The following is a 72,089-nucleotide window of genomic DNA, read 5'->3' on the forward strand; positions in this document are numbered from 1 at the left end:
AGAGACAATAATGGGGCAGACTTCTGGGAATAACATTTACATCCAATGAACAGAATTATCGACCGAAAAAAATTGAATTTTAACACAAGATGTTAAGCAAAATCTCAGGTTTATCATGGAGATTTCAGAGAATAGGACTGAAATATTCAATGGGAAGTTGTACCCTGCTCAAAGTATCAAGCCAACTGTTTGCCCCATTTGTTGTGGGGTTTTTTCAGGGGTGGTAGTGGTTTGTTTTTGTTTTGTTTGTTTGTTTTTTGTTTTAGTGACTTTTTTGCTCATAGTAAGAAACCGTGATATAAGGAGAGATCTTAGAGCCTTCTCTTCAAAGCCATGGGGCTCCAAGAAACAGGCTTTGGTCTTTTATTTGGTCTTTTCCATTCTAAGTGAAGGAGACTGAAATGTCTAACGTTAGGAGTTTCAGAAGACTGGGAAAGAAAATCACTGAGGGAGTTGGAATTCAGGCCAGGTTTTCCAGTCAGCCCATCACTGATGCTCAGAAAAGCAAAGAGAGATCTTTCTGGGGATCTTTGGGAATTCAGCCCAGGGGAAGTTGAAACAAGAACTCATGTCTCAGAGATCTGACCTTTGGTGGTGAATTTGGTGGGATTGATGCTATGCAGGAACCAAGTTGAGTTCTGACCCTGCTCTCCCATAAAAATTATTACAACAAAAATAATAAGCAGCTAGTATTTATATAATGACTACTATATGCCAGACACTCCACTAGGTGCTTTACAAATATTATCTCATTTGATCCCTACAACAACCCTGGGAAGAAGGTGCTATTTTTGTCTCCTTTTTAACATAAGAAGAACTGAGCCAAGCAGAGATGAAATGACTTGTCCAAGGTCACACAGCTAGTAAGTAACAGGGGTGGGATTCAATCACCCAAGCATTTATTCTATGCCAGGCATTATGCTAAACACTGGGGTTACACAGACAAAATCACAACAGTCCCTGCCTTCGATGCCCTCATATCCTAATGGAAGAACCAACATGTACCCATGTAAGCATATGCTGAGTATATCCAAGATGAATACAAATCTTCCTGACTTCAAGTCACAACACGGGAACTTGGAGTGATGGTCAACTGAAGACGACAATAGTTTCAGGGATTGTGACCAGAGACGGAAGAGAGGAGTAATATCTATGACCTCTGGAAAGCTACTGATTCTCAGAGTCTAGCAGAGAGCAGCACTGAAGGGGAACTTCATGAAGACTCCACAAAGGGTTTAGGAAAAGGCACTAACAAACAGCCACCAGTGGGAGATATCCCTTTGCCACAGATGTTCGTGGCACATGTAGATGTATGTTTTAAAGAGTGAAGTCCAGGTTGGGGGGGGGGGGCAGGAATGTTTTGAACAAATACCTTTTTCTAAAAGTTCTAGTAAAATCTGACTGGCTGATTGTTAACGGGAAACACACTGATGGGGGTACAGGAGCCATAGTACTAGAAACACAACCCTCAAGGTTACTTCTAGAACCATGAGAGGGAATTAATTAGCAGCTGCCTCCTCTAGAGACCCCAGACCACAAGTATGAGTGTGAGTTGGGTGAACCTCCTCATCCAAGGGGTGCCGTGGAAAAACAATCCTTTTTTCCTCAATTTAATTCAATACACATTTATTGTGGACCTACTTTGTGCAAAATACCTACTATATGACAGGCAGTTTTGGAGCCAGGAAAATCTAGGTTCAAATCCTATCTCTGACACTGACTGTGAGTTTGGCCGAGTTACCTGCCCCTAGGTTCTCTTGACAACTCGAAGATGACAAGGTCCAGAGAAGATGCTGAGCTGCACCGAAAATGGCAAGTCCCCCAGGTTTGCTACATGCAAAACTGCCGGATAGTGATACACAGCTGAAAATCTCACAAATCCCCCCCCCCCCGCTTTAAGGTCCTTCTTAATAGAAGGATGAAATTTCTACTGGAGGAAGGGTCCGAAAGAATACCTGAGAAATTCAAGGGCAGACAGGCGATTCAGAGGATAAAAGCCTGAGCCTGGAGTCGAGGAGACAGAAATTCAAATCTAGCCTTGTACACTTACTAACTGTGTGACCCTGGGCAAGTCACTTAGTCTCTGTCTGCCTCAGTTTCTTTAACTGCAGAATAAGGAGAACAATAGCACCTACCTACCAGGGTTGTTGTGAAGAGCCAAAGAATTAATATTGAGAAAGCCCTTCGCACAGTGCCTGCCATGTAGCAGATGATATAGAAATGCTTACTACCATTATTCAAGGAAGAAAGCGCTGGCTTCTTTTTCAGCCCTCTTCCTTGGACCTCACACTGTCCTTTGTTTCATAAAAGCCAGGAGTATTTACTAAAGTTGCATTGGAACCCTCTATATTTGTGCTTTAGGTTTTTGCTAGTCTCTTAGTATGCCCATCTCTCACCTAAACTTTAATTCTTCCCCCCAACCCCTGCCCCCAACACACTAGTCTTCCTACAACAAGTATTTAATAAATTTCTATCACCATTAAGTACAGCAACCATTTCCCCCCTGGTTAGAAGGTTAGCTCTAAGAAGGCTTTTCTACATTTTTTTTATCTCCCCCCAGTCCCTAGCACAGTGTTCTGGACAGAGTAATCTTAATGAAAGCATGCTTATTATTTGTGGTCATTGATTCTTCTCTGGTTAATACTGGGATTTAGCATATGAGTTAAACTGAGACTTCTTTCTAACAACTGCAGGAAACACCTTGGAAATACTTTCCAATATGGTGCTGAAGCTATCACCTGGAGAAGCCAGGTGGGTCCTCCACTGTGTACACCAAGAATTCTTTGTCTTTAACTCCTCTGGGGAAAGGAAATTGGGACTGAAAAAGCGTCTGGATTTGTGGCAGAGACAGTCAATTTGAATAGAGACAGGGAAGGAAAGGACTTCGGGCTTGGTCATTCTATGTTCGCGATGTCAGTAGAACATACCTAGATGCCTCCAAGGTTTTTGTAACATCCTGGCTTATCCTTTTCCTCACCCTCTCCTTTTTCAACTTGATGACACAGTGGAGGGAGTGTTGGATTTCAAGTCAGGAAAATCTGAGTTTGAAGACTGCCTCAGACATTTTGTTGCTGTGGATAAGCCTCGATAAATCTCTTAACCTCTGTCTGCCTCAGTTTCCTCAACTGTAAAATGGGGATAATCATAGTACCTACTTCTTGTTTTGAGGATCAGATGTAATAACGTTTACAAAGAATTTCGTAAACTTTGAAGTGCTATATAAATACAATCATTTTCATTTCTTAAAATATGTGATTGATGCTTCCCCTCCCTAATACTCCACACTAGAACTTACTTTTGTCAAAAAGAAGCAGAGCAAACCAGCGCATCTGGCAGTGTATGACTGTCCTCTGCTTTTCTACTCAAGGAGAAAAGGTTTGTATCATCATCGGTTTTATGGATTCAAGATTGCTCATCACACTGATCTGAATTCTAATGTTGACCAGTATTTTTTTCCTTTACATTGCTGGGCCTGCTCCCTATACTGATTCTTCTGAATCTCTTCACTTTACTTCACGTCAGTTCATAGAAGTTTTTGATTGATCCTGGCTTGTTCTTTACAGAAATAAAGATTCCACAATTGGAAAGGACTCTCAGGGCACAATTAGTCTGATACATGTGTGAACAAGAATCCTCTCTATAACATTCCCAGGAAGTGGCCAGCCAGCTGAGGCTTGATGGTAACTTCATTCCCTACTGAAAATTCTTAGTGAGAAGTAACTTCTGCCAGTAACAGACGTGTAAGTTCTTCAAACACAAATTCCAGAACTGGCGCCTTCTTTCTTTAGTGATTGCTGAGGTCTCTTTCTTTAGCAGACCCTCCCCCTTTTACCTTTTCCAACATAGGTCTTTGGGGGGCTATATTTCTAAGGCAGCACAGTTCTGGATTAGGAGGTGGAGACTTCTGTCCTAATTCCAGATCTGCCACCCACTCACTGTGTGGCCTTGGGCAAATATTTAAGCTCTGTATAGCTCAGTTTCCTCATATGTAATGAGAGGAAAATAGACCATCTCACTTCTAAAATCCCTCCAGCTCTGAAATGCTTTGATTCTGTTAGTCTAAAACCAGCAGTGGGGTCTTTGCATGAGAAGATATTTTAAACATAATCTTTTGTGGAGAAATGCCTTCTGGCTTCCTTCTCTGCCAAGTGCTAAGCTGCTGCATGGTGGAGGGGAGGCAAAGGCCAGCAGGACCGCTGGTAATGCTGGTCCCAGTGAGGGTACACTGAGTCCAGGTTTTATGTAGGACCAACTGCTGTAGAACAGTCTCTACTACATCAAGAGCTTATGGCCAATGCATTATTAACTGAACTTTCTCCAAATTGAATTTTTAAAAATTAAGAGGCTTTAAAATTTTATTTTTGCCTTTATGATTATTTCTAGACATATAAGGATTAGCACTAACAAAATATGAGCAATACAATGGACATCTAAAATAATTACTTGGATTTCACCTAGGAAGGAAAGTCACACTAATGAGGAAAGCATGTGGCGGCTCCTGCATGGTCTGGACAGGCCACCTAGGGGTCCAGAATTCTTTGCCTCAGTTCTCTTGCTTCAGCTGTATCCCTTCCCCTCACACACATACCCAATACCCAGAATGAGAACTAGGATTCATAAGCAGAACTTTACATATGTTATCTCAGTTAATTCTCACAACAATCCTGGGAGGCAGGTGCTATTGTTACGCCCTTTGTACAGATGAGAAAACTGAGGCTGAGAGAGACTAAGTGTCTTGTCCAGAATTTCCCACCTTGTAAGGGTCTTGGAGCTGGATTTGAACTCGTCTTCCTGAATTCGAGTTCTTCACTCTATCCTCTGCGCCACCTGACTGCCCAAGAAAGCTGTCCAAGTTGGAGACATGTTGAGGAACAGAACCCACTTCATTTCTGAGTTTGCAAACTCCCTACCAACCTACAAATTTCTATGATCTACTTTTACTAGACCAAATAGAGAACATAGATCAAGGCAACTGACATTCAGTAAAAAACACAACAAAACAAAGTGACAAGAAAGATTTACCTGCAGTTACCTCTCTGGGGGCCCCCTCCCTCAGACTCCTATAGCATCAGACGATATAAGGAAGGATTTATAAGAACTAAAGATATACATCAAGGGGTGTAAGCAAAGCTCTATGCTCAGATTCTACATCTCAGATTTGGAAGGAACCTCAGAGGCCGTGTAGGACAGTCCACATAATCTCAACAGGAATCCCATCTATGAGGGATCTGTCCTTGTCACTGCTACCTCCCCCTACTCCAGAAACCCTCCGGCATAGGTGCAGCAACATACATTTCCCCGCCCCCCCCCCCCCCCCCCCATTAATGTGAAAGAATGACCATCTTTAACTTCTGGCTGGAGGAGTGAGAATAATGTTCAGATGGCAGTGGTGGGAGGGTCTGTGTGAATGGAAATCAAGAAGCGAGTGTGCTGGAAAACCTAGGCACCAGTGACATTCTCTGGGCACAGCACAAACACATTCTCTGCTCCAACTCACAAGCTAGGTGCCAAAGCAGGGTTCCAATGGTATTCTTGGTGTTCAGGTGCTGCAGGCACGTGGTTGGGGTTGGAGTATGTGGGGAGAGAGAGGAGCGGTCTTAGAGTAAAGCCTATCCATCTGCTTCCTTCTCCACTTCCTTTTTAGAAGGAATCAAATTACTTTATAAATATAGTTGTTGCAAATAATGAGGCTTCACCACCACCTTGCTGGAAGATGGATTATTACACTCTGTTTGTTACAGCTGTTGCTAGTGTTCTGGTCACTGCTCTCTACTGAGCCCCGGTCACAGGGATCCATGGCACCCAGAACATGGAACCAGTTCCTCTCCCATCTCCCTTTGCACAGGCTCCATCCTACTCCTTCCTGAAATGATTTCCTCCCTTACTCTTCTGCCTTTCAGAAATTCTTACTTCCTTCATGATTCATCTTTCACTCTTCAGGAGGACCATAGCATCAGGAAAGTGATGTCATGACTTCCAAGTGAATTGAAGCTTCCTGCATCATGCAGCAGGCCTTTCGTAACCTCCTCCTCCCCACAATTGTAGGGGCCTCTCACTCCCTGAAATTACTTCATGTTAACTTTGTACATTTGTTAACAAATCGGTACAAATTTATAATCTTTACTTTTGCTTTTCAGATGATATATAAATGCCCAATGGAAGAGAGGGTTTCATTTCCCTTCCTGGAAAAGTCCCTTAACCCCTTGCTGCTCCAAGCATCTCTATAAGACTCATCTTCCCAATCTGTGGGTCACAAAGAGCCCATGGAGGCACCAGGGGATAGTTTAGATTTTTGAGGGGAACACAGCAGATGGCTATCTAAAGCAAAAGTTCACAAACCTTCCTTCCATTTGCAATGTCATATCTTTGCAAAGCTGCATTTTTAGAGTTGCCTGTAATAAAAATCAATCCCCATGGGAAAAAAAATCAAAATGGAATAGGAAATGTGCCTAGTAATAGCATTTATGTAGCGATATAAGGTTTGAAAAGTACTTTACAAACGTCTCATTTGATCCTCACAACAACCCTGGGAGGTAGGTGCTATGATTATCCCCATTTTACAGATGACAAAATTGAGGCAGACAAAGGTTAAGTGACTTGTCCAAGGTCACACAGTTAAGTGTCTGAGGTTAGTGGTAACTAATCTGATTCCAACTTTTGAGAAGTTCTGCAGTGCCTTTATAGGAACAGTCATTCCATTAGGAAGTAATTATGGTTACTTAGGAATGAAATTATATTTTTCTTTCAATTTATGGATATTGTTTTTTCAAACTTCTACTAAGTTGTTTGTACATAAATAAGTTGTTTAAACCTAACAACTTAATAAATGTGACTGTAGGTATTTCTTTTGGCCCAGTAGTTCTTGGAAAAAATGTCTGAGACACTAATGTTGTTGTGAACTGAGAAAATGTGGGAATGTTTGCTCTGAGAGTTCATGTTGCAGAGAAGGTTCTAGCCTGTTTTGGTTGAGGAAGTTTTCTCTTGAAAGTTCCCTATATCAGAGTGTCAGGTTGAGTTGTCTCTTTTTCTGTTCTTATTAACTAGCATGGAGTGGGCATACATACTTGGTAAATAGTTTTTTATTGATCGATTAAGGCATCTTTGGAATGTGGCAATGTGTTGTTGGAAGGGTCCTGGTCTTCGGTCTAAAAGACCTTGGTTTGATTCTGGGCTCTTGCATTTACTAGATGAGTGAGCCTGGGCAAGTCACCATACTTTTCTGAGTCTCAGTTTCTCTTCCTGTAAAATGGGGACAATTCAAATATGGATAATGTTTCTGTTTGTTTGACTTAACTGTATTTTTGGTGGTTACAAGGAGGAAGTTCTATTAAGGAGAGGTATTAAAAAATTAGAGCAAGGTTTTTTTTTGTTTGGTTTTTAAGCATCAAGAAGACATTTAAAATGAAGTGAAGTGAGAAAAATTACTTTTCCATTCCACACCTCTCAGAATCATCCCAAACCTTGAAGTGCTACAGAGGAGTTGGCAAGGCAGAGGTAAAAAGCCTCTAGTTTAAGAATCAGTTGACTGGGCTTGAGTCTCAGCTATAGCATCAATTATCTGTGTGTCCTCAGGTACTTTTTTAGATCTCTGATTCCTCATATGGGGGAGAGACTATAAGTTGGGGGAGGGTACAATTGAGTCAATCAATCACCTCCCTCACCCCACCCAAAGTAACTAAGCCCTGATACCTTTATTGGATTCCAACACCCTTTTGAATCTATCAATTAAAGGCATTAAACCAATGCACACATTCATACTCTGTGGGTTTTGTATAAAGTAGCAAGTTAGCTCAGAATCCGGGCACTTGAGAATCTGGTAGAGGAGGAAAGGGCAGTTTCAGGCAACAAATGAGAGGGAATCACTTAGAAGGAGCCCAGGACAGAGGAGCAGAGCCTCTGGCTTCTTCCACTCCATCCCTCTTTCCCCCAACAGAAAACAGCCTTGCAAACTTTGAAGGCTACGAAGATTTGGATTTCTCCTGTGCCCTCTGTCTATGTATACCTATACACATATATACACACGCTCACATATGTATTCAAATGCCCATATACCATCATATGTAGACATATATGTATGTATAAATATGTATATGTATACACACACACATATATACACACACACACACAGATTTCTATTCCCTTCAACTATTTTCATACTGAGAAAAGTTTCATCAGTTACCATTATCTAGGAATGTTAATAGTTCAACTTTGATAAGTTCCTTATGATTTCTTTTCCCTGTTTACCTTCTCATGCTTCTCTTGCTTCTTGTATCTGAATGTCAAAGTTTCTATTCAGCTCTGTTTTTTTCATCAAGAATGCTCTAAAGTCCTCTATTTCATTGAATGACCATATTTTCCCCTGAAACATTATACTCAGTTTTGCTGGGTAGGTGATTCTTGGTTTTAATCCTATCACCTTTGACCTCCAGAATATCATATTCCAAGCCCTTTGATCTCTTAATGTAGAAGCTACCAGATCCTGGGTGATTCTGATTGTGATTCCACAATATTTTAATTGTTTCTTCTTGGCTGCTTGTAATATTTTCTCCTTGATCTGGGAACCCTGGTACCTGGCTATAATATTCCTAGGAGTTTTCTTTTGGGGATCTTCTTCAAGAGGTGATCGATGAATTCTTTCAACCTCTATTTTGCCCTCTGGTTCTAAAACATCAGGGCAATTTTCCTTGAGAATTTCTTTAAGGGTGATTTCTAGATTCTTTTTTTTCTGATCATGGCTTTCAGGTAGTCCAATAATTTTTAAATTATCTCTCCTGGATCTATTTTCCAGGTCAGTCGTTTTTTCCAATGACATATTTCACATTGCCTTCTATTTTTTCATTTGTTTGGATCTGTTTTATAGTCTTGATTTCTCATAAAGTCATTAGCTTCCATTTGCTCCAATCTAATTCTGAAGGAATTATTCTCTTCAGTGAGCTTTTGAGATTCTTTTTCCATCTGGCAAATGTGGCTTTTTAAGGCATTCTTTTCCTCATTGGCTTTTTGGGCCTCTTTTGCTATTTGAATTAATCTATATTTTAAAGTGTTATTTTCTTTATTTGGGTTGTTGACTCTCTTTTCAAGATTTTCTTGCATCATTCTCATTTCTCTTTTCAATTTTTCCTCCACTTCTCTTACTTGATCTTCAAAATCCTTCTTGAGCTCCTCCATGGCTTGTAACCAATTCATATTCTTCTTGGAAGCTTTTGGTGCAGAAGTTCTGACTTTGCTGTCTTCCTCCAGCTCCATGCCTTGATCCTTTTTGCCCCCCAAAAGGATTCTATCATCTCTTTGTGCTTCTGTTGCTTGCTCATTTTGGCAGCAAATTACTTGAGTTTTGAATTATTTGCCATGGTAGAACTCTGCTTCCAGAGGGGAGAGCTTTGTCCCAAATAGCTGGAGTTTTCACAGCTGCCAGAGCTATTAGGGGGGTGCCATCTCTACAGCCCCCACAAGCTGGCTCACTGGTCACACACCTCAGGACCACCACCCAAGACCGAGATCCAGATACAGGCAGGTTAAAGCAAGAGCAATTACCCTCAGAATGGTTGCTTGGCCCCCCTACGATCTGCGGGCCAGGAGCTCTGAAGCAGCCATGTGGAGACAGCTGTACAGCTGCAGCACTTCTGCTTCTTGCTTTAGGGGGCAGGTGCCAGACAGCACTCCTAGTTCCCCCCAGTTCCAGCAGAGTTCTACACTGATATTTGACTTTGTCTTTGGCATTTATGGGTTGATATTTCTGGAAACCACCACAGCTGCTGGAGATCCATTCTCCCAAAGTTCCTCTGTTGGGGGCCACCCTGGGGCTAAAACCACGGGCTCACTCAGGGCTGGGCTTGGCTTCAGGCACACTGCAAAGGACCCTGCCTGCAGGGCTGCCTTATTTCTCTCTGTGACTTTGTGGGTTCTTTAGCTTTAAAGTCTGTAGAGTCATATTTTATAGGTATTGAGGTGTTTATGTGGGGAGCACACGAGTTTTCCTGCTTCTATGCCGCCATCTTGGCTCTACCCACAAAGACTTGGAATTCTCTTGAGTATCCAAGCAACTGATGATTAGTGAATGGCCGTGATGTCTTCAGTGGAAGCCAAGGACACAGCAGGCACACTCAGAAAAGACAGAGTTGGGGCGCTACAAGGAGCCCAGCGGAAAGCCAAATCAGACCCAAGGCAAAATGGCGTCTTGAGAATGCCGGAAAAATCTTCTAAGAGCTCTGAGTCAACCCTCTACTAAATGTGTTCTCTAAGCTTGAGCTCACTTTCCCCTGGACTCTGTATGTACTTTGTGGGAAAGTATGCCACAGACCCACAGAAAGTGTGCCACAGACCTTGGGGTGGTGGTGGTGTTTGTGCCAACTATCATTTTTTACCACCACATTTTATATGTACTATACTACACATACATGAAGGTATATATACATATATGAACATGTGATACACACACACAACCCTTCCCAGGCTTTTCCTTATTATCAGTGGGTATCAATTAGCCTTCCAGACAATTTTTAGAAACAAGTCTTTACTAAATATGTGAATACTTCCCCCTCCTTCCTCTCCCCCCTTCCCCCCAACCCCACCCCTGGAATAGGCCATGAGAACAATGTGCTCCAATGGTCATGAAGGCAGCTGAAGCAGGTTTGGTCAGAGGTCAAAGACCCCAAGGTCATTCACTGCACCCATGACCATCACCAGCCATCTTGCCTTTTGTCCTGCCATGGGACTTTAGTAACCATGGAAGGGAGAGTGAGGCTGACGACTTTGTGCAAATCTGCTGCCCTTAAATACAGTTCACACATGAGTGAAAACATCACTCATCATTTATTAATTTACCCCAACATCATGGCATCAGTCTTCTTTGAAAATTAACTAAAACAAAAATATGTGTGTATATATATATGTATATACACCTATTAAATATATAGTAAGGGAAGAGAACTATATATGAGAAAATATGTTATACATATGCACACACACACACACACACACACATATATACACACACACACACACACACACATATATATATGAACAGACAGATAGATAAAGCACATGGAGAGAGAGAGAGAGAATAAAACCAAATAATCCTTATACCCCCAAAGGGAGAAGTAGCCTAGCTCTGAGGACCCAATCTGCCTGATTGAATTAGGGTTGGGAAAGTAGTTCCAGAGAATATACTACTTGTAAAATGAAGGAGATGAACTCAATGTCTCTAAGGCACCTTACAAATATAAATTCTATATTATTATGAAAGCCTCCAGCCTTCTCCCAGGATGGGATGTACAAGGCACAAATTCTCCAGTCCATTTCCTGAGGGAGTCTGAATAACCATTTCACCAGATATTAAAGATATTCACCAGATATTAAAGAGGGAAATCTTATTCAAGAATGAGCTATACAAAATGATCTTTGAGGTCCCTTTTTTCTTTTAAATAGTATTTAATTTTTTTTCCAATTACATGTAAAGACAATCTTTAACATTAATTTTTTTTTTTAAAGCAATCAGGGTTAAGTAACTTGCTCAAGGTTACACGGCCAGTTATTTCTGGGTGTGGTGCTAAGTATATGAGCCCAGGATTCGATCCTCAGGTCATCCCGACACTGATGTCGGTGCTCTTACTTGCTGAGCCACCTGGCCACCCCTTTAACATTAATTTTTAATAAAATTTTGAGCTACAAATTTTCTCCTTCTTTCCCTCCCCTCCTTCCTCCCAATCTGACATAGGTTATATATGTGTAGTCATGTAAAGCATTTTCATGTTGGTTTTATTACATAAGATGAAGCAAAACAAAAGAAAAACCCATGAAAAAATAAAGAAAGAATGAAAATAGTATGCTTCGATCTACATTCAAACTCCCATCAGTTCTCTCTCTGGATATGGATGGCATTTTCCATCATGGGTTCATTGAAATTGTCTTGGATCATTTTATTGCTGAGAAGGGCAAGTCAATCATAGCTGATCATTGCATAATGTTGCTGTTAATGTGTACAATGGTCTCCTGGTTCTTCTCACTTTACTTTGCATCAATTCATATAAGTCTTTCCAGGTTTTTATGAAATCTGCCGGCTCATCATTTCTTTCTTTCTTTTTAATTTTTTTGGAGCAGTTGAGATTAAGTAACTTGCTCAAGTTTACATGGCCAGTTATTTTGTGTGGGTGTTAAGTATCTGAGGCTGGAACCGATTCCGGGTCCTCCTGACTCCAGGGCTGGTGCTCTTACTCACTGCGCCACTGTAATGGGAATGTAAATTTTTAAGATCTTCCCTGCCCCTAGGCTAAAGTGCACCAGGAGCCTGGGGTGGGAGGCTTGTTTTTCAGTAGATACTTCTTGATTGGCCAGTGAGTCAATAAGGTTGTTACATTCTCTGAGCCAGGAGAAGGCTATATAAGCCCTGATGTGTAGCTTTGTTTTGGGGCTCACTTTGAGAAGTGTTCAGTGATTTGATCAGATGAAACTCTGGAAAGCCATTGTCCAGAGCCCCCGGCTTTGAAACCCAGATGTTGTTTGTTATGGATGCAATGGTTGGACAGTTTGGAAATCTGTCTACTTGATCTGTTTTTGTCTTGATAATTCTGTCTGTATACTTTGAAGTTCGGGGTGCTGACCTTTTCCCCCTGAACTAGGTAAATGATACATATTTGACTTATTAAAGTAAGCTTGTTAACCCATTTTGAGTTGCTTTCCTTTAACAAAGCAGATCTAAGAACCTGTCTTGGAAGCAACCCTGAGGAAGCTTGGGGTGCTTGCCGCTACAGCCACCTAGCGGCCCCTCATCATTTCTTTAAAAAAATTTATTTTTAGTTTTCAACATTCACTTTTTAATTGTTTTTTTTTAGTTTTTAATATTCATTTCCACAAGATTTTGAGTTACAAATTTTTCCCCATCTCTTCCCTATCCCCCCACCTCAAGATGGCAAGCATACTGAATATCCCTTCTCCCAATCTGCCCTCTCTCATATTCCCCCCCCCATCCCACCCCTTCCTTTCTTGTAGTGCAAGATGGATTTCTATACTCTGATGCCTGTATATCTTATTTCCCAATTGCATGTAAAAACAATTTCTAATATTTGTTTTTAAAACGTTGAGTTCCAGATTCTCCTCCTTACTCACCCCCACTGAGAAGACAAGCAATTCAATATAGGTTATACATGTAGTATACATAGTGGTCATGTTGTGAAAGACTATCATTCCCTCCATCCTATCGTGCCTCCCATTTATTCTATTTTCTCCTTTGACCCTGTCCCTTTTCAAAGTTCAACATTCCCTTTTAAAAGATTTTGATTTCTAAATTTTTTCCCCTTTCCTTCCTTCCCTGCTCCTCAAGACAACATGCAATGTGATATAAACTACAGCGTACAACCATATGAAACATATTTCCACATTAATTATATTGTGAAAGAAGAATCAGAACAAAAGGAAAAAAACATGCTGATCATTATTCCCGATAGCACAATAGTATCCATTACATTCATACACCACAACTTGTTCAGCCATTCCCCAGTTGATGGGCATCCCCTCAATTTCCAGTTCGTGGCCACCACAAAAAGAGCTGCTATCAATATTTTTGAGCGTGTGTGCCCTTTGCCCTTTTTTATGATCCCTTAGCTGTTAGATTCTGAAATTATATAAATATGGTGTACTCCAATAGGGAAGGCCCACTGACACCTGGCGAATGCTAGATTGCAACCTTCCCCATCTAAATTGGCTATCTGATCAACATTTTAAAATACCCACTATGTGCAAGGCTTTCCAGTTTTCTCTTTATCTGTCCTTTCCACCTCTTTCCTGCTCTAAAAGGGACATCAGTCTAGAATCTGACAAGTCACTCCCACCTCCTCCTTAACCTGTTCCTAAATGCTCACCTTATTTTGGCCTTTGTCCTTATGCTGCCTGCTCCCTAATCAGTCCTTCAAAGCCACTACTTTATTTTTCCACAGCCTAATCTTGATCTTCTTGTTCTTTTTTGCAGGGGGGGGGAAGGCAGGGCAATCTGGGGTTAAGTGATTTGCCTAAGGACGCATGGCTGGTAAGTGTTAAGTGTCTGAGGTCAAATTTGAACTCAGGTCCTCCTGAATGCAGGACTGGTGCTCTATTCACTGCGCTACCTAGACTCCCCAATCTTGATCTGTTTAATTAACTTCCCTCCTCTCGTCTATTTCTGGTGCCCCATTTTAAGAAGAGTCTTGACCAATTCAATTTGACAAGCTTTTATCACAAACCTACCAGGTTGTACTTACTGAGCTCAGAGCTAGGCTTACAAAAAAAAAAATCAACCAGTAAGCAAACATATATTAAGTGCTTACTATCTATGAAGCACTGGGATTCATGTTTGAGTTAGGTGCAGAGAAAAGGCAAACACAGACCCTGCTCTCAAGGAGCTAAGGTTCTAAAGGAGGAGACAACATTTGCACAGATCTGCAATAGTTTATATGGAAGGTACCCAGAGGCATTAGAAGCTGGGAAAGGAGTGGAGGAAACAGCAAGTAGGTAGCGGGAAGACCTCCAGGAGGTATTGAGGAAAGTCTACACAAACGTCAGAAAATAGTCCCTACCCTCAAAGAATGTAGAGTCTATTTTGGGTCACATCCAGACTAGTTGGTGAGTTAAAGTTGGACTTAAAATAATTTCCTTTGAGGAATGCCTGAAGGACTCTGGGATATTTAGCCTGGAGAAGAGACTTGGGTGAGGAGAATATATCTTCAGGCAGTTGGTTTCATCTAAATGGAAGAGGAATTAGTCTTCTTCAGCTCAACCTGAGAGGGTACGATTAGAGTGAGCAGGTAGAAATTACAAGACGTTACAGGAATTTCAACTCAGTATAAGGCAGAACTTGATCGAAGTAGATAGAACACACTATCTCAGTGGGTGCTGATGTTTCCAGAAAGAAGTGAAAGCAGATGTTGATGGTGCCTTGCTGAAGAGAACACTGTATTCCTTAATCATTGGCACCTGTGACGGAGTTACTGTTCCAGTTTCCTGCCAATTCTTGGGTCCTGTGATTTGTGATTCTGGACTACTGATCCATTGAAATCTAGAAATAAGACAACAAAAGTAGCTTTAGCACCTGCTTTCCTTGGAGGCAGGGACTGTTTACTTTTGGGGTTTGTATGGCACACACTTTTAGCCTGGTACACAGGTCCTCCTAATAAACACTTGTTGAATTAGGGATAATAGGAGTATATTATATGTTATGTTATGTCGTGTTGTGTTATATTTTATTGTATTATATTGCATCGTATCATTGTATTGTATCATATCATATATCATATTACCAAGTACGATGGACATGAAAGATGATAAATTCCTTGAGGAGGAATATGATATTATCTTTCAGATTTGTAGTCCTAGCTTGAGAATAGCATCGCCCATATAGTAGATGCTTACTGTTTGTTGACTTGTATTCAGTTGTATGATATTTAAAGAAAAAAACATAGAAAAACACAGAATAGTATGGACAAATGGATTGGCATTCAATTCAATCCAACAAGCATTTCTTAAGGGGTTATTATACATCAGAATCTGTTTCAAGCACTGGTCACACAAACACAAAATAATGTAAACTGGAATGCCGATTGTAAAAGACTAGAAGATGGAAATACATTTTCTTTTTTATTATATAACTTTTTGTTATAAAAATAATGTGACAAAAAAACCCTTACTTGGGGAAGAGTCCCTGAAGTTTCTTTCCCTGAATGAGTAGCACACAGTATTGTCTGGCATATAGAAGGCACATAATATTGTGTTGAGCTGAACAGAAATCCTAAATGTTGAGGCCAAGAGGAATCAACCTTAGAGGAGCCTCATTTTATAAATGAGGAAATTGAGGTCCAAAAAATTTGAATGAATTGCCCGAGGTTTCAGAAGCAGGATTTGAACCCAAGTTCCTCCTTCCAAATTCGGGAGTTTCAGTGTGTGGTGATGATTAAAATCCAAAGGAGAGGGGATGTCCGACAGGAGGAGAGCTTTCCCCAGACATTCACAGGTTAGACAAAATAATTTTTAACTGCAGCCTCCTCCTACCTCATTAATCTGAACCTAGAATAATAAGGGAAAAAATGTATTGAGATTACTTCTGTATTTAGAAGAGTGTGTGATTTTCCTTCTAGGAAAATAGGGGAAGCCAAATCACTAGATACATGCTGAGCACGTCAGACAATTCGGCTGGGACTGGTTTGGGCACTTTTACTCACCTGGAACCCTTCCAGGCAGTATTCTCTCCTTGAGGGCCAGGCCGTCTAACTAACTTTCGTATGTACTCTTCCCCTTCCCCCGCCCAGCACCTTCCACAGTGATATAGCATAACAGCTTTTCAGAACAAATTTTGAATCCAGTTGAACCGAGGAAAACTACACCAAACCCAGGAGTGAGAGAGTGACCAGGTAAATAGTCTTCATCTTTTTCATTTCTATGATCTGGGGGGGGGGGGGGAATAGAAGGATTGTTGTAAAAAGAACAAGAGATGATGACAGCGTACCATCGAATTCACACAGATTGTGAGAACTGGAAGTATCGGAAGGAGACGAACTCTGGAAGATTGGGAGAAGCAGATCTGGGTTCAGATTCTGTCTGGGACACTTGTTTACTCACTGGCAGACCTCGGGCAGATTTCTTAATCTGTCCAGGCCTTTATCGAATCTGTAAAATGGGGGCTCTGCACCAGATCGCCTCTCAGGTCCCTTCTGTTTGTCTCACCCAAACCCCTCATTTTTAGAAGTGAGGAAACTGAGGCCTGGAGGCCTGCAGCTCCTGGTCCGAAGTCATCTAATGAAGGAGAGGCAGAGATGGCCCTAGGACCAAAACTTTTGATGTCCGTGGGGATGAATGGCCTTCCACCGTGACCATAAACCTTGTGAAAGGGAAACTTCGGGAATTCAAAAGCGAAAGCGTTAAGAAGGTTGAGGAACGCGAGCTGGAGGCCTTCTCCGTCCCTACGACGCCCCCTAGAGCAGCCAACCTGTGGCCCAGAGACTTAGGGGAGAAGTTTCGGGCGTTCCTCTCTCTTGGCCCGGACACCTCTCTTCTGTATCTAACAGCTCGCTGAGCCCCTAGCATCCTTTCTGAAGAATCATCAGTGCTGCGTCTGCCTTCCCTGACGGACGGCCAGAGAGCCAAGCATAACCCTGGGGCCCACCGCTCCTCATCTCACTCCGCACCAGGGTGTGCCAGCACGCTGGAGGCTGGGGGCATGGGGCGAGGGGAGAGGAGGAGGGGTGAAGAGGCGGAGCCCACGAAACGGAGCGGAGCCAATAACAATAGACTCCGTTTGTTGTTTCGAGGAGGTTGTCATAAAAAAAAATCTTGTTGGAAAAGTAATAATAGTAGTAGTAATAGTAATAAGAATAGTGGCTTTTGGAGCACGATGCTCCTTAAATGCTGGGGGTTATTTTTTTTTTCCTCCGGGCAATAAACTTCTCTGAACTTGACCCAGAAATCAACACTACGGAGTAGTTCGGCAGGAATTCCAGGAGTCCAGAGGGACCCGAGGAAAGAGAAGAGGGTGCCAGCTCACGGGTCCTTAGTCACCGCTGGCTGGGGCGTCAGGGAGGCCATGACGTCTTGGCCAGGAGTTACCGAGAAGCAGGGCCGAAAAATGCCTCCACGGACCTAATTCATTTGGGGGGCATCTGGAGCGGCGCGAGCGCACACGCGCGCGCTCATACACACACACGCACACGCGCGCAGACACGCACACAGACACACGCACACACACAGACACACGCACACATACGCATCCTTCCCTTGGAGTTGGGTCTCATCCTCTTTTGTTTTTCTCTGTTCCTGGTCATGAGACCCGGAAGTTTAGGGTTTTTTTCTCCCCCTTCTTCTCCTCCTCCCCTCTTCTCTCTCTTTTCCTCCCCCTAAATCTATCACATGGCCGAGATATAATAAAAACAGAAAAATGGCGACGGTCACGTTGTGGCGAGTCTTGCTGCGTCATTAGATAATCTTCGTGCAAATATCAGGAAGAACAAAGGGAGAGGGGGCCCGGAGCCCTCGGGGGTCGCAGGTGGGTTAGGGGGCGTCTGTCGGGGCGCTGGCCCGGGGCGCTGCGGGCCGGGGACGGTGTGTGCGGGGCTCTACGTGTGCCCGCGCGCGCCTGTGTGTGTGTGTGTGTGTGTGTTCGCACGCGCGCGCGTGTGGCTCGCCAGGCGTTGCGCTCCGGCGGGGGCTGGGGGCCGGGTGCCGCCCGCCGCCAACCCGTGCCCTGGCCCCCTCGGGCTTTAGGGCTGGAGGGTCGGGCCAGCGCAGCCCAGCTCACTCCGCACCCATCGCTGGGTCTATCCGTGCTCGCGCTCGCGCTCACGCACACAGACACACAAACACACACACACACACACACACACACCCGGGGCGGTTGCGCTGGGGGCGGAGACCTGTGTGTGTGTTGTGTAGTGTTGTGTTGCGTTCCGTTGCATGGTTGTGGCCATTACTCTGGCTGTGCGCCCCGCCAGGGTGCGCTTCTTCAGGCCCCGCACGCCCCCCTCCTCTCCTCCCCCCCATCGCAGCCCGGCTGGCGGCGGGCCCGAAGCAGCCCCGCCCTCCCCCCCCCCCCCCACTCCCCCGGCTGGGGCGGGCGGGGCAGTCTGAAGGTGCTGAGCCAGCGACTCCCCTAAACCCCCCCCAGCTCCGGACCAGGCTCCCTGGCCGAGGGGCGCCCGCCCGCTCGCGGCCACTCCGCCCGGCCCGCTGGCACTGCCCCCGGCGCCCAGGAGCGCCCCCCCCCTGGGGCTCCCGCGGGCACACAGGGGCGCGAGGGGCGGGCGGGGGCAGCACCGCCCCCTCCCCGGGATCCGGCCCGGCTGGTGCCCCAGGGTGGGCCCGGGCGGGGGCTGCGTGGGGCTCAGCGTTGCGCACTCGCTTTCCTGCCCCCCACCCCTCCCCCGCCTCCCCGGGGTGCTGGCTAGGCTTCCTCGCTGTCCGCCGGCGGTGGCAGTGGCGGTGGCGGCGGCGGCGGCGCAGCGACTGTAAATAGAGCCTGCCTGCATGTTGTTTACATGAAGGATCCGGCGGGAGGAGTCTTCGAGGAGGGGCCGAGGAGGAGGAGGAGGAGAAGGAGGAGGAGGAGCGGGGTGCAAGGAGAAGGAAGACAGGACTGAGTCCCCGCGGCCACCAGCACTGCCACCGCTGCCGTCGCCACCGCGTACCTGGGCTCGGCGCCAGACAGACGAGACGGGATCTCGCCCCGCACGGATGGATGGACGGAGCAGAGCGGACAGGGCTGGGCCCCCGGGTAGGAAGGAGGGAGAATGGGGGCGGGGTGGGGGAGGAAGAGGAGGGGGAGGGCCAGCCTGACATCTTCAGCCCGGGACCTGCCACGCAGCTTCTCTTGGGGGATGAGGGGGCGCTTGGAGAGAAACGCGAGAGAAGCCAGAGACTTCTCTGCGGGTCCAGGGAGCCCCTCTCGACCCTCAACCCCACCCCTTTGCCTTGCTTTCCCCTCAAAGGACTAACCTGTTTATTTCTATTCAGAAGCTCTTTCGAGGCAGTGGGGGCTAGTTGTTTTATCAGGATAATTATTTGTGTCTTTAATACTATGATCGTTGATTGAGTTTAAAGATAGGGGTGGGGAGGAAATCTGAAGGAGGCCCCTGCACTTGGCCGTAGCTGACCCCTAACTAAGTCCCCTCTGGCTCTTTCCTGGTGGGGAGCTCAGCTCTTTCCTCTCACTCCTGCTCCCTCCCCCCAAACTGGTCTCTTCCTTCTTTTTTCTGTCATACCAAGGACCACACCTATGCCCCCACTTCCCAGGTCTTAACTGGGCCGAGAAATAAAAGATTCCGTGTCCCCTAGCCCTCCCTCCCGATCGTCCCCATCTTTTTACAACCAGCAGAAACCCATTCCTCCTGCTGTTTTGGCCTTCTGGCAACCTGAACACTATAAATTAGAGTTGAAGACAGGTAATATGTGCGTGTGTGTAACTGTTGCCCTGTCAGCTAATGAATGGCAGGTGCTCTTAAGAAGAAGGGAGAAGAGAGGCATTCACTCTTCCCTTACTTTCTCCATTCTGACATCCCAGGAGGTATCCCCAGAGTGTCTGGAGAAGACCCCTCTTTAAAAGCCCACATTTGCCCTCCAAGCCACCACTACCAGGAGACTTTAGCCCATCCTGTCTATGAGACTTTAGTTCTAGAACAGGGAAGGATCCTCACAAGAGGAGGGTGTTGGGAGCCTGGTGCCTTATGCTGATGGACTTCAAAGTCAGAGAAAGGAGGGTCAGACAGGGAGAAAAGCATCTGTTGCTGAGCGGATCTGGGAGAGGAAGAAGAGAACCCACGTTCTGTGTGTTATTCAGGGAAGGCTCCTGGGGGATGCACTTGGGTACCCAGACCAATGAATGATTGATGTGGTGGTCTAGAGATGTAGTGAACGAATTATTCATGTGTTTGGATCTAGCAGCAGCAAACACTTTGGGGGCTGGATTGGAGAGGCCATTCAGAACATCTTTTCTGAGTTCTGTTATCATTAGAGAGGCATGAAAGAGAGACTGTAGAAGCAGTGGGAGGTAGAAGGGAGGGAGCGTGGCAACTGGTCATCTTTAAGTTAAGCTGTTAAATATAGCTTTCCTGAGATGACTAAGACCCCAGGCAAATCCGGAACAATGTCACTGACTCAGGGATTGCCCAACTTGGTCACTGAAATCTGATCCACATTTTTGGACTGGATTTCGTGCTCCCTTCCCTCACTGAACAATGCAGGATGCTCCTCCCTAACAGTAGGCCTATTAAGATGGATAAATCTTCCACAAGATCTCCATCATCATTTTCCATCCTGGAGGTATTGAAAAGGAAAGCCCTGTAAATAAGACAACACCTATTAGCACACTGCCGGGCACTGTGGGAGTGCTTGGAAGGTATCACTTGATTGAAATAGGCTGAGTTTGTACTGGACAGTAGAGACTTCATTTTTTTTAACCATCTGCTGACTGCCACTGGGCCGAAATGGAAGGCAATGGCCCCTTGGGCTAATTCTTATTTCATGTTTATAGCCACCCCTGGTATGTCCACTGCTGAGTTCTTTGTAGAGGGATCTTTTTCTATGGTACAATTCAGGAAACTGGGGAGCTTACCACCTACTAGGCACACCTGGTTTCCACAAATCAGGTTTCCATAGGGCTTCTCTGTCCTGGCCAGACAGATTGACACCTTTTCTGACACATTGACAGAGCTGTCAGAGGTGATAAGGAGGAGAGATGTGTTTGGCCTCACAACTCGGCCAGCTGGAGGCTGTCTTGGTTAAAACCGCTCAGCACCTTTTACTAGGGAGGATGGGAGGAGGTCTGGATCTGTGACTTCCTATAAGTTCTTTGAAGGCAGGGATCATAAAATCCTAGAACTAAAGCTGGAAAGAAGCTCAGAGGACATTGCATTACTGGCACCACCTTCTTTTAAAAGAGAGGCTGAGAGGCTCAGTGGATAGAGCTCCTGGCCTAGAGTCAGGAAGACCTCAGTTCAAATCCAGCCTCAGACACTTACTAGCTGTGTCTCCCTGGACAAGTCACTTAACCCTGTTTGCTTCATTTCCCTCATCTGTAAAATGAACTGGAGAAGGAAATGGCAAAGCTCTCCAGTATCATTGCAGAGAAAAGCCCAGATAGGGTCACAAAGAGTCAGATATGACGGAACAACCACAAGGTTTGTTTGTTTGTTTTTTGTGTTTTTGCAGATGATGAAGTTGAGTCCCACAGAGGTTATGTGATTTATTACACAGGCAATAAATATGAGGGGCAGGGTTGAATCCTGGGGCACTGACTTTGTCTTTCTGTGCCCCTATGTCCTTCCCTCACCCCGCAAAGAAAACAAGGACTGGGTGTTTGTGTCTTTGCATCCCCAACACCTCGAAAATATGGGCAGTCAGTAAATTCCCTCCTTCCGCTGAGGAGGAAGAGCGCCTTAGCCGCGCTGCACAATCTGGGAGAGATGCCCGGATGATTTGTCGAGGGTCCCCAGCCCCGACAGGGCGTCATCTCATTGGATCCTCACGAATTCCTGTGAGTTCGGGGCTACAGGTGTCGAGATCCTCCGTTTACCAACCAGAGCATCACTCCTTGTGAGTTTGAAGGGACCTTCCAGTCAGCTGGCTTTGGAAATGGGAGGGTTATTCAGGAAACCCTGGGTGTGAATCCTGCCTCCTTCCTTCTAGCTCTGTGCCTCTGAGCAAGTCACTTTGCCTTTGGTAGCCTGTATTCTCATCTATAAATGGAGACTCTCATAGCACCTGGGTCACGGGGTTACAGTGAGGAACAATAGATATAGTCGTGTGTGTGTGTGTGTGTGTGTGTGTGTCTGCATACACATACCTACACACACATTTCTACTTTTTAACCTTTAAAGTGCTGTGCTAATGTTAGTTCAAAGGTCATCTGGCCATTGCCTACCTTTTACACGTGGGGAAACTGAGACCTAGAGGGCCAGGGCTGATATGTCATGGATTTTGAGATTTTGACCTAGTGGGAGTTGTGTTGAATGAGCTCCCCTCCAGGGCTAAATCCATAAAGGTCAGCAGGTTCACCTCTTCATGTTACCCGTCTGAAGGGGGAAAGAGGTTTGCCTTAGGTTTTGCTGAGGCTTCTTCACCTCAGTGCTTGACACATTGTAGACACTTAAAGAAAGCATGTTCATTGAATGCCTGGTCCCCCAGCCAGTAAGTTCCAGAAGCAGGATTTGAACCTAGATCTTAACTCCAAGACTTGTCCTCTGCTCATTACACTGTGTTGTGCCTTTTGCATTGACCCCTATTTAATTTCTCTCTCTTTCCTCCTTTCTTCACTTTGGTTTTTTGGCCCTCTTTTCTCCTTTTTGTCCCTCTTTCCATTCCTATCCCTTTCTTCTTGCCCTTCTATTTCCATTTCTCCTGACTGATGTCGTTTTACAGTAGGATTCGGGTTGGGGATTATCTAGGGCTAGAAATGTACAGCCCTCTATCACAGTTAGGGCCAGACCGTCCCCAACCATTTCATTCACTTGATCAAGAGTGGCAAAGAGCTGAAAGCAGAATCAGGGTTCACAAAGGTTTCTTAGGGACCTCCCCCTGGGAATCTTATACTTGGGGAGGGTCAGTCTAATCCAGGTGGGGAACAATTGAGGGAACTTTAGATACAATTTCATAACTGATTATAGCAGAAAGGGACCTTATTGACCATCTGATCTATGCATTCATAACCTGAGATCCACAAATTTTAAACATATAGATATAGACATATAAATAACCGGGTTTGAACATAATTGAATTCTTGTATAATCCCATATCCATTTAATTTTATGTATTTAAAAACAAGATTAATAGAAGGGCTACAGGTTTCACCAGATTTCCAGCAAAGGGGGTCCAGGACACACACACACACACACACACACACACACACAAATTAGATTTAATCCGATTCCTCTTCCTAACCTCCTTCTTTCATTTCACAGACAAAACCAAACAAACCCACAACCCTTTTATGAGTTAAATACCAATTTAGGAGAGTATTAAACTGACCTTTATATACCCTTTAAAGTTGGCAAAAACCCTTTACAAACACTTCATTTGGAGCCCAGCATGATCCTGTGAAATGCCATTGTGCTTATTTTGATGATTGCTTTACAGAAAACTTAAAAGTCTGAGTGGGACCTCAGACACCATCCACTCCACTCTCCCCAAGCCCCCTACATTTTATAAGAGAGGTACTAAAGTCAGAAAAAGTAAATGACCCACCTAAAGTGACGTTGACTGACTCCTATAGAATCTTTGTTTAGGGCAGCTACCTAAGAGCACCAGGCCTGGAATTGGAAAGACCTGGGTTCATATTCAGCTTCAGTATACTAGCTCTGTGACCCTGGGCAAGTCATTTAACCCTGTAAAATGAGCCGGAGATGGAAATGGCCAAGTACTCTAGTGTCTTTGCCAAGAAAATCCCAAATGGCATCACAAAGAGTCAGGCATGACTGAAAAATGACTCAACAGCAAGGGATGGCACCCCCCTTGAACCTTCCCCACCATACCTGGCAGAGAGCTATCCTAGTAATGATCTCCACCCCTTCCTTGCACGTGTATTGCCCATGTTTCAGGGTAGAGAAATTGAGGCTCGGAGAATGTGTGGCCCAACTGTCCATTGAACTCAGGTGTCCTGAGTTCAAGGTCACTGAATCTCAGTGAGTTTGCCAGTACTGGCCTGATGACTGTCCATTAGGGGGCTGGCTGTGAAAGTCAGAGCCTTTGTATGTAGCAGTCTTCCAGCGTTGGGGAAGTGACTGGTAATTGAAGACAGGCTTGGCTGTATTAAGGAAGGATAGGTCATTTGGAAATGGTGCCTGGGGAGCCTTCAAGCAGCCCTTTCCAGAAGATTACAACACAGAAGGGAAATAAGAATAAGAGGGAGAGCTGAGCAGTCCAAAAACTGGATTTTGGATGAAAAAAAAAAAGAATGAAACCTGGGTGTGGTAGAAAGCCGAACTAAAAATATTCAGACTAAATACTTCTGTGTTTAAATGAGGCAGGGAAAAAAAGACCATGTTATATAATGGAAGTAAATTTGGACCAGTCCTGTGTTTTGAGCACATTTTTAGTTTTATTAGAGATATTTTGTTTGACCTCAGATCCCAAAGTCCTGTCCAACATAGAAGGCGAGGCTTAGTCCCCATTCTCTCTTGCTGTACTGAAATAACAGTAACATTTACTATAGGTTTCTTTTTAGCACTACCATTTATGTAACTCTTTTTTTTAAGTTTGCAGAGCACTGTGTATACATATAACATATGTGTATAATACAGAAATATATTATGAATATATTATAAATATGTCAAATATAGTATAAATATAGAAATATGTTATACATGCATTTTATAATGTATTCTAAGTATATTTTAATAAAGTATATTCTGTATGTGCATATATGTATATATAAAATCTCACATGAACCTCAAAACAACACTGTACAGTCAGCACAAAAGTATTATTATCCCTGTTGTAAAGAAGTAACCAAGGCTCAGAGATGTTAATTCCATGCCTCTTCTCACCCAACTACAAAGCTTCAGAAGTAGGATTTGAATTCGAGTCTTTCTGCTTTAAAGTGCCAACACTCCAGGTAGGGAAGTCCTTGGAGGAGGGACTGGCTTGGTATCTAATCACCCCAGTTTTCCACAATCAGCTCTTTTTTTTTTTCAGGATAAGAGTAATCAGGATCTTCAGATAACATACTGTGGATACAGACTTGTGTTTGATGTGAGGACCTGACAGGACAATTCAGACCTTGAGCCTTCACAGCGCACATTTCTCTTTGCACCCTGAGAGTTGTCTCCTAAAGGGGAGCTTTCCTGGGGGAACTGGGGATCAGAGATTCGGAGTTGGAAGGGACTTTGTCCACCCTCCTCATTGTACAGAAACAGAGCAATGTGGCCCGTGAGCACAGGGGGAGAAAGTAGAAGAGCTGGCCTCTGAACTCAGGTCCATCCCCCCTTGGGCAGGTCCCTTTCCTCTGGTTTCTTTAGATGACAAGCTCCATGGCACACTGGCTGGATTTCCTCCTGGCCCCAGACCCACGCTGTTCCCCTCTACATTTGTCACCCTCTCAACCCTGTGTGGGCCAGGCTCTGTTATCCTCAGGGAACAGGAGTGGGATTTTGCTGCCCTTGTACTAACAGTGCTGATTTACATCAGCATACTTTGCATGATGTATTTCATTGGCATAGGTATGCAGGTGAACCTTGTTTGGCTCAGACCTCTAATTTTTAGGTTGAAAAAATAACAATGGCAAACAATTTGGTTTTAAAAGAAGACTCATAACACAATAAAGATAGCATTGGACGCGTCCTAAGCAATTAGTTTAATGGAAATATTTTGCTTAATCTCAGGTCAGATAGCACTGTTCAACATGGAAGGAGTTATTCCCCTTTTTCTTCTACTAATAGATTTAGAGCTGGAAAGAATGTTGAGGGTAACCCCCTCATATCACACAGGATGAAACAGAGGAATCCTGGGATCCCATAGCTAGTCTGCCTCTGAGGCTGGATTTGAATTCAGATCTTCCTGACTTTTTAATCCAGTGCTCTCTCCAAGGCTCACACCAACCCCTGCCTAGACATGAACTGGTCTTCTGAGTACATGCCTTTCCTCGAGTCGCTTTCTGTTCAGGGTAGGAATTGCTTGCTCCTTGGCACGAGTGGATTGGGTTGGTACAATTTGTTAATTGCTACCTGCTTACCTCTTACTCAGTCTCTACCTTTCTGAACCTTCTGAATCCTTCCAAGCATCCTTCCCCAATAAACTTCTGGGACCTTCCTATTGCCTAAGGGTTACAGACATTGTGTACATATTGTATATGCTTAATGTATACATGGTGCCTCCCTGATACAATGTATGTTCCTGGAAATTTCACTTTTGTCTTTGAGAGAGAGTAGATGCTGAAGAAATGTTTATTGGTTGTGAAGATGCTACTTTGTAAGCTATATAGCTCAGAGCAGTTACTAATATCCGCCATGGGGAGGAACTTGGAAAGTGTTTTCTCATGGGACTAGTGTTGGAGATAGATGGGCCCTCCAGCCCAATCCCTTCATTTTACAGATATGTAAACTGCAGTGCAGAGAGGGAGCTGACATGTCCAAAGCCACTGGTATAGCAAGTAGCAGGATCGAGATTTGAGCCCAGATCTTTATTGCAGCTTCATTCATTTCAATTCAGCAAGCATTTCAGTGCTCCTTATGTGTTAGGCCTTGGAGGTACATAGTCCAAGACGAAATAGCCCCTGCCCTCCTCAAGCTTACATCCTACTGGGCAGCATGGGAGGAGGCACATAACATGCCACAGGCTGCTTGGGCCATCAATGGACAAACTCTCCCAAGTTTATAGGGCCCGTTTTGTACCTGAATGCTAGTTCCTTACTAACAAAACTGTTAGAACCCTTAGGTAACTATTTCCGTTGGACAGTAATAACAGTTCCCATGTCTACAGTGCATTGAGCTCTACAAAGCACTTTTTCCCTGTGGCAGTTCTGTGAGATGAGGACAAGCATTATCTCCATTTTATGGATAGGGAAACAGGATCAGCTTACGTGACTTGCGTGAGGTTGCACAGCTAATTGGGGTGTCAGGACTTGAGTCGAGGTTATCAAATGCTTGCAGCCCTGACAGCAGGAGCAGGGGCAGGGGCAAGGAGGATGTCTTCCCCCAGCCCTCATCTGCTGGGAGGTGGGAGCAGGGTCAGGATGGGGGCTCTGAGGTTGAGCAGAGTCAAGGGCCAGGGCCAGAGGAGGAAGTAAGGAGATCGGTGGGCAGTGGAGCACTAAGTTGGGGTCTAGAACCTCCTACGCTGGAGACAAGGTTCAAACATGTGAATGGCTGTCACGCAGAAGGCTGATTAGAGAATTTCTGCTTGATTCTAGAGGGGAATGAGTGGAAATTTCAGGGAGGCTACTTTAGCTTGATGTCAAGAAAAGCTTCCTAATGTGGGGAGGAGGAGGGTACTGAACTTGTAGTAAGGAAGGCCTGAGTTCAATTCCTCTTTCACACATTAATTGTATGACCCTGTTCAAGTCATCTAAGGCTATAAAGCAAGACAAAGCAAGAAGCATTTATCAAACACACTATGTGCCAGGCACTGGCACTGTGCTAAGTGAGGAACCTCTTACCTTCTGAACCAAGTTAACCTCTGTTGACCTCAGTTCCTTATCTGTAAGATGAGGGGGTTGGCCTGGAAGGCCTCTGAGGTCACTTCCAGCCCTGAAACTCTGATCGTGTGGCTCCTTTATGAGTCAGAGTTCCTTCATCTGTAAAATGGAGTGCTTGGACTATTCAACCTCTGAGTCAGTCAGCAAGCATTTATTGTGCCTACTATGTGCCAGGCACTGGGGATACAGTGAGAGACAAAAGGCAGTCCCTGCCATCCAGGAGCTCACAGTCTAATGGGGGGAGACAAACAAATATGAAAAAACAAGCTACATAGCAAATAAATAAGAAATGATTAAAAAACAGAAGGCACTAGAATGAAGAGGGATTGGGAAAGGCTTGTTGGAGGCAGTGGGATTTTAGCTGGGACTTGAAGGAAGCCAGTGGGAGGAGATGAGGAGGGGAAGCATTCCAGGCTTAGAGTATGGCCAGAGAAAATGCTTGGAGCCAAGAGAAGTGGGCTCCTCCTCAATGGGAAGGTGAGGCCATCACCCTCTTCTCAGGGTCAATGAAAAGAGGAGAGTTTGGCAAGATACAGGTTGAACTATCCCCCCGCCCAGTTCCCTTTCAACCCCGATGTTCTTTGATTCTGAGGTGGGATTTAGGGACATGTAGATCTCTCCCTTCCTTTAGGGACCATCACCTCCAGGGACTCCACGTTCATGGAGCTTTCCTGGATCCCACATCCCAAGCTTAGCTCTTCTTTGAATTTCCCTTGGTGCTCTTACCTCTCTCTCTTCTTTGCCCTGATCACATTCTACCTTGTAGCACATTTATTGTAGTTCTGGTAGACTGGAAGTTTCTTGAGGGCAAGATCATCTTCCTGATGGGACTGTTCTCTGTGTTTTCATCCTTGTATCTTTAGGATAGAGCTTTGCACACAATGGGTGTCTATTACATGTTTGTGGAATCACTTACCTTGACTTAGAAGGGTCTTTGCTACTGTCTCCCCTCTGCTGTGTTCTTCCAGAATTTGAGAGTGACCTCCCTTTCCCCTTCTCTTTTAGAACTGGGTCAGGGGAACAGCAACACTACCATTGGTGTAGAGACAGCTGGGAAGAGCCTTAGAGATAATCTGATTCAAATCCATTATTTGATACATGGGGAAATTATGCCCCACCTGCCAGACAACAAAAGTTGCATCTCAGAGCTGGGGCTTCTTTTCCTTTTCACTTCTGGGTTGCCCCTTTCTTCCTCTACTTCCCCTTCATGACTACAGACTTCCCACCCTGGGGGTGGGCTGGGTTCAAGTGGGGGTGGGTAGTTGGAGGTGATATCTGTGAGAGAAAAGAGGAGGGAAATCTGCAGCAGCGATGGGGAGGGAAGGGAAAAGGAAAGGGAAAGGAAAGGATGGGACAGGACAGAAAGAAAAAAAGAGAGATGGAAGACAGGAGAAGAGGACAGGAGTGGGGAGAGGGGAGGTAGGGGAGAAGAAATGGTAGAGGAAAAGAGGAAATGAGAAGGAGAGGAGAGAAGGAGGAGGAGAAGAGGAAAGGATGATGTGCTCTCAGAAGCAGAAGTGAGGAAGGTGTCTGTACAACTGCACCATAAGTTATTTCTGAGTAATCTCTTTAGTGTAGAGCATCCATGTAGTTGGTATTGCTTGAGGCTATTCCTGGCTTGGCTCCTGATGCTACAAGTGAAGAAGCACATCTTAGTTATGTTATTTTATGGAAATTCATTGATTTTGGAACTGGAAGGGACATTAGACGTCATTTCATCCAACTCTCTCCTCTGACAGAGGGGGAAACTGAGGCCTGGAGAGACTACGTGATTTTCTTAGGATTCCAAGTCAGATCTTTAGATTATAAATCCAGGACTCTTAATGCTGTTCTGTGACAAAAATGGAAGGTTTAAAAAATGAATTTGCTCCCAAGAGGAAAACCTGTTGCAAACCACCGCTTTCACTCACCCCTCCCCCACCATTGTCTATAATTATCTATAATTATATAATAAGAAGCAGTGTTGAATAGGTGGTTGACCTTCAACTAGGGAAGTCCTGAGTTCGAGTCCTACTTCTTACACATGGTTGTGGTATGACTCTGGCCAAGTTACTTCAGCTTCCATTCTCTCTGAGACCATAGGTTCCAGGTCTGCATCAGCAGAGGGAGTTTTCACAAAACAAATATTGTTATTCACACATGCTTGGCCCGACATAAAAAAAAAAAAGATTTTTATTCATGACAAGAAAATTAACAGAAAAGACTAAAAGTTTCTGTTTGTTTGGGTTAAAGTACAAACATTATAGGGAATAATTTCTCAGAATAAAACTTAGAGTAACAACATGGTGTAGTTGATTGAGGGCTAGGCTGTTGTTAGTGCGACTTTTGTTCCGATCCTATCTTTGACACATACTGATGGGCTGAGCGAGCCTGGGCACTAACTTTATAATGCCCTTGGCAATCTCCAGAATACTTAGAGGGACACTGACTGGTCTGCTTTACAGAGGGAGTTTCCTCACTGGGCATTGCCTGCATGATTGAGATCATAGGTCTGGAATAATAACAAGTGTACTTTTCTAAGCTTATAATAAGTTTTGAGAGCCTGTTGATTTTCTTTCTGGAATGTGAATAGTGTTCCTCTGACTCCATTTCTAGCCACAGAATGAAGATGGTCTAACTATTTTTTGGCTTATCCTATAGATTCTTGCAAATAAGTGATTTCTTAGAGAGGCTGAAGAGTCAGGGAGTAAAGGGCCAGTTTTAGAGTTGGGAAGATCTCGGTTAAAGTCCTAACACATGCCAGCTATAGGCCCAGGGACAAATCGCTTCACTTTTAAGTGCCCCCAGGCAACTGGATAAGACTGTATCAAACAGGTTAACACTTACATTAGTAGAAGGAGCTTTCCACACCAGGAGTTCCTTATATCAAAGAAACTATAGATCCCTACCAGAAACAAACTCGGAAAAAAGCGAATATGGAAGAGTTTACCTTTACCTCATGGGAGGAGAAAAGAAAAAGTGAAATGAGAAAGGAAAACAAATGTCTAGTGGGCAGGACGGTCCAGTCCAGCCCCCAGAGCATTTACATTTGTTGCCAGGTTAATAGAAGGCACTTGAGCTTTGCAGAGGCATTATGGAGGCGGTAAAACGCTTGCTAATGGCCAGGCAGATAACTGTTAAGTAGCTCTGGATCGTTTATTTGCTGGAAGAAGTCAATGCTTCCCCTCCCCCTGCTATTTCATTATGTCAGGGCCAGGAATGCGCTTTTACAAAGGCTGACAATGGTCAGCTCAGAAGCGCAAGGCCACTCTGGGTGAGCCCAGTCATCCATCCTGTTGGGTCAGAGATCTCCAGTGTTATTCCACAGTAATCCCAGGTCTTTGTTTATGTAACACATGTTTATAATTTGGTTAAAAATGTGCAGCGATTTCCAGGAAGCCAGGAGTGCCCAGGCCAAGTTTGGGTCTTTGGCGCCCCCTCATGTTTTAACCAGCATACAGCAGCCACAATTGAGTGGATTTCGTCTGATTTCCTTGAACTTGAAGAACTTCCAAGGCTGCAAAGGATTCACCCCCACACCGTAGGGTTTCATTTCTGGAGAAATCACTTTGCTGAAGATCAGATGTAGTCACTTGTGCAAAGTTAACCTCACAGTCTTGACACTCCTTTTCTATTTAGGAGGAGAGAAAAACAAAGAGGGAGGAAATAAGGCTGGGACCAGTCACATTTATGCTTTTTTCTGCCTTTTATTAATACTCGGCATTCTTTAACACGAATTGATTCATTTATCAAAAACAAACTAAGTCCTTTGAAGTTACAAATATCCAGTCTATATAGTCTGCCTTTGAAAGATACATACTCAATTGAAGAACCTGCTTTTAATTAAACAACTTGCAATTCTTTATTTTATAAAGGTCCATTGGGAGTTATGGCCAAGTTAGATATGAAATGAGTCGCAGTTTTAAGTGTGCTTTTTGGGGGGAATGCATTACTAACCTATTTGTTAAAAGGAAGAAAAAAGGCATTCTGGAAATGCCCATTGGGATAGAGAGCTACCATTGGAACTATAAAAGTCTGGGTCACACCAGCTGTGTATCCCTGGGCAAGTTATGTGATCTCTCTGTTCCTCAGTTTTCTCATCTGTAAAACGGGGATAATAATAGCACCACTTTCAAAAGGCTATTGTGAGTGTCAAATAATTTAATTATGTAAAGTGCTTTCAGCAGGAAGTTGCATGATACCTCGTAAAACACGGGAGGGGCGGGGGGGGGGGGTTGGGAGACAGAGGACCAGGATTCAGATCGTGGTTCTTTTGCTTGCTGTGTTTGGGATGGTGAGCAAATCACTCAATCTCTCTGGCTCTCAGTTCTCTGCTTTGTTAAATGAGATTAGACTTGTTATTGTTCAGTCATTTGGCCAGTTATGTCTGACTCTTCACAGCCCCATTTGGGTTTTGTTGGCAGACACTGGAGTGGTTGGCCATACCCTTCTCCCACTCGTTTTATAGATGAGGAAAGTGAGACAACAGAGTGAAGTGACTTGCCCAGGGGCACACAGCTAGGAAGTGTCTGAGGCCAGATTTGAACTCAGGAAAAGGAGTCTTCAGTATTTCAGAGTGGGATAGGATCTCAGAGGCCGTTCAGGCCAATCCATATCCTAAAGAGACTCCTCCCTCTATCATACCTGGCAGGTATAAGATTATCCAGCTTCTGCTAAAAGAATTGCAGTGAGGGAGAAGCCACCAGCTCTGAGGACAAGCAGGCCACTTTGGAACAGCTCTCTTTGCTAGGCAGTGTTTCCTGATCTGCAGCTCTTTGAATGTCCCGTCCGTTGTTCCTGGCTCTACCCTCTGTGGCCAAGCAGAACAAAGCTCTCCCTTCCGCAGGATTCCCAAGCCCAGGTAGCCAGCCTGTGCATCTTTGTGTCCTGGCTTGACATTTTTCTTGAAGATAGTTAATTCCTCCAACTGTCTCCATGCCACTTTCTCTGTAGGATTTTGGTGTGTTTGAGTGCCTTGCCTGTCTTTCTTTAACTGGTCTCACAACAATCTCATAAGGTTGGTATTATAGCTTTTATCAGGATCCACGCTACATATGGGAAAATGAGGCTCAGAAAAATAGAAGAAATCCTGGGCTTCCTTCCAGCTTGAAATCTACAAGCCTCATCTTAGACCATATAAAGATCTGCTGGGCACTTAGAAGGCATTCACCAGGCATTCATTCACAGAATCACAGATTGAGAGCTGGAAGGACCTGAGAGGCCTCCTAGCCTAACCTCCTTCATTTTACAAGTGAGGAAACAAAGGCTCAGAAAGGCCAAATGACCTGCTGATGCTAAGAAATAATACACTCTAAGGTTTGAGAGTTCACCCCTCATAGAACTGTGGGAGTCAAATGCATGATAGCAAATGATGCATGTGCATGTCTATACACACACAAATACATTTTATATCTATGCATTTACATACATATATATATATATATATATATATATATGAGGGAGGAGAGAGAGGGAAAGAGAGACACAGAGAGAGAGAGGATATTCATTTAGGAGCTAGGTGGTGCAGTGCCTAAAGTGCTGGCCCTAGAATCAGGAAGACTCATCTTCCTGAGTTCAGATCTGACCTCAGACACTTAATAGCTGTGTTACCCTGGGCAAGTCACTTGACCCTGTTTGCCTCAGTTTCTTCATCTGTAAAGTGAACTGAAGAAGGAAAGGGCAAACCCCTCTAGTATCTTTGTCAAAACAAATGGAACCATAAAGAGTTTGACACCACTAAACAATAACAAACAAAAATTGTGATAAATTCTAAAGACAGAAGAAAAGGCAAGCAGGGCAGCCCCTGCACTCCAGGGGAGGAAGCTGCATTTTTATGTATATGTATTGGCAGCATGGTGTGGGAAGGAGAGAGAAGAGAGATTCCTGATTCCTGGCAAAACAAAGGCAAGAGTTCACCAGGAGATTCTTTCCTTTCTGATTGTTTTTTAGGAATTCTGGAAGTTGCCAGGTACACTTGACCACCGTGCATTTATGGCCCTTGAAAAGACCATAAAGGACTGAGATTAACATAAAAGAGGAAAAAGATGGTTGTGAGTAACAAAACACAGGTGGAGGGGTAGACTTAGTTTCGGTATCATTCTCTGCATTGTTGGCCCGCTGTATGTAATGTCTATAATAATTGCTGTTTACTAATTTCCTTTTTCTCCCTTCCTAGAAGCACATGCAGTTCTGGCACTTGGCATTTTACCTGTGGAAAGTTAGATATGTGTGCCCCCCCCACACACACACACCAAAGCCCTGGCTCGGGGATCTGAGACCTGGCCGGTGAGACCACTTGGGGGTCTTAGATCGGGGTCGGAGTTTCCTGGTTTCCTAGTTTGGGATCAGGTAGGTGCTGCTGGAGGATGCAGGGCGGTGCAGATATGGAACGATGGAACAGCTGGAGAGTCTCCTGCCTGGCAGCCGTGTTATCAGAGGGAGGTGGCCCACATCCTCATCATCCATCCCATCCCTTTCTCCGGGATTCACCTGGGCCGGCTCCCGTTTGAGTCTACCCGCTTGCGGGGCTGCCCCCCTTTCTGCCACCAGGGAGCCCGGCCTTCAGCCCGCGAAGTCTAGGAGAGCACGTGAGCTTGGCGTTGGTGGCAGAGCAGCCGCGATGACTGACGGGCTGCCCTGGCTCAGTTATCACAGTGCTGATGCTGTCCGTTCTCAAGGTACAGTACTGTGATAACTGAAGGATGGCGGCCATCTTGCCACCTGGTCACCTGGAGGCCGGAGCTGTGGGCAGTGAGGTGAGCAGGGACGAGAGGCGCAGAGCCGGCCAGCCCCTGGCTTGTTCCTCTGCCGCCCGGTCACTGGGGGTAAGTCAGTGCACCTCTTCCTCAAGTCTCTGTGCTTGCCGGCCATCCCCTTCCAAGCTGGCCTTCCCAACTGCGAAGTCAGCATTGCGGAGACATTAATCTGACCACGTTACCGCCAAGGGAAAAATGCAACAGTTCCCAAGCTGGCATCTAAAGCCCTCCAAAATCTAGCTCCCATCCCTTTTCTTTCCTTTTGTTTTTTTAAACCCAGTGTTGTAAGGATCAAATGAGATATTATTTATAAAGCAGCTAGCACATGTGATACCTGGCAAACAGTAGGCATTTAATAAGTGCTTATTCCCTTTAACATTTTTCATTCAACGAAAATCTATTTTTCCCCTCCAACCTTTAGCCATGGCAGGGGAGGGAGAGGGGAAGAAGGGAGGAATAACCCAACCCTTGTAACAAATACATGGTCAAATACTACAGATTTCCTGCTCTGGCCATGGCCAAAATAAGCCTCGCTCTACATCCTAAGTCCATTATCTCCCTTTCTAAAAATGTTTCTATTATAAACCTCCACACACTCTCAATTCCAGCCAGCCAATTCATTTCCCAAACTTAACATTCTAAACTACTGTCTCCCTGTCTTTGCATGGGTTATTAGCCCGTGCACAGAATGCACTTGCCTCCCTGTAATACCTCTCAGAAAAAGCACATGTGTGGTGTCACCTCTTACACAAAACTTTTCCTCAATCCCACCCTACCCCCAGTTGTTAATACCTTCCCCATCCCCAGATTATTTTGTATTTACCTGTATATGTGTTAAGTTATCCCTGTAAAGTGTAAGGTCCTTGAGGGCAGGGGCATTTTTGCCTTTGTTTCTACAGTGCCTGGCACATAGTAAGTACCTTAAAAATGTCTGTTGAATTTAATCAAATAGAGGATGAAGATAAAATGTGATCCTTGTTCATTTTGCAGCAAAAGAAATGAGCCCTGCAGAGAGAAAGCGCCTCGGTGCTTTCAGATCATCAGGGGAGGAGGACCATCAAAGGAGGCTTTTCTCAAATAAGATTCGATCACCACATTCTCCAGCTCATTATTGTGGAAGCCTGAGGCCCCTTCCGGCTCGTGCTGCTAGAGCCTGTGAGGACACTTCCCCTTTCTGAAAAGGCTGCCTGAGGAAAGAAAGTGAACATTGCCCCGAGGAGGGGCCTGCTAATCCTGCCTTAATGCCAGGGCCCCCTGCCTTGGAGGGGAATGAAGGGTTACCTTCTTTGAGGGGCTCACAAAGAAAAAAACCAGCCCGCGCCTCTGATGTCTTCTTCAGATGTTTCAAAGGAAATCGTGTGTGTGTGTGTGTGTGTGTGTGTGTGTGTGTGTGTGACAAAGAGAAGGAGAGAGTGTGTGTGTCAGTGGGTATGTCTTTTGTGAGTGTATGTGTGAGTGCACATGAGACTTGTTTGTATGAGTTGTGTGAATGAGACAGTTATGTGAATGTGTCTGTTTTGTGAATGTATGTGAGTGTGTATGTGTGAGTACATATGAGAGTTGAGTGTGTATTTTTTGAATGTATGTGTGTATGTGAATGTGTGGGTGTGTATATGAGATCATGAGTTGTGTGTGTGAAGTGTGTGAGTGTGAGAGAGTGGGAGTTTGTCAGTATGTGAGGAGAGTGTTATAAGAGTGTGGGTGTGCATATGTGGGTGTGTGTATGAGTGTGAGAATATGTGTGTATTGTGAAAGCAAGTGTGTATGAGTTTGTATATGAGTGTAAATTGTTTTGAAATCTTACATGTCTGTTATTATTATCAAGGGTCAAAACCTAAAGAAGAGGCAGCCCGACACTGTGCCTGGAGGCCAGTCTCAGCTTAAAGAAGTCCTGGGTTCGAGGCCTGCCTCAGACAGATCCTAGTTGTGGTTAATGTGTGTATACACACATGCATGTAATATGCACACGTGTGTGCATATGTGTGTCTATCTCCAGGCCTGCGGTTTCATTTCCAGGGAAATCCTTCACTGGGGCAGATTGACAACTGTTTTACATCTGTTAGCTAGCATGCACAAAATTGCTCTAAGGATTGCAAAGCAGAGTAAAAAGATTTCCTCCCCACAATAGCCCTGGGAGGTAGGTACTATTATTATCCCCATTTTGCAGATGGGTAAAACTGAGGCTAAGGGAGGTTAAGTGATTTACGCAGGGTCACACAGTCAGGAAGTGTGTGGGACTGGATTTGAATGAAAGTCTCCCTGACTTTTTAAGTTATTTGCCCAGGGTCACATGACCCAAGTGTGTCTGAGGCAGCACTGGAATCCAGTTCCGCTATAGCATATGAGGCCTTTGGCGAGGATGATGGGGCAACAGGAATAGTGATGATTAATTAAGTGTCCAAGTTTGAGCTTAGAACCCAGAAGCCTTGGGTGCAAATCTTCCCTGTGACACACACTGGCTGTGGTTAGCCCCCTAGGATTTGCCTAATAAGAGTGATTGGTCTTGTAGCTTTGTGACCCTGGGCAAGTCCCTTAACCTCTGAAATGAGGATTATCCTGACATTGTTAGGAAGATTAAATGACATCATTTATGTGAATTAACACTTTTCAAGGAGTGCTTTAAAGCACTCAATAAATGTTCATGGTTATTTCCACGTATCCTTTTCAAGATTTGCAAAGCACTTTACATTGCCTCATTTGATCTTTATAATAACAATGAGAGATAGAAACTATTATTATCATCTCCAGTTAGCAGATAAGGAAAGTGAGGTCGACAGGGTAAGTGACTTACCCACGATCACCCATCTAGTGCCTGATGTGGGATTTGAACACAAGTCTTCCTGATTGCCAGTCCAGCTCTCTACCCACAACTTCACCCTGCTTCCCTGCTGAGTCACAGACAGCTGCTGGTGGTGTTGGTCAAGGGAGTTCCCACACTAGGAGTTCCCTATGCTGATGAAAACATAGACTCTTGACATACTTTTCCTGGAAGCCTAGGTTTCTGGTGAATCACAAATCCATTCCACACTCCCATAAATGACAGTGATAATTGCCGTTGACATAACATTTTGATGGTTTGCAAAGCACTGAAATAGTATGGCTTTTGACCCTCACGGTGATCTGTGAGGCAGGTGTTACAGCTCTCATTGTCTCCTTTTTACAAATGAGGAGACTGAGGCCCTGGGAGATGAAGCTACTTGCCCTTGTGCACAGTTAGCAAGTGTCAGAGTCAGGATTTGATTCTAGGATTTCCTAATTCCAAGTCCAAAACCCCATCCACTGTGACATTTTTAAAAATAGATTTCAGACCACAGTATGAGAAAAGCCTGCAGTGATACCAAGCCCAGGCGAATTTCAAGGCATCGATAAGCTTATATCCTTGTGGCAGTGAGACCTTACATGTCTCTTTCTCCAGTGATAGAGACCTTCCCCACAGGACTCATGAACCTAAGGAAGGACCAGAAGAGGGCAGGGTGAGAGACCCCAGCCAGCAACTGCGCCCTTATTGCCAGAAGGCAGCAGCAGTTTCAGTCCCTTCAAAACTTCCAGTTCCCAGAAGGAGGATCTGATTGGCAAAAAGCGCATTGAGGTTCCCCCACTAACCAGACATGGGAAGACCTCGCGGATTGGCACGCCCTAAGGAAGGGAAGTCCAGCGTACAGCTAGAGGTTCTGACTTCACTTGGGACGTCGAGCACAGCAGTCGTTGTCTGTTGGCTGCCGTTTCCACATCTGTGAAATGAAAGGGTTGGTCTATATCGCCTTTAGGATTCATTTTAACTCTGAAACTGTGATCCTGTGGATACAAATGAAGGAACTGTCATGTATTATGGCAACCTGTGGGAATTACTGTGTGCGAGGGGCTGACTGTGTTAAGCACTATTTGAGCCTTACAGCAACGCTGAGGAGCTAGCCCTCATTCTACCAAGCTACAAATTAATCATTTTAATAGAAAACTCTCTCAGGTGTAACCCACAGTTCCCTGCCTTATGAAACTGAGTGATCTCGTTCCTTAAGTGCTTTCAGGGGAGCATCAGCCATTGCCTTGTGGATGCACGTCTGTGCCTTTATGCTTTCGGGGAATTTTAGGGGGTTTGTTTTTCTGTTCTGTCACTACACTCTGGGAGTTTTATGGTCTTTCTCTTTAGAATCACAGATTTAGACCTCTAAGGGCCAGCAAAGATCAGAGGATCCTATGCTCTCATTTTACAGATAAGGAAACTGAGCCCCATCATGTATGAGCAGCAGGGTCTCATGACCCCAAATTCAGATCTCTTTCCTCTGTGCCTCACTGACCTTCCTTATTTTCTGCTTCCAGACAGAGAATCACAGCAAGGATCTCAGCTAGTCCAACCCCCTCATTTTAGAGAGGAGGAAACAGACCCAGAAAGGGTGAGCAACTCACCCCACATGGCACAGCCAGTGAAGAGCAGATCATCTCCGACTGCAACCCCGATGCTGCTTCTGCTCTGCCATAATGTAAAATCCCAGGCTTCAGTGGACTGGAAAATCAGACTTCTCATTAGAATGGTGCCTAGAATGCTAGTGAAGATTAAGGGCCTCGTGTCTTCTGTGAGTAAAGTGAGTGTTCTACAGGACGTCTCTTTTGGATTTCCAAGCAGCTTTAAAAAAAAATTCTCTTGGAGTTTTCTGCCACAATCCAAATTGTTCCAGTTAAATGGCTCTGGGGCAACACAGTTCTAGTAAGAGTATTCTCTGGCTGTGCAAGACATTGGACTTTGCCTCCCAGGCTTAGTCTCACTGGAGGACACCAGGTGGCCCTCACCGCTGAAGTCTCGGCTCTCTCCAAATCATTCTCTATTAGTCTCTTTGAAGGTCATCACTTAGAGTCCTTCTCATCTGTCCTGGTCGATCCCACACAGCCCTCAGAAGGAAAAAGAAACAAGGCCAGGTGATGATTTATTTGGTCATTCCACGAGGCAACGTTGAGCAAGCCCTCATTGGAGTCTTGGCGTGGCCTTGGACCAGTAATGTGACTCTGGGGGAGGCATTCCTACCTCATCCCCCTCCCTCCTGAAATGGGTCCTTTGGGCAGAATGGTCCCCTAAGGTCTTATCCAACCCTTCCCCCTTGGTGTTGTTTTCCCAGACATCCCTTCCACATTCTTGGCCCCTGTAGCCACTGCAGAAGCCTCTGCCCCATTTCCTGTCTTAAGCCACAAGAACTGAGAATTCCGGCGAATGTTCCAGCTGTGTGCTTTATGTAAGAAGGTTGAGTCTCACTCTCCTTGGCCAGAAACAAAAAAGGCACTCTGACCATATTAGTAAAGATGAATTTGAGCCTGGGATGATGGAGGCAGTGGAAATTTACAAAGATGCCTTAAGGAAGACATGACTTAGGCTTTTGATTTTTTAAAATTTAATTTAATTTTTAACTTTTTAGCTTTTTTTGGAGGGCAGTTGGGGTTAAGTGACTTGTCCAAAGTCACATGGCTAGTAATTGTGTCAAGTGTCTGAGGCCCAATTTGAATTCAGGTCCTCCTGACTCCAGGGCCGGTGCTCTATTCACTGCACCACCTAGCCGCCCCTGGGCTTTTGATTTCTTGAAAGATTCTAAACATGGGGTGTTTTGTCTTGCAGCATAAAAATAATAGCTGACCTTTTCAGAAGCCCTTAAAATTTGGGCAGCTAGGTGGCACAGTGGATTGAGTATGGGCCTGAAGTCAGGAAGACTCATCTTCCTGATTTCAAATCTGGCCTCAGATACTTCCTAGCTTCATGACCCTGGGCAAGTCATTTAACAGTTTGCCTCAGTTTCCTCATCTGTAAAATGAGCCGAAGAGGGGAAAGATACACTCCTGTATCTTTGCCAAGAAAATCCCAAATGGGGTCACAGTGAGTGGGACATGACTAAAAAAAAATGACTGAACAACCAAAAGGTTGACAAAACACTTTTCATATATTTATTGCCTGTCTTCTTTGACCCTCTCCAAAGCCCTGTGGGATAGACATTACAGACATCAGTATCCTCATTTTACAGATGAAGAAACTCAGTCTTAGAGACATCACTGTTCAGTGTCAAAGGTAGAATTAGAACCCAGGTCTTCCTGAAGCATGTACATGCAGCCAACATTCTTGTCATTGGTCATTCCCTGATGCCTGAAATGCATCCATTTTCATTTCCAACTCAAGACCCGCCTGTGATTAGCATCATCCCTTGCAAATTGTAGGAGATGATTACATACTCTTTTCATTAAAATGCTTATTGAATGACTGTTCAGATACCACCTGCTGCACCTTGCTCTCCCCTGTCCCCTTTGCCAGCATCCTCCCTCCTGACTACCTTGCATTTATTCAGTATTCGTTCTGTATATATTAAATGTGTCTGTGGCATCTCCCTGAAGGAGCAGGAGCTCTTTGAGTATTGCTTTATCTTTTGGGTTTGTAACCCCATTACCTAGCACAGTTAGCAAATATGTGTTCATGGATAGCTCTAACTGCTACTTCTTGGGGGAAGACAGAATGCCTTGTATGTCCTTATGCTGGCTCCTACCTTCTGTGCCCTGCCCTGCCCTGGCCTTACCAACGCTTACATTCAATGCCATCATCAGGTCAAGTTTTTCATCTTCGGGGCTCCCCTGTATGACCTCGACTGCAGGACCAGGCTCAGTGATTCACGAAGGCAAGGACAACCTGGGGGCTGGAGCTAGTCTGGAATCCTCCCTGGGCTTTTTCCTACCCAAGCAAGATCCTACTGGTTCCCATTTCCTGTAAACAGCAACAAAGGCCAAAACTTTGGGTCTGTGGAAGGAACACAGGAAGACTTGCCTAGGCCTGGAAGCCCTTGGCATCTTCAGAACAGCAGCTAATGAGACCTTGAGGGGGTGGGAAAGTGACTCATTTTTAAAGAATCTGCCTTTTGGTATTCTAATAGGGTTAGTGTGAAGTGATGAAAGAGGGGGAAATCTGATGGGGTTTTTTCCACTGACTTGGATTTTCTAAACAAGTGTTGGGGTGGAGTGGGGCTTTTTTTTTTTTTGGCTGCTATTTTCTCTGCGTTCATTTGGTGGATAAGGATGCAGCATAGCATTGTGGATAGAAGGTCAGCTTCTAAGGCAAGAAGACAGGTTCAAGTCCAGTCTTTTATACAGTCTTGCTATGTGACCTTAGGTCAGTCCGTGGCCCCCAGGAAATTCTCTAAGACTCTACATCCTATTTAATAATAATTGTAAAGTGCCTACTATGTGTCAAGCCCTGTGCTGGGTCATGGGAATGCAAAGTACAAGAAGATACAGCTTCTGCCCTCAAGAGGCTGGTATCCTGTTGGGAGGAAACAGCATGTCCACAGATGGGCACTCCCCCACACTCGGGCCCAGTATCTTCAACTGTGAAATGAGGTGACCTAGGTGCCCTCCAGGACCCATTTCTTTGTCCCATTTTCTGAAGCTGTGAGTAAATCCGACACAAGTTCCTAGTGAATTTCTTTAGCTACTCTTCTCCCATGGGTAATTTGGAGAGCACAAGCATGATGATGGGAGGGCATGGGAAAGGGCTCTGGGAGGAGCTGAGGAGGCCCGAGTCTGATGTGAGCAGGGGATGAGGGACAGCCTGGCCAAGGGCACAGGAGAGGCAGGACATGGAGGGACAGATGGCACATGTCTGACATGTGAGGAGCGAAGTCCCAGAGTCACATGATACTGCAGCCAGCCAAGCCCACTGAGAGACTTTCTGGGCCGGTTTTCCTTCTCAGTGAAGATTCAATGTTACAGTAACAAGCGTGGCCGGTATGTTTCAGGACATTGTTTCCAAACCAGGTCCTCCCTGCACCAACAAATATTGCAGGTCCTGCTGTGACAGCAGATGGGCTTTTTGAGTGACAGCTTAAGGTTGATTTCCCTGTGGGCAAACTGGGGATGAGCCTCCAGACCAGGCTAGGGGTCAGAAGAGAGCCTTGCAGTCCAAACTAGGCCTACACTCAAACTCTGCCCAAATTAGTTTTCAAGGGTGCAATTCCAACATTATTCCACTGGCCCTCATCTTTTTTCTAGTTCCTCAGTCTCCACAATTTTAGTTTCCAGCGTGGCATGGTGGGTGAAGGGCCAGCTTCGAAGGCAGGAAGATTTGAGTTCATGTATCTAATAGTAATTGTGTAACCTTGGACCAGCCAGTGCTTTGTGGGCCCTCTTACCCAAGAAGGAAACCATCCCTGGCCATATGACTTTGGTCATTTCCCATCCCTGGACCTTGGTTTCGTCATCTACCAAATTAGGGGATTGGAGTAAATTACATGTAGGGTTCCTTCCAACTCTATAATTAAAATGTTCTGAAGTGTTTTATGAGAAGCAATCTCATAAAGAAACTCATGGAGAATTTTTTAAATTCAATTTAAAAAGTGAACATGACCAGGAAACATTCTGGAGTGCCCGAGATGCACATGGAAGGCTGCCATGGGGCAGGGACTGAGCTGGTTCTGCTTGGCCCCAGAGAACCAACCTAGGAGCAGTGGGTGCACATTGAGGAAAAGCATCCTGTCTATTGGAACTGGCCCGAATGCAATGTCCTTGCTTTGACTGACTGATGGGGACAGAGTTGTGCACCTCCCCCAAGTCTGCAAGGGGAGGGCCAAAGATTGAGGTGGTGTAGACAGGATTCTGCTTCATGTAGAGGTGGCCCTAGATGTCTGTGGCCACACAGAAAAGCTTGGATTCTTGCTTATTTATACTTCAAACTTAGATTTCTTTTTTCTCCAGAATCCTGAAGGAAGATTTCTCTCTTCCTTATTCCCATCTAAATCACCTTGTATATATTATATAACATACATATGTAGACATACATATTTCTAGAAATAAAGTAAATAGGATAGCTATAAATACACATTTATACATACAGACACACACATATAACTGCCTTTTTCTGTTCTTTGTATGTGACCATGAACTTATTTTCTTGTGTTTGTCTCATTCATAATAAAATACATGCATACATATGTATAATTTGTTATATAGTATATGTTTGCTATGTATAATTGATTTTATATTTATTATATAAGTGGTACCTTTTAAATACATTTATATACCACTTGTTACATATGATGGTTATATAAATGAATTATGTATTTAAAATAAGATATATACCTTTTATTTTGAATGAAACAAACAAAAACATGGGTATATACAAAGAACAGAAAAAGAGGACTGTATGTGAAATTTTAACTTGCATCATGTATAGTTTCCTTTTTATTTAGAACACAATTGAGCACCAAAGCTTGTGTGCTTGTTTGTGTTGCCCTCTTTGCTCCTGTGCATTCCTATTTATTCTCTATTTTCTGTATCCATATCTGTATATTTTCTATCCTCCCAGTAGAATGTAAGCTCCTTGAGAATAGGCTATTTCATTTTTTTTGCCTTTGTATTCCCAGAGCTGTGCATGTAGTAGGCATTTAATAAATGCTTGATGATCAGTTTGAACTCAGATTTACTCCCAAATGAAGCAGTTCGATGTTCCCTTGAATATTTTCCAGGGAAATGGAATTCTTAAATCTCCTTTGGGAGTCATGGAACAGGCAGCCACATCACAATCATACAGTTAAGCCTCCCACATCTAGGGGGTTAGGGGCATGGCACACACATCCTAACCTAGGAAACCTCCATAAAAATTTTTGACCCTCCCTTTGTGCCAGAGAAGTCTGAATTATATTGTATTAAAAGATAAAAATAAGCTGATATTATATAATGCTAAACATATTTAAAGTATTTCTGAGTTTCTAAACTTTTCCTGTGTCATATGCTGGCCTTCAAATGTCATCTACAGCTTCTGCAAAACTTCCCCAAAAACTCCCATTTAATTTCTTATCCCCACCCATAATATATTGAAACCACAATGGGGCAAGTTGAGATGTGGAAGGGATAACTGTATTTTATAGCCTAGCCAGCATATTTTCCACTAAACACAAACATTTTTTAACTGAGTTTGTGTATAGATAAATCCTTCTGGAAATAAGAAATGAGAGCAGAAATGACATCTTCAAGAACTGAATATTAGGATCCTTTGAACTTCAAATGGAGAGAAACAGATCTCAGCAAAAACTCAGTTTCCCCATTAGCCAGGCTAAACATGATTTCATTTTGGACAGGCCCCTTTGAGTCCAATGCCTTTCTAAGGGTGCCTCCTTTAGGCTCTAGAATATTGGTCTGCCACACCCAAGACTAATAGCTACCCAGCCCAGTGTCACGGCCCCGATAAGAAAGTCAAAGAATGCTTTGTTCTTTTAATCCTAAATTTAATTTTAATTTAAAAAAATAAAAAGAAATGTCCATTCATTCATTCATTCCTCACAAGACTTCTCTGTTGACCAAAGGTTGGAAAGTGAGGCATTACAAATGCAAATCATGATAATGTCCAGCCATGGGGTGGGTCTTAAAAGATTAGAGATGTGCCTTGGACATTCCCAACTTCCATTTACAAATCACTCTAGAAATAGTTTTAGATTTTGTTTTATATTGGCTTTTATGTTCAGTTAACAATAAGATAAAAATTTCAAAGGTCCTGTCAAGGTCTATAATTGAGGAATTTACCCATAATCCCTTTGATTCTGTCTGATATGAGGAGCACCATAATAGAATGGAGAGTTTGAACATCTCTGCCACCAGCTAGCTGTGCAAACCTGGAGGAGTCATTTCCTCTATTGGAAACTCAGGTTCCTCATCTGTGAAATGGGGTCATAAAAAAAGGGAGCTGGAAATAATGAGTTCCAAGGCCCCCTGCAGCTCTGACTTCCAATGTTTTAATGATACTCATTATACTTACTTCTGTTACATGTGGAAAGTAGTCCTGAAATATCCTAAATTGCCTCTTTGAAGCTTCAAGGGGCAACTGTAGTATCATCAGTTTAGAGCTGACAGGTAGCTTGAAGTAACTTAGTCCAAACCCCTCATGCTACAGATAAGAAAATGGAGGCTTACAAAGATGAAGAGGTTTGGCCAAGGTCACCCAGGCTATCAGGTGTCTCTGCTGGGATTCGAACCCAGGTCTTTTGATGATCACAAATAAGTCTCTACTCACCCCATCTGAGTTCTTCATCATTTCAAAGATAGATGTTATATCTGCACGGTCTTCATTCCTGTGGTCCAGTCGATCATGCATCATCCCCTCTAGTCATGCATCAAGAAACCAGAGCCTACTCAACTGAACCATCTTAACATCTGCCATGTGATCATTGCTACTGAAAAGACTGCTAGCTGACTCCACCCAAACCCCATGATGCCTTAGACTTAAACTCCCTTCCCCTCTATGGGCTGTTCCCCTTTTAGGATAGAAGTTTCTTGAGGGCAGAGACTATTCTGGCTTTGCCTTTGCATTCCTTCTGCCTAGCATGGTGCTTGGCAGACTGTGCATGTTTGTTACAACAGCTTTGTTTTCCTTTTAGGGAGTGGAGAGATGAGAGAAGTGGGAGGGAGAAAAAATGTATTTTTGGTTGGTGAAAAAATAAAACAAGAAATTCCAAAAGAAATTCTTCCATTCATTTGTTCATTCCTCATCAGACCTCTCTTGATCAAAGGCGGGAGAGTGAGGCATTCTGGATGGACTTCATATGTTCTTTAACTTTTCAGCTGAGTGACAAGCATTATACTCCTTCTCTAAGGAAAGGATCTTGAGTCACATCTCAGCCAAAAAACTTTCCTGTGATTGTAAACTGCACACAATGCAATAGATGACTTTAATGAGATTCACATCAGATTGAAATAGTGGCAGATAAGAGTCTGAGTATTCAAGGAAGAAAACTGGAAAATGAAAAGGAAATTGGAAAACATGCCATGAACGGATTGGTTGAAGAAACTGGGGTTATCATATTTATAATTTTATATGTTTGCCATATAATTAATTCATATCTAGTGTTTATATAGTGCTTTAAGGTTGACAAAGCATTTTGCATTCATTCTCACTTTCAATCCTCACAATAATTCAATGAGCTAGGGACTATTGTCCCTCTTTTACAGATGAGGAAACTGAGGCAAAAAGGTTAAATGACTTGCTCAGGATCACCCAGCTAGTAAGTGTCTGAGGCTGGATTTGAACTCAGATCTTCTTAACTCCACTCCAATACTCTACCCACCATGCCATCTGCATGATAAAAGGCTGACATGTGGAGGAGAGACTCCACTCATTCTGCTGGGACTCCAAGAGCAGAACTGGGAGCAGTGAGTAGAAGTGGACAAGATGGCAATTTCAGCCTGACTGAAGGAAAACTTTCAGAACTACTGGAGCTGTCCAAAGAGAAGGTGCTGTCTGAGGATGTAGGAGCTTTCTACTGCTGGGAGGTCTTCAGGGTGATGTTAGCAGCTGCATGTCAGGGGTCATGGGATTGTTGATTTAGAACACTTCAGGCCATTGAGCTGAGCCCCTTCCTTTAACAGGTGAGAGTGATAAGGCCTAGTTAGGCTAAGTGACTTCAAAGGTGGTAAGGGGCAGAGCCGAGACGTGAAGCCAAGTCCTGGGACTCCGGTCCCTATGCTCTTTCCGCTCTCCCGGAAGGGCAGCTAGGTGACTCCGTGGATGGAGAGTCAAGAAGCCTCATCTTCCTCCTAGCTGTGTGACTCTGGGACGGTATTTGCCTCAGTTTCCTTATCTGAAAAATAGAGAAGGAAATGTCAAACCAATCCGGTCTCTTTGCCAAGAAAAGCCTAAATAGTGCCATGAAGTGTCAAACACAACTGAAAAATGACTCAATGACATCTGCTGTCCCGAGTTGCCTCTTGCTGTTTTTGAGGGGATTTGTCTTCAGGCCCAGGGGGGGACTCAGGTGTCTTCCAACACAGATTCTGAGCCTCCTTAGTCATGTTTTGCCTCCTGCATTTGAAGGCTCCTGCTGTGGTATCTTTTTAGAGGAGGCTGAAGAGAGATGAACTTGGAGGCCATGGGCTTTCACACCGGGAGCAATAGAGGACAGCAGAGGACAGCTTAGATACTGCAAGTACAGGGACAGACCAAGAAAGCTCACACAGCTGCTGCCGCTAATGTCTTTAACGTTCGCCAGGCAAGTCATGGAATCTCCCTGGGCTCAGTTTTTCTCCCTTTGAAAAAGACTAGACCTCATCAAACACTCCTATTTTTCAGGCTGAAACATTATAGTCTCCTTAGCAACTGCTCTGTGTAGCTCCTCTGTGGTGCTCTCTACTGAATAAATCACAGGGGAAGAGGAAAGAAAGTTGGGAATCATAGGAGCAGGGATTAAGAACTTGATAGAACCTTAGAAATCAGCCTTCACTTTATAAATGAAGAGGTGGAAAGATTCCAAGAGTTTAAGTGACTTGCCCAGGGTCACACAGTAAGATCCACCACAGGAATTGGGCTCAGGTTTTGCTGACTCAAAAGTTCAGCTCTTGATTGCTTCTTGATCTCGTCATAGGATCATAGAACATCAGGGTTGGCAGGAGCCTCAGAGATGAACAAGCCCAACCTATGCCTGAACAATACCCTCTATCATACACCAGAGAGGTAAAGAATATCAAGGGGCCATGGATTAGCTAAATTGATTACTCTTTCATAACAGCATTGTCATACATGAGCAGGACTACATGAGGATGGACAGGTGCAATGGATCCTGGGAATATCAAGGAAGATGGTGAAAGGATTGGAAACTGCACCATGCAGATTGACTAGAGGGATTCGATTGGTTTTGTTTGGAGAAGATAACTGTCTTCAAGTATTCCAGGACGGATATGTAGAAGAGGGATTCGACTTAATCTGTTTGGCTTCATGAGGCCACATTAGGCTGGATAGTAGGTAGAACTTCCTTTCATTGAAAGCTGACCAGAAATGGAATGGGCTGCTTCTGGAGTGGGATGAGTCCTCTTTTCCTCTCTGGGCTCTGAGCAGAGGTTTGGCAGCTACTGGCTAGGTAAATCATAGTGGGGATCCATTTGGAAGTACATGTTGGACTAGATTGGCACTGAGGTCACTTCCAATTTTCTGGCTCTTGTAAAACTGAGGCAAACTCCAAAGCATTGGCTACGGAGTCAGGAAAAAGAATTGAAATCCCACTTAATAACTGTATGACTTTCACTTACCCTCCGTAGGGCTCAGTTTCCTAATCTGTAAAATAAATAAGTTGGCCCCAAGCTCCCTTCTAGATTTAATCTATGGTGCCTTGAAGTTTACCTATATGTAATCTAATGTAATATATTTCAGCATCTCTGACTTTCCAGATCAAGATGTCATCCTTTGCCACCTTCCCCATCATTTGTCTTTTCTTCTCTCAGAACATGAGCTCCTTGAGGACAGGAACTATCTCACTTTTGTATTTGTGTCTCTAATGCTTGGCACAGACCAGGCATTAGTGAATGCTTTTTCAGTCATTTACTTATTCATTTACTCAACGTGGTTAGACATTATATTTTCTCAAAGTGATAGTGCCTGGGCAGCTATTATGCTTTTTAAAATTTAATCTAATTTAATTATTTTCTCAACTACATGTAAAGAAACATTTTAAAACTCCATTTAAAAACATTTGAGTTCCAAATTCTCTTCTTCTCTACATCACCCCAAGAAGGCAAGCAATTTGATGTAGATTATACATGTGCAGTCATGTAAAACATTTCTATATTACACACATTACAAAAGAAAATGCAGACCAAAAAGCCAAGAATAATAAAGAAAGTTTTTAAAGTATGCTTTAATCTGTATTCAGACTCCATCAGTTCTTTCACTATGCAGTGGTAGCATTTTTCATAAGTCCTTCAGATTTGTCTTGAATCATTGCATTCTGAGTACAGCAAAGTCATTCACAGATAAATCATTGTATAATATTGCTGTTACTGTGTAAAATGTTTTCTTGGTTTTGCTCAATTCACTCTGTATCAGTTCATGTAAGTCTTTTCAGGTTTTTTCTGAAAGCATCCTGCTCATTATTTTTAATGGCACAATAGTATTTCATCAGAATCATATGCCATGGCTTGTTTAGTAATTCCTCAATTGATGGACATACCCTTAATTTCCAATTATTTGTCACCACACACACACAAAAATAACATGTAGAAATATTTTTGTACATACGAGTCCTTTTCCTTTTAAAAAAAATCCTTTTGGGATATAGATCTAGTAATGATATTGCTGGATCAAAGCTACACACAGTTTTATCGTCCTTTTGGGCCATAAATTTCTCTCAAGGATAGCTGGATCAGTTCACAACTCCACCAACAGTGCTTTAGTGTCCCTATTTTTCCACATCCTCTCCAACGTATGTCATTTTCCTTTTATTTTTGTCAATTTGGTATATGGCACCTCAGAATTGTATGAATTTGTATATCTCTAATTTATAGTGATTTAAAGAATTTTTTCATTTGACTATAGATAGCTTTGATTTCTTCTCCTTAAAACTGTGTGTTCATATCCTTTGACCATTTATTAATTGGGGAATGATTCATATTCTTATATATTTGACTCAGTTCTCTACATATTTGAGAAATTAGGCCTTTACCAGAGACACTTGTTGTAAAAACTTTGAGCCCCCCTCCCCCAGCCAAGTCCTGTTTCCCTTTTAATCTTGGCTGCATTGATTTTGTTTGTGCAAAACCTTTTTAATTTGATGCAATCAGATTATCCATTTTACACCTTATAATGCTCTATCTCTTGTTTGGTCATAAATTCTTACCTTAATCTTTTTTTTTGTCTTTATTAATTTGTTTGCTTTTAGTTTACAAGATTCATTACCACAATTCCTTGAGTTTCAAACTTTCTCTCCCTCCTACCTACCCCCCCCCCCCGCCTGTGGTGGCATACAATCAAGTATAGTATCTGCAAATACTTTCACATTGGGCATTAGTCAGGTTATAAAAAAGGATTGTAACAGATGGAATGAAGGATGGGAAAGAGGAAACAAAACCAAACAAGAAAATGAAAAAGGGCAGGTAGTTTGCTTCAATCTGGGTTCAATCTTAGTTCTTTCTCTGAATGTAAATATCTCTCTCCATCATGAGGTTTTTGGAGTTGACTTATGACTCTGGATTGCTGAGAAGAGTCCAGTTTATCAAAGATGGTCATCACACATACGTTGTGTCTGTAATTATGTACACTTTCCTCTAGACTCTACTCTTCTCACTCAGCATCAGTTCGTATAAGCCTCTACAGGTAACTATGAAGTCCATTTGCTCCTCGTTTCTTATTGCACAATAGTATTCCATAACATGAATATATCACAACTTGTTCAACCATTCCCCAATGGATGGGCACCCCCCTAATTTCCAATTCTTTGCTACCACAAAAAGAGCTGCTATAAATATTTTTGTACATATGGGCCTTTTTCCCACTTCTATGATCTCTTTGGGATACAACCCTAGAAATGGTATTGCTGGGTCAAAGGGTATGAAATTATTTATAGCCCTTTGGGCATAATTCCAGATTGCTTTCCAGAATGGCTGGATCAGTTCACAACTCCACCAGCAATGCATTAGTGTTCTAATTTGTCCACATCCTCTCCAGCATTTGTCATTTTCCTGTTTTGTCATCTTAGCCAATCTGACTGGTGAGATGTGGTACCTAAGAGTTGTTTTGATTTGCATTTCTCTAATCAATAGTGATTTAGAGCATTTTTTCATATGCTTATAAATATCTTTAATTTCTTCCTCTGTAAACTGCCTGTTCATATCCTTTGACCATTTATCAATTGCATAATGACTTGTATTCTTATAGATTTGACTCAATTCTCTGCATATTTTAGAAATGATTCTTTTATCAGTGACATAGGTTGTAAAAATTCTTTCCCAATTTTCCACTTCCCTCTTAATCCTGGTTGCATTGGCTTTGTTTTACACTTTTCAATTTAATATAATCAAAATTATCCATATTGCATTTTATAATGCTCTCTAATTCTTGTTTGGTCATAAAGTTTTCCTCTCTCCACAAATCTGACAGGTAAACTATTCCTTGCTTTCCCAGATTGCTTAGAGTATCAGCCTTTATACCTAGATCATGCACCCATTTAGACTTGATTTTGGTATATGGTGTTAGATAATGGTCTATGCCCAGTTTCTGCCATACTATATTCCAGTTTTCTCAGCAATTTTTGTCAAATAGTGAGTTCTTATGCCCAAAACTGTGGTCTTTGGGTTTGTCAAACAGTAGATTACTATAGTCATTGACTGTTGAGTCTTGTGTACCCAATCTATTTCAGTGATCCACTACTCTATTCCTTAGCCAGTACCAAGTAGTTTTGAGGACTGCTGCAGCTAGTCCACCATCCCTAGCATTTCTTTTCATTAATTCCCTTGATATTCTGGGCCTTTTGTTCTTCCAAATGAATTTTGTTACTATTTTTTCTAGTTCTATAAGGTAGTTTTTTTGGTAAACTGATTGCTATGACACTAAATATATAATTTAATTTAGGTAAAATTTTCTTTTTTATTATATTAGCTCAACCCAGCCACGAGAAATTGGTGTCTTTCCAATTAGTTAGATCTGACTTTATTTGTGTGAAAAGTGTTTTGTAGTTGTGTTCATATAGGTCTTGGGTTTGTTTTGGCAGGTAGATGCCCAATATTTTATAATGTCTACAGTAACTTTAAATGGGTTTTCTCTTTCTATCTCTTGCTGTTGAATTTCATTAGAAATATACAGGAATGCTGAGGATTTATGTGGGTTTGTTTTATATCCTGCAACTTTGCCAAATTTATTTATTGGCTCAAGTAGTTTTTTACTTGATTCTCTAAGTATATCATCATATCATCTGCAAAGAGTGATAGCTTGGTCTCTTCTTTGCCTAATTTGATTCCTTTGATTTCTTTTTCTTCTCTAATTGCTACTGCTAATATTTCTAGTACCAGATTGAAGAAGAGGGGTGATAGTGGACATCCTTGTTTCACCCCTGATCTTATTGGAAATGCTTCTAGCTTCTCCCCATTACATATAATACTTGCTGATGGCTTTAAATAGATGCTACCTATTATTTTAAGGAAGGCTCCATGTATCCCTATTCTTTCTAGTGTTTTTAATAGGAATGGATGTTGTATTTTGTCAAAAGCCTTTTCTGCATCAATTGAGATAATCATGTGGTTTTTGCTAGTTTTATTGTTGATATGATCAATTATACTGATGATTTTGCTAATATTAGACCATCCTTGCATTCTTGGAATAAATCCTACCTGATCAAAGTGTATTATTCTTGTAATAAGTTGCTGTAGACTTTTTGCTAATATTTTATTTAAAATTTTTTGCATCTATATTCATGAGGGAGATTGGTCTATAGTTTTCTTTCTCTGTTTTATCCCTTCCTGATTTAGGTATCAGTACTATATTTGTGTCATAAAAAGAATTTGGTAGGACTCCACTAATTTTCCCGAATAGTTTGTAGAGTATTGGAATCAATTGTTCTTTAAATGTTTGATAGAATTCACTAGTAAATCCATCTGGCCCTGGAGATTTTTCCCTAGGGAGTTCACTGATGACTTGCTCAATTTCTTTTTCTGAGATGGGGTTGTTTAAGTAATTTACTTCCTCTTCAGTTCATTTGGGCAACCTATATTTTTGTAAATATTCACCCATTTCACATTTGTGTGCATACAACTGGGCAAAATAATTACTAATTATTGTTTTAATTTCCTCTTCATTTGGTGGTAGGTTCACCCTTTTCATTTTTGATACTCATAATTTGGTTTTCTTTCTTTTTTTTTATCATATTAACTAACGGTCTATCAATTTTATTGTTTTTTTTTTCATAAAACCAGCTCTTAGTTTTATTTATTAATTCAATAGTTTTCTTAATTTCAATTTTATTAATCTCTCCTTTGGTTTTCACTATTTCTGATTTAGTATTTAATTGGGGATTTTCAATTTGTTTTTTTTCCCTAGCTTTTTCAATTGCATGCCCAATTCACTTACCTCTCTTTTCTCTAATTTATTCATATATGCACTCAGGGATATAAAACTTCTCCTAAGAACTGCCTTTGCTGTGTCCCACAAATTTTGGTATGTTGTCTCATTCTTGTCATTCTCTTGAATAAAGTTACTGACTGTTTCTATGATTTCTTGCTTGACCCACTCATTCTTTAGGATTAAATTGTTTAATTTCCAATTAGTTTTTAGTCTGTCTTTCCATGGCCCTTTATTGCATATGATTTTTATTGCATCATGATCTGAGAATGATGCATTTATTATTTCTGCCTTTCTGCACTGAATTGTGAGGTTTTATGTACTAGTACATGGTCAATTTTTGTGTATGTGCCATGTACTGCTGAGGAGAAGGTATATTCCTTTTTATCCCTATTCAGTTTTCTCCAGAGATCTATCATACCTACCCTCTCTAAAATTCTATTCACTTCCTTAACTTCTTTCTTGTTTATTTTGAGGTTGGATTTATCAAGCTCAGAGAGGGGGAGATTAAGGTCTCCCACTAGTATAGTTTTGCTATCTATTTCTTCCTCTAATTCCCTTACCTTCTCCTCTAGAAATTTGGATGCTATACCACTTGGTGCATATATGTTAAGTAATGATATTTCTTCATTCTCGATGGTGCCTTTTAGCAGGATATAGTTTCCTTCCTTATCTCTTTTAATTAGATCAATTTTTGCTTTTGCTTTATCTGAGATAAGGATTGCTACCCCTGCTTTTTGTACTTTAGCTGAGGCATGATATATTTTACTCCAGGCTTTTACCTTTACTCTGTGTGTATCCCTCTATTTCAGAGGTGTTTCTTGTAAACAGCATATTGTAGGATTATGATTTTTACTCCATTCTGCTATCCGCCTCCATTTTATGGGAGAGCTCATTCCATTCACATTCACAGTTATGATTATTATCTGTTTCTTTCCCTCCATTCTATTGCCTCCCCTGTTAATGCTTATATTTTTTCTCCCCTTCTCCCTTCCCCTCCTTAGTTTTCCTTTTGACCACTTCCTCCCCCAGTATTCCCTTTTCCGCCTCCCTCCCTTTTCCTCCCCTTTCCCCTTACTTCTTCCCTCCTTACTAACCAATCCCCCCCTTTCATAGCCCTTTCCCCCTCCTACTGCCTTTAGGATATTTTTATACTTAATGAAGTATATTATTTCTTCTTCACACCAAATCTTATGCGAAGCTCCTCTCCCTCCCCTTTTTCCCTTTAATATGATACATTTTGTGTCTCTTCTCTATAGAGTCCTATGTTTAACTGGTTGTTATTCCCTCCTTGCACCACTCCAAATGAGGGGAAAGCTCGTATAATACTCATCTCCCTCCCTTCTTTTCCTCTGCTATATTGTTTTTATGCCTCTTTGTGTGGCATAATTTACCCTTTTCCCTCTTCATTCATTCCTCTTCTTCCATTGCAGTCCCTTTGAAGCCCTTAATAAGATTTTTAAAATTTTCATTTTGTGTAATTTATACTCATACCCTCTACTTGTCTATAAACAGTTTGCTCTTATTAAACAGGGTGTGTGTGTGTGCGCGCGCATGTGTGTTTTCCTTTCTATGTCACTCTTGCATCTCGTAATTGGATATTGAATTTTCCATTGAGCTCTGGCTTTTTCATCAGGAAGGTCTGGAAATCTGTTATATTGTTGAATGACCATTTCTTTGCCTGGAAGAATATGCTCAGTCTCTCTGTGTAGGTGATCCTTGGTTGTAACCTGGGCTCTTTTGCCTTGCGGAAAATTGAATTCCACTGCCTCTGATCTTTCAACGTAGAGGCTGACAAATCCTGTGCGATCCTCACTGTGGTTCCTTGATATTTGAATGGTTTCTTTTTGGCCGCTTGAAGTATTTTCTCTTTTACCTGGTAGTTTTTGAGTTTGGCCACAACATTTCAAGGACTTTTCAATTTGGAATCTCTTTCAGGAGGTGTCCAGTGGATTCTCTCTATTTCTATTTTATCTTCAGGTTCTAGTATCTCAGGGTCATTTTCCTTAATGAGCTCTTGGAGAATGTTGTCCAGGCTCATTTTTTCATCATGATTTTCTGGTAGGCCTATGATTCTCAGGTTATCTCTCCTGGATCTGTTTTCCAGGCCAGTTTATTTTTCCATTGAGATATTTTACCTTTTTTTCTAATTTTTTATTCTTGTTGTTTTGTTTGACTAATTCTTGTTTCCTCATAGTTATTTGTTCAATTTGGTTGATTCTGGTTTTTAGCAAATCATTTCCCTTGGTTAGTTTTTGGAGCTCCTTTTCCATATCATGCACTTTTCTTTTTAAGGAGCTATTTTCTTCATTATAATGTTTTTTTTTAAATTCTGCTATTTTTATTTTAAAAGAATTATTCATTTTGTCTCTTCTCTCTCATTTGCTTTTCAAAGTTCCTTTTGAGCTCATCTAGGAGAGCTTTCTGTGCTTGGGATCCATTCCCTGTTGATGTTTCAGCTGTGGATGTGGAGTCCACATTGTCTCCCTCTGAGTTTAGTTCCTCCCTCTGAGGATAGTAGGACTCCAGAGTCTTTGTAGTCTGCTTTCTACCCATTTTGAGGCAGGGCCCTAGCCACACCCTTCCTCTAGGGTTCCCAAGCCTTTACTGTTGAGGGTTTTGCCCTAGGGCAATAATTACTATGTTGGGGGGGGGTGTTGGAGCAAGCTGGGTTCACTCTACCATCCTGGTCCTTGGAGATCCTGATAGGGTTTTTTTTTTTTTAAATTTCTGGTCTATGGAGTGGTAGTCCCAGGAGTACTTGCTGTCCTGGAAGGGGCCCTGCATTTCATTCTTACCTTGCTCTTTCCAGTCCCAGCCCTTTGGTGAAAGTCCTGGTAGTGGTCCTTGTGGTTGGTGGGACGACTTGCCCCCCGCGTTGGTCAGGCCTCCTCTCGGCCTGCCCTTCACCATCGCTTCCTGCGCTCAGAGCCATTGCTTCCCAGCCTGCCCCTTCGAGCCTCTTACCTTAATCTGACAGGCAAAATATTCCATGCTCCCCTGATTTTCTTACATCACTCTTTATGTCTAAATCATGTACCCATTTTGACCTTATCTTGGTGTACATTATGAGGTGTTGGTCTGCCATAGGTTCCCAAAGTGGGCAATACCACCCCCTGGAGTGATCCAAGGGGGCAACAGTAGCCTCAGGTGCAACTAGAGGGCATTAAATAAAAATAAAGGAGCAGTGGAAGCATTAGGAAAGAAGAAAAGATAAGAAAAATTTGAAAAACCATTTGTACATGTTTCATCTATTGTGTAGCAGAGTTAAAGTTGTAGCAATTACATTATTTTCCAAATAAACACACAAAATGCAAGTTATAACTGATTAGTGGTCAAGTCCACCGAGAGGTCTTAACAAGCAAGTGTTGGCAGAGAAGCTTTTCACACATTGTCAGGAAGTCCAACATGCATCAGCAGGAATATGCGTGTGTTGACAACTTGTTTACAATATGATGTCATGTGGTTACACGACACCTTATCACATCATCTAAATTTCAGTGCCAGAATCCTCCCCTACAAATGTACAATAAATGATTACATCTAAGATGTCTTTGGTTTTTTGGTTTTTTTTTTTTTGCTTTTTGGAGGGGAGAAGGCAAGGCAATTGGGGTTAAGTGACTTGCCCAAGGTAACACGGCTAAGATGTCTTTTTTTTTAAATTATATATTTTTAAAATGATGCAAATTTCAAAAAAAATCAAAGGGTTAAAGAAAGTAGATTTCTGGGGGAAGGACACTGAATATTTTTTTTAAAGAGGGTGGTAGGTCAAATAAGTTCAGGAACCTCTGGTCTATACTTAGTTTCTGCCGTACTACTTTCCAGTTTAACCAGCAATTTTTATCAGATAGTGAATTCTTGTCCCAAAATCTTGAATCTCTGAGTTTACCAAACATTAGACTATTATGGTAATTTACTACCATATAATATACTTTTTTTTATCAATACCTTAGAAAAAAAGCTCATCAAATTTGTAGCTGATACAAAACTAGAAAGACTGACTCATATATATGCTTGATAGCAAAATGAGAACTCAATATTTTAATAGGCTAGGGGGCATCAAATAAGATGGAATAGGAAAATAAGATAATGTAAAGTATTACATTGGAGTTTAGATTCCAAAAAATCAACTATACACATATGAGATCAGGAAAACAGGGTTATTGAACAATCTAAAAAAAGACCAAGGGGTTTCAATGGTCTGTAATCTTAATAGAAGTCAACAATGACATGCAAGAAAGCTAGTGTGATGCTATGGAAGACTTCACACCATGCTTCCCCTGTCTACTCCAGGCCAGACAGCCTCATTTCCTTCACCCCATCTTCATATGGCATAGACTGGAAGCCCTTTACCATTCTGGCTGCCTTCTGCCAACAAATTACCAGCTTACCAATGTCCTTCTTAAACCATAAGTCCCAGAACTGAACTCACTCTTAGAATATCTGTAAAATGAAGACTTGGCCTAGTTGCCTTCAAAGGTCCCTTCCAACTCTAACATTCTATAAATCTTTTTATACTGCCAGTGACCTTGGAGGATATAGGTTTTGAGCCAATCCCAGGCTGTTCACAACAGAAATTAGGAGTGATATAGCAGAACACACTTAACATTAACGAGAGCTTGCCTTTGCATTAAGAATCATATTCACTGGAAAAACAAACAAAACCTCCCAAAGCTGAATGTAATCTTAAATCCCCCAAGGTAGAAGGTTGGTAGACGATGTGGAATTTGTCCATCAGGTCTCTTTTTTCCTAAAAACCCTCAAAAAGCAGCAAGAGCTCCATAGAAAGCCAAATGGCCCCTGGGAGAAAAACTTCTAAGCAGGATAAATTAAATTATCATTTAGCAAGACACTTAATCAGAGCTGGAAGAACAGGAGCGAAGAGGTTGTCTACATACTTGGGAAAACAGAGCCCAGAGAAAAACAATCTGCTTATCACTTTGTGAAGCCTCCTGGAAGGAAATGCTCTCCCAATCTCTCTGTGGATTTTCTTGCTTTTTGGTCAAAGGTTCCTGTCCAAATGAAGAACTGCTTTGGTTCTATCAATCTACAGTTGATGCATGGATACTTCCAGTGGCCCCATGAATCTCACCAATACTTTTTATTTATGTGAACCTGATTCAATTAGCCATTGAGAACTTTAGTTTGGGGGGGGGGCAACTAGGTGGCACAGTGAATAGACCACCGGCCCTGGAGTCAGGAGGACCTGAGTTCAAATCTGACCTCAGACACTTAACACAAAAACTAGCTGTGTGATCTTGGGAAAGTCACTTAACCCTAATTGCCCCCCCCCCAAAAGGAACTTTAGATTATTCCTCTCAGAAGTGAGAATAACAGCATCTGTTGTTTGTCCTCGAAGAGAATCATGACATCAGGAAAGTGATGTCATGACTAGCAAGTGAATTGGATTAAGTAGATTATGAGTCAAGTAGCCATTATGGACTTTAGTTTATTCCTCTGTAAAGTGGGGATAATGATATCTATAATACCTCACTGGGTAAGTTCTGAAAAGTAAATGCAATGACATATATAAAGCTGTTGTCCATTCTTAATGTGACAGACGTTGGCTTTTATTAGCTAGTACCTTCTTCATGCTGGCAGTCATCCACTTCTACAGTTCTGACTGGTGAGTTCATTCCTGGACCCCCATTTGAGAAAGCCGTCATGTCAGCCATCCTCATCACAATACTTGTTCAGCCCATGATGGTCAGGATTCCTTCTAGACCTCCTCCCCTTCCCTCTTCTCAGTTTCCATTTTATCTTTTCCCATTAGAATATAAGCTCCTTGAAGTCACACATATCTCTTTGCTCGTATTTGTACTCCTGGCATGTTGCAGAGTGTCTTACATGTAGTAATTGCCTAATAATTGTTCTCTTTGTTCCCTCCCTCCCTATTTCTAACTCCCCTCTCTACTATTTTCAGCCAGTGTAGTGGAGGGGCCTGGAAGGTTTGTATTCAAATCCAACCACAGGTTCTTACTAGCTGCATGACTCTGGGAAATCCCTTTACCTCAATTTCCTCTTCTAAAAAATGAGTTGTATTCAATTGTCTCCAAGGTCCTTCCTAACTCTAAATCTATAATCTCAGGAATATCTTTTTCTAAAGAGACTTCATCTTACTATGCCAGACAATGGGTCAATAAGCATCTATTATTATGAGGCTCAAATGCCTACTATGTGCCAGACATTGTGGTAAGCACTCAGAATATGAAGAAAGGCAAAAAACTTTAAAAAATAAAAAAAAATCCCTTTCCTCAAAAAGCTCATAGTTTAATGAGGGAGACAACATGCAAACTTTTTTGTACTGCACACAAACAAGCTGCATTTAGGATAAATGGGAGATAATCACAGAGGGATGGCCAAAAAGCCTTCCTAGAAGGAATGGGATCTGAGCTGAGCCTTGAAGGAGACCAGGGAAGCCAGAATGCCAACATAAGGGGGTAGGGCATCCCAGGCATGGGTACAGCTAGTTAAAAGGCATAGAGGTCACAGTCAAGGAACATCCAGGAGACCAATGGAACTTAAGTGTCAGAAGACTAGAAAGGTAGGAAGGGACCATGTTGTAAAGGGCTTTAAAAGTCAAATGGAAAATTTTATATTTGATCCTGGAAGTAATAGGAAGCCGCTAGGTTTATGGAAATGAGGGATATATGACATACTCAGATCTGTACTTTAGACAAATCACTTGGGGAGTTGAGCGTCAGATGGACTGGAAAGGGGGAAGATATGAAGTAAGAAGACATCAAGAAAGCTATTGCAATAACTCAGGCGTGAGGTGATGAGGGCTTCCACTAGGGGGCAGCTTATATCCTCAATACTCAGCAGAGTAGCTAGCATGTACTGAAAGTTTAGTAAAGGTTTATTTATTAAATTCATTCATTTATTCATGTCTTACATAAAATTTGCCATTGGTAATATCCTGTAAGCCTACGTAAACTTATCATTCGTTGCATCATTTTTCTTTGGGTCAACTATAATTTGGAACTTCCAGAAACCGTAGCATTCTATTAGTTGTATGACCCTGGGCAAGTTACTTTCTTCTCTGAGTCTCAGCTTTCCCATCTGAAAAATGAGAATAATAATCATACTTCATTCTTAGAGTTGTGGTGAGGCTAAAATAAGATAGTGTATATAAATCTCTTTCTAATCCTGAAAGTACTTTAAAAAATATCAGTTATCATCCTCATCATCACTATAATTCTATCTCCCACCTAATATGTATATATATATATATATATATATATATATATTCACACATATATCTACCATCTATACACCTAGTCATTGACTGACTTTCTTCATTTATCAAACACTGGAGTGTATAGAGCACTGGGCTTCATGTTAGGATATCTCATTTGTCCCTCCATTAGATTGTAAGCTTCTTGAGGAAAGGAACTGTCTTTTCCTTTCTTTGTATTCCCAGAACTAGGACAGTGCCTGGTATATAGAAAGTGCTTAATAAAAGCACATTAAATGACCTATAGTCATGTAACATTATTGAGAGGATATTGGTATTTTTTAATGGATTTTTGTGTTGTGGTGCAACTGGGAATTATTAAAAGCATGGTGCATTTTTACAGAATTTCTCCTTCAATGGCTCATTGTGACACAAAAGATCCACATGACAAATTGTCCCATATCTGAGTTCACGGCCAAAAATTCTCCAAGGGAAGAATGGATGAATGGAAAGGTCTCAAGAATGGAGATCTAAATTCACAAACAGAAATAGCCCAGATGAAGCAGAAAACAACCAGTTGTCTAAAGAAACTGTTGTCAATACAAAGATAGTATTAACCAACTTCGGGTTTAAAAATCAGGTCTCTCTTGTCTTGTACTTGCACAATAAATTCTTAAACCACAGGGTAGAACTTTATATTTATTCCTACTAAATTCCAACTCATTAGATTTGGTTCATTGTTCCAACCTATAAAGATCTTTTAAGATAAGGTTTTTCCGAGGGGCCCTGAGGGACTGTGGGTAAAGTGCTTGGCTCTAAGTCTGGAAATCCAAGGTTCAAACCCTGCCTGTGCCTCTTAATTAGTTTGTGACCAGAGCCAAGTTCTTTAAACTTTTTGAGACCCAAGCAATTCTCTAATACTTACTGATGAATTAGAATTGTTCTACATTATGATTGAGCTGATATTTACACTGATGAAATATTGATGAATGTCATCCAATTTATTAGCTATCCCTTCTAACTTTGCATAACTATAAATCTGATCAGTGTGTCTTGACTGAAGCCAACAATCACAATTTTAAATGAGACAAGACTCATCAATCAATCAATTATTCAATAAAATTTATTAAGTCTGATAATAGCTAGACACCGTTAGGTGCCAAGGGTACAAAGATGACAATTAAACAGTCCTTACCCTCAAGGAGCTTCTGATCTATTGGTAGTGACAGCACAGGCACACACACAATGTCCCAAAAGTCTTAGCTCAATTTTAAACTACTAAATCTCAAACTCTAAAAGAAAAAAAATACTTTTTAAAAGCATTAATAGCTTAAAAAACTCATTTAGACTTTTGAAACAATGTGTGTGTATTTAAAAAATGGGGTTTTGGCCTTGGAACTTGATGGGACTAATGCCATGTAGGAATTGAACTAAACTCCCCTCATGAGGTGGGAGGTGGAATAGGGAGTACCATGCCTTTAAGGAGTTGGGGGATGTTAGTCTTTCTTGCTATAACTTAAAAGTAAATATTTCTTTGTAAAAGTTAATCTGAATATTATGTGGTTAAATGGAGCTGGGTTGCAAGGGACTCCTAAAATTGGAGGAATGTGATTAGCGAGGGCTTGAGATGAAAGACACTGCCTCTACCCCCCCAGGAGTGCCAGAGAATAGGGCAGAAAGGGGACTCTCAGGCAATGGGGCCAGAGTAACTGCTGTTACATACATGTATCTATACATGTTGCTGTTTATCCATCATCCTCAAAGAAGACCTTAGCATCAGTAAGGTGATATCTTGACTTGCAAGTGAATTAGATTTAAACGAGTCACCAGCTTCACTCTCCTCTGCAGCCATCTGGGTCCAGTGGCAAGATATAGGTCCAGATGACTGGAGATGGCCCCAAATGCAGGGGGAGACCTTGGTCTTTTTAAGCTAAGGTCATTCCTAAGTCTCAGTTTGTCTGAGGCAACACCCATTCAGTGACCAAGGCTAAGTAACAAATGAAGCAAAAATGATCTCTTTTACAAAGGGCAATTACTGTAACAGCAATTACTCTGGCCTCCCATTGCTTGATAGTCAGGTGTGTCACTTCTTCCACCCTATTCTCTGGTACTCAGAGGTTGGGGGTAGTGGGCAGTGTCTTTCATCTCTGTTATTGGCATGAGCTTTTACTAATCATGTTCCTCCGATTTTAGGGGTCTCTTACAACCCAGTTTGATTTAACCATTTAATATTCAAATTAACTTTTACAAAGAGATATTTACTTCAAAGTTATAGCAAAACAAAATCAATCTGGGAGGGGAAGTCCCTCAGGGTTTCTGGCCAAAACAGAAACAATTATTATTTATACTCATTCTAAAGCCATCAAAACCCAAACAATGTGTATATATATATATGAAATATATGCAGAGGAAATAGGGGCAGTGGATACAAGTAGTCGGGGAATCAAAAAGACATGTAGAAGGTTGTGTGTGAGCCAAACGTTGGAGGAAGTGAGGAATTCTCTGAGACATTCCAGGCATGGGGGACATTGAGTGCAGTAGTAGAGACAGAAAATAGGGTATCATGTATGAGGAACAGTGAGAAAGCAAATTTTCCTGAACCAAAGGGTACAGGAAGGAGAATGGTATGTAATAATTCTGGATATGTAGGTTGGGTTCTAATTGAGAGGAATTTTCAATGCCCTAAAGAGAAGTTTCAATTTGATCCTGAAATTATGAAGAAAACAATAGAGTTATTGAGTGGGGAGCAGGAAGGGGAAATGAAATGCTCTATTCAGACTTGCATTTTGGGAAAATTGGAACCTGTGTGGAGTAAAGATTGAAGTACAGGAAGACTGGAGGCCATGAGAAGTGTTAAGAGGCTAATGCAGTAGTCCAGAGAAGAGCCTATAAGGTCTTGGACTAGGGTTATGGCTGGTGAGAGGAGAGAAGGGGACAGATTTGAGAGGTATTGTGGAGACATAATTGGGTCATTGAGTGGATATGTGCCATGAGTGTGGGTAAGTAGAGGGTTCAAATCTGGGTGCCTAGATGGCAATAGTAGTTTGACTGAAATAGGGAAATTTGGAAGAAGGATGAGTTTAAAGAGGGGAAATGTAAAGCTTTTCTTTTGGATGTGCTGAGATGCTATTGTTTACAGGACATCCCATTTGATCTGTTCAATAGGCAGTTCATGATATAGGACTAAAGCTCAGAAGAAAGACTAGAGCTGCATTTGGAGACTTGTGATTCATCTATGCGGAGTGGATAATTGAACCTTGGGAGCTGATGGGAGCACCAAATGAGAGAATAAAGAAAAAGAGAAGAGGGTCCAAGAGGGTGCCTTGAGACTCCGAGTGTGAGCCAGTCGAGGTGACTATGAAGGAGCAGATGTATAGATGGTGACCCAAGAGGGACAGGTACAGAGCCCTGTGACTCAGCCCTTCAGGCTGGCATCAGGACTCTTGGCATACAGTCATCCAAAGAGTGCTGACCCGACTTGATGTCATAATGGAACAGAGGAGGGCTCTGTTGAATCTACCTCCTGTGTTAATGCTCTGGACAAGGATTTTACATTGAGGACACACCAGAGAGCCCAGGTAAATCTCAGGCTTGGCTCACCATGCGGAGAAAGCCTGAAACGAGGCAGAGACACTGAGTTTGAAATCCAGTCCTTACAACTTGGGCAAATCACTTCCTCTTTATGAGTTTCAGTTTCCTCATCTATAAAATGAAAGAGATGAAATCATTTGAGGAAACTATTTAATGCAAAGGAGGCAGAGCCCCAGGGTTTGGAGACAGGAAGATCTAGACTTGAATCCAGTCTCAGATACTGATGAGCCATGTGACCCTGAGTGAGTCACTTAACAACTCTCTGCCTCCCCAGCTGTAAAATAGGGAGGATAATGGCATCTTGTTGGGAAGATCAAATGAGAAAATATATGCAGAAATACCCCTTCTAGGGTTGTATCCCAAAGAGATCATAGAAGCAGGAGGAAGACCCGTATGTACAAAAATATTTATAGCAGCTCTTTTTGTGGTGGCAAAGAATTGGAAATCAAGGGGGTGCCCATCAATTGGGGAATGGCTGAACAAGGTGTGATATATGAATGTAATTATTGTGCCATAAGAAACGAAGAGCATATGGACTTCATATCTACCTGGAGAGGCTTATACGAACTGTGAGTGAGAAGAGCAGAACCAGGAAAAATATGTACACAATTACAGACACAACGTATGCGTGACGACCAACTTTGATAGACTGGACTCTTCAGCAATTCAGGGTTATAAGTCAACTCCAAAAGACTCATGATGGAGAGAGACGTCTACATTCAGAGAGAGAACTAGAAATAACTGAGTTTGAATGCAGAGTGAAGCAAATTACCTGATCTCTTTCTTTTTCTTGTTTGGTTTTGTTTCCTCTTTCCCATTGTTCATTCCATCTGATAAAATCTTTCTTTATAACCTGACCAATGTCAAATGTGAAAGTATCTGCAGATCTTATACCTGATTGTATGCCACCATGGGGGAGAGGGGTGGGGAGGGAAGGGAGGGGGAGGAAATTTGAAATTCAAAGAACTGGGGAACTGAATCTTGTAAACTCAAAGTAAACTAACAAATTAATAAAGACCAAAAAAATTTTTTTAAAAATTTAAGAAAAGAAAATATATGCAGAGTGTTTTGCAAACCTTAAAGCATCATACAAATATTAGCTATTAGTGTGGTCAGTTTTCTGAGAGAAGTGAGTTAACACTTCATCCCTTATGGTTCAGGGGTCCTGCTTCTGGGCATGTGCCCCAAGAATGTCTGTAGCAGCAAGCACCCCAGGGTCCCCAGGGTGGCTGCCAACACAGGTTCTTAGATTTGCTTTTCTAAAGGAAAGCAACTCAAAATGGGTTAACAAACTTACTTTAATCAACCAAACATATCATTTACCTAGTTCAGGGGGAAAAGGTCAGCACCCCAAACTTCAGAGTATACAGACAGAAACAGTTCAAGCAGATAGGCCTCCAACTGTCCAACCATTACATCCATATCAAATCACAATTACCAGAGAGGGAAGCATCAACATCTGGGTTTTTCAAAGCCAGGTGGCTCTCAACAGCTGCCCAGAATTTCATCTGATCAAATCACACAACACTTCTCAAAGTGAGCCCCAAAACAATGCCTCACATCAGGGATTATATAGCCTTCTCCTGGCTCAGAGAAATGTAACAACACTCTTGACCCACTGCCCAATGACAAAGCATCTCCTGAGAAACAAGCCTCCCACCACAGGCTCCAGGTGCACTTAAGCCTAGGGACAGGGAAGATCTTAAAAATTTACATTCCTATAACAATGTCAAAGATAAAAAGGAGGAAAAAAAGAGCCCAGATGTCCCAAAATATGCACAGCAGTGTTGTTGTTGCTGTTATTATTACAAAGAATTGGATATGAAATGGGTGCCCATCCACAAACAAATTGTGGTAGAATAGATGAATGAAATGGAAACATGCTGTATGGCATGACAAATACCAGGATTCAGAGAAACATAAGAAGACAGGTGAGAACTGATGCAGCATAAAGCAAGCAGAACCAAGAACAGCAGCCAGTGAGATAGCTCTACAGCAGATGGAGGCCTAAGCTGGAATCAGGAAGACTTGAGTGCAAATCTAGCCTCAGAGCTAGCTATGTGACCCCATCAAGTCACTGCCTCTGTTTCCTCAACTGTTAAATGGGAATGATAAGAACACCTACATCCCAGGCTGTTGTGGGGACCAAATGAGATTAAATTTATAAAACACTTAGCACAGTATGGGCACAGAGTAAACACCACAACATGTTAGTTATTATTATTAGAAGTGAAGATAAACTCTTGGGTTATTATAATCATCCATTTTGGTCCCCAAAACACATAAAGTCACATATGTCCTTCCTATCAGCCAGAGGTGGAGGTCTCTGAGGAAAATGCTGTCATGTGTGGTGTCTCTACTGTTTGTTTCCTGTTTTTAATGAGGGAGGGTTTGCGTGAGGCAGGAAGGCAAGGTGGCATGAGTGTGGCACAAAAACAGAAGGTCTCACATTTATTTTTCAGGAATTAGGGAGGAACTGAAAAGGCTGGGTGAGATGATCTCTCTAAGCCTCAGTTTCCTCCTGTCAAGTCAAGGATTTGGACCACTACCTCCAGGGCAGTTTCTGGTTCTAAAGCTGTCATTTGGCCCCCACATCATTCTTTCCCAGTTTGGTTCCATTCCCTACCACAAGCTCATTTCCAGTTGTCATCATTCTTTTCTTTGTACTTTTGTCCCCAGTGTCTTAGAAAGGTGCCTGGCACAAGGATGCTTGATAAATAAATATCTGATTGATCAATTGATGATGACTAATGCTTCTGTAAAGGACTGCTTATCAGGGATCTTTATTTGAACATTGTAGACGCATCCAGTCACAGAAGCTGGACTGAGGTAACTTCCTTGCTAATTACAGGGCAGTCTTTACTTGGGGAACACCAGCAGTATTTCTGTTGAAGCCTGGGTACTTTCATACAGATGAAGCTAGTAAGTCATGTGATCATAGATAAAGCAGGATGACACGTTGGAGGTCCTCTGGTCCAACTCTCCTTTTTTTTTTTCTTTTTGGAGATGCAATTGGGGTTAAGTGACTTGCCCAAGGTCACATGGCTAGTAAGTAAGTGCTAAGTGTCTGAGGCTGGATTTGAACTCAGGTCCTCCTGACTCCCGGGCTCTATTCACTGCACCACCTAGCTGCCCCATCATCTCTTATTTTTTATAGAGGAGGAAAGTGAGACCCAAGAATAAGAAGAGATTTATCCCACGTCACACAGACAGTCAATAAGAAAGACAGCTTTCAAGCCATTTGTAGTAGGGCAGAAAGAACAATGAATTTGGTGTCAGAGCACATGGCTTCCAAACCCACTTTTGTCACTTACTGTGTAGACTAAAAATTTACATTCCTATAACAATGTCAAAGATAAAAAGTGTCTGTCTCTCCCTGGGCTTCAGTTTGCTCATATGGAAAAGTAATGGACCAGACTAGAGGTCGATGAGCTCTGAAGTCCTTTCTGGTGCTTCTAAGCCCACAATCCCATAGCATTCTGACTCTATTCCCACGCTCCTCTCCTTTCCTTTTCCACATCCCCTCATATCCCAGCTGTGTTTCCACCATTGCCATTGCCATATGCAGTTTCCACTAGGCAGAGTGGCACCTTCTTTAGTGCCAGCTGAGTGGACCAAAGCCAGGTGGGACCCCCAGGGCTCCAGCTCTCCTTCCATGGCTCACCTGGCTTTTCACAAGATGGCCATGAACATGTTTTGATTTTCATCAGTTCCCCACTGTACCACAACGTATCTCTTCTCTGCGGACACAGCAGCAGCATGCTCGCCTGCCCAAAGTGCCGTGGTGGCTTTCATAAAGAGGCCAGACATTGGGTCTGGTCCCTGAGGTGATTCATCATCAGTCAGTCACACACAACCTCACTGTGGCCACTAGAGAGCACAGCTCACTGAAGAACCATCCTGGAAACACCACCTTTCTCAAGGCCAACCCACAGAAGGAGTCTCTCCCAGGACTCAAGCAGGACAAGTCCACTGATGAGCTGAAACAATGAGATTTCACATCTGCTCACTCCTTACAGGTCAGGGCTGATCAGGAACATGTGGCCCTTAGAGCTACTAGCATGCCAGTCAGTTCTCAAACCCTTCCAACATTTGGATCAGGGGTGGGGCCCCTGTGGTCCTATTGTTCTGTGAAGTTTGGATTCAGTCAAAGGGCTGCACTTGAGGACCTAGAGGGCTACATGTGGCCTCGAGGCCACAGATTCCCTGCCCCTGGTTTAGATCATAGATTTAGCCCTAGAAGAGACCATTGATGGAGGGGAGGAAGTAAGGAAAGGAAAGAAGGAACCAAGCATTTGTAAGTGCCTCCTGTGTATTAGGCACCATGTTAAACAATTGACAAGTACTAGCTCATTTGGTTCCCACAACAGCCCTGTGAGGCAGCTGCTATTTTGATCCTCGTTTTACAGTTGGGGAAACTAAGATAAGCAGAGGTTAGGTGACTTGCCCAGGGTCACACAGGTGAAGCTAGAGCTTAGTAACTCCAGGTCCAGTGCTCTACCCACTGTACCACCTAGCCATCAGAGGTCATCTAAACCTCTTTACTTATAAAAGAGGAAACTGAGGGCCAGAAATTCACTTAGTTGCTAAGCTGCAGAACTAAGATTTGAGCTCATGTCCAGTCTTGGTCCACTGATGAGAGCCCTGAACTTGGGGGAGCTGCAGATTTGGAATCTCAGCTACGCTGCTCACAAGACCCTTTGTCTGGGCCTCAGTTTCCTTATCTGTAATATTTAGGGTCATTCTAGGTGACTTCTAAGATTCCTTTCAGCCTTAGTCTGTCATCCTCTGGTTCTTTCCCCCACAAAACCAGTTCAAAATAAAAACTTGCTCCTTTGGGTTCTGCCAAAGTGATTAGCATTTCTAGTATTTGAGTAAGAGTCCCAAAGTAGAACTGGGGCTTTTGAGCTCGAAGAGGTTCTTGGATGCCATCTGGTCCAGCCATCTCCTTTGGGAGATGGAGAAAATAAGCCCCTGAAGGGTTAAGCAACTTGCATGAGGTCACAATGGCGATGATACTTTACCTCGTTGGATCCCAAGGCCAAGCTAAGGAGATACCTGAAAATGTCCATTATCCTTTTCAAGTTCCTTCAGAAAAATAATCAGACATTGAGAGTTGCCCCGAGAAGGTCAAAGACAAAGGCCAAAGACCAATTCATGTAACAGTCTTAATAGAACTTTTAAGATAACCAAGGACTATAAACAAAAGAGACACTCTCAGAGTGGAGAATTGGAGCACATCATGAATGGAACACAATGTTATTGTGTTCATGACGTGCATCAAATATAGGGAATGGAAAGAAACATGGCAAGTGCCAGTATAAGATTCAGAGTGAGGTGAGCAGAACCAGGAGAGTGAGATACACAATGCTTTCAAAAATGTAAAGTGTAAGACCATTCAAAGGTTTCAGATCTTTGATCAATTCAGTGACCGAGCACGACTTCCAAGGACTGATGGTGAAGCGTGCCTCCCACTCTAGCAGAGAGGTGGTAGTCTAAATGGGCAGGATCGGCGGTACTTTGTCCGAAATGGCCAATTTGGTTATTTCCTTTGCTTAACTCTATTTCTTTGCTACAAAGAAGGGTTATTTGGGGGTGGAGGAGTAGTCATTGAGAAGTGATAAGAATTTTTTAAAAAACAGTTTCAATACATCACATAAATATGTGTACATACACACGTAGATACATATATATTTGTGAAAGAAGGGGCCGTTGAGTGTCCTTTCTGTATAGAGCGCTATGCTAGGCATTATGGGGACTATGAAACAAAGATCAAGTCCCCGGCCTCATCCCTGAGAATATCTAGTTTCCTCTAAGGTTCAGCTCAAGGTCTAATCCACCTCCCCTGACCCCCAATTACTTAGTGCCCATCGCCCTTCTGAAATGACTTTGTATTGACTTGAAATATGCTTCCCACTTACTTATCTGTATACAAGTCCCTTCATTAGAATGTAAACTCCCCGGGGGACTAGTTCTTTGTAGACTTTGTCTTTGCATCCCCAGTGCCCAGCACAGTGTTTGGTATATAGTAGGCACTTAAAAAATCATCATTAAATTACATTGTCTAGTCAAAAGGAGATCACAAGGATGTGGGGAAGACCAGACAGTTACTTATGCAGCACCCCATCCATGTGAATTCCCCAATTCCCATTCGTATTAGTGATCTGGGTCTTCAGAAGTCTATTTCTACTTTTCCCCTAAGGATAACCTTAAGGAAATGATTTTCTAGCATTGTCACCTATGAGTCCTCCCCCATCCTGTGTTCTTCACATTGATTATCAATTAGCCAGACTGAGTTAATTAACTATTAGAAAGGAGTATTTCCCCAGAAGCATTTCCCCACTTACACACATGCAAGGTCTCAGAGGGAGAGTGGGTTGAAGCTTAAGGTTCCTGTGGTCAAAGGATAGACTCACAGCTCCTGAGATTGGAGGCTCTTCCCTCCCTTCATGTAGCCCTCACAAAGATTCCTTCAGGTGTAGCTGTCTGCAGGGTTCTGAGGCTGATGCCCTTGTAGAGTCCAGAAGCTACCTTCCCTCAATATATCTAATTTACCCTTCATGTGTTTGTGAGCTGTAAAGTCTGATGGGCCAAGGACAGAGAGCTGGAGAGGGGCAGAGATGAGGCGAGAGAGTTTACTGCTGGCTGCCACGGACCCTGCTCTGAGGCTGATAGGCAGCCCAGATGCTGTGACCTTCCCAAGTTCACAAGGTCTTCACCTGGTCTATAGGGAGTGTGTGTGAGTGTGTGTGTACAAGCATGTGTGTGTGAGTGTGTGTGCGAGTGTGTGTGCATGTGTGTGTGAGTGTGTGTGTGCATGTGTGCATATAACATCTCTATGGGAGGGGCGGCCAGGTGGCTCAGCGAGTAAGAGCACCAGCTCCAGTGTCGGGATGACCTGGATCAAATCCGGATTCAGATACTCAGCACCACATCCAGAAATAACTGGCCGTGTAACCTTGAGCAAGTTACTTAACCCCGATTGCTTTAAAAAAAAAAAAACATCTCTATGGGACTAATCTCCCCATCTTGCTGTCCAGTTTCATAAGTGAGATGATCTGCCTCCTCAGGGAAACCTCAAGCCTCCAAGTTCTCCAAACACCTGCTCTTGCTGAATCCTCAATTCTAAACCATCTCACGGTGATACACATAGGTTCAGAGGTATGTCTGATTCTTTCAACCAATCCTAGTGCTTCCTGTGTGGCCTTGTCTGATGATGGCCAATGACTGGCCTTCATTCCTCCCCAGCTGAGTCATACTAATGGACTGATTCAAGAACACGTCTAAGCCTTCTGCAAAGCGGTTAATGGGAGGGGGGCAGAACACTCCCTTCATAGATTAAAAAAAAATAATAAAATTTTAATATGATAAAGTAAATGATAAGTGTCTGGTGATTGATGGAGACCAAATACCAAAGGTTTCAGTAGAGGAGAACATCCTCGGGGGCCTGCCGGGTTCATCTCAGACACTGAGACTCAGGCTAGGCCACAACCTTCCACATTCGGACTCCCTAGGTCACCCAAGCGCTTGGGATCCCACGCCCTCCTCACCTCTCTTTTAAGTAACTTCTTTCAAGACAGCCCAAGACCATTTCCTATGTAAGGCCTTTCCTGCTTCCCTCAACTAATAGCGTTTTCTCCCTCTTGAAATTGCTTTGTGTTTTTCTTTGTGAAGTCTTTGCGTTTCTTCATCTGTGGATACGCCATCTCCCCAAGAAGATGCAAAGAAGGGACTGACGCCTTTTTGTCCTCCTATTCCCAGTACCCAGCCCATAGCCTTACATATAGTATCTGATTAATAAATGTTTGTAGAATTGAAATGATTCATGGCTGCTTATGTCAACAAGTGCTTGTAAAAGGCAAAGAAATCTGGCATGTGATGGGACAGCTGCACACATGTGGCTCTCCTTTTCTTCTGTTTGTCTCAGTATAAAAGCACACCCTGATGTCGAAAAGGAAATAGCCACAAAATAGCAAACATTAGGCGATCCCCTGAGCCTGCCCCTAACTTCCTCCAGGGCCCATAACCCAGGGAAACTGTCTCTGGAGGTCTTACTTGAGGCTTTCGTAGTGAAACCCTTTTGCATTGGGGAGGGGCCCAACTCAGTGCTGTGGCTCCCATGATAAGAAGTAT

At 42.8% G+C, this 72,089-nt stretch overlaps 1 long non-coding RNA gene across 4 annotated transcripts; it reads left to right on the top strand.

Moving 5' to 3' along the window:
- The first annotated feature begins 16,198 nt into the window (after nucleotides 1–16,198).
- Nucleotides 16,199–45,771, top strand: LOC138165265 (uncharacterized). 4 transcript variants are annotated; one of them, XR_011169318.1, is made up of 5 exons: nucleotides 16,199–16,373; nucleotides 16,485–18,001; nucleotides 18,996–19,225; nucleotides 33,563–36,505; nucleotides 38,686–45,771. It is a non-coding gene; the product is annotated as an uncharacterized lncRNA (long non-coding RNA). The 4 variants fall into 4 exon arrangements; XR_011169317.1 differs by having other exon boundaries at nucleotides 33,563–45,771; XR_011169319.1 differs by lacking the exons at nucleotides 33,563–36,505; nucleotides 38,686–45,771 and adding an exon at nucleotides 25,138–25,779.
- Nucleotides 45,772–72,089: the final 26,318 nt, after the last annotated feature.

Source organism: Petaurus breviceps, unplaced genomic scaffold, assembly GCF_028583685.1.
Source record: "Petaurus breviceps papuanus isolate PSGF00001 unplaced genomic scaffold, PetGlider_PUasm1.0 208, whole genome shotgun sequence".
Classification (NCBI taxonomy): domain Eukaryota; kingdom Metazoa; phylum Chordata; class Mammalia; order Diprotodontia; family Petauridae; genus Petaurus; species Petaurus breviceps.